Source organism: Schistocerca cancellata, unplaced genomic scaffold (assembly GCF_023864275.1).
Source record: "Schistocerca cancellata isolate TAMUIC-IGC-003103 unplaced genomic scaffold, iqSchCanc2.1 HiC_scaffold_1147, whole genome shotgun sequence".
Taxonomy (NCBI): Eukaryota; Metazoa; Arthropoda; class Insecta; order Orthoptera; family Acrididae; genus Schistocerca; species Schistocerca cancellata.
In genome coordinates this window covers 3,157,645-3,229,733 of record NW_026047146.1, presented here as the reverse complement: position 1 = coordinate 3,229,733, position 72,089 = coordinate 3,157,645, and positions in this window count along the sequence as shown.

The window sequence follows — 72,089 nt, the reverse complement described above, 5'->3', positions numbered from 1 at the left end:
GAGCGAGAGATGCAATAAAGAAGGAATAGTGCATCGTAAAAGAGATACTCGTATCCCAAAAGAAAATCCTGTCATGTCCATAGGAACGTTCCTCGATTTAGTAGGAGAATTCCTATAACCAATAGTATTTCAAAGCGATGCAATTTCTGTGTTAATTCGTCAATGTGAGGGAGCGAGAGATGCAGTAAAGAAGAAATAGTGCATCGGAAAGGAGATACTCGTATCCCAAAAGAAAATCCTGTCGTGTCGATAGGAACGTTCCTCGATTTAGAAGGAGAATTCCTATAACACATAGTATTTCAAAGCGATGCAATTTCTGTGTTAATTCGTCAATGTGAGGGAGCGAGAGATGCAGTAAAGAAGGAATAGTGCATCGGAAAGGAGATACTCGTATCCCAAAAGAAAATCCTGTCATGTCCATAGAACGTTCCTCGATTTAGTAGGAGCATTCCTATAACCAATAGTATTTCAAAGCGACGCAATTTCTGTGTTAATTCGTCAATGTAAGGGAGCGAGAGATGCAGTAAGGAAGGAGTAGTGCCTCGGAAAGGAGATACTCGTATCCCAAAAGAAAATCCTGTCATGTCCATAGGAACGTTCCTCGATTTAGAAGGAGAATTCCTATAACCCATAGTATTTTAAAGCGACGCAATTTCTGTGCTAATTCGTCAATGTAAGGGAGCGAGAGATGCAGTAAAGAAGGATTAGTGCCTCGGAAAGGAGATACTCGTATAGCAAAAGAAAATCCTGTCGTGTCCATAGGAACGTTCCTCGATTTAGAAGGAGAATTCCCATAACACATAGTATTTCAAAGCGATGCAATTTCTGTGTTAATTCGTCAATGTGACGGAGCGAGAGATGCAATAAAGAAGGAATAGTGCATCGTAAAAGAGATACTCGTATCCCAAAAGAAAATCCTGTCATGTCCATAGAAGCGTTCCTCGATTTAGTAGGAGAATTCCTATAACCAATAGTATTTCAAGGCGACGCAATTTCTGTGTTAATTCGTCAATGTAAGGGAGCGAGAGATGGAGTAAAGAAGGAGTAGTGCCTCGGAAAGAAGATACTCGTATCCCAAAAGAAAATCCTGTCATGTCCATAGGAACGGTCCTCGATTTAGAAGAAGAATTCCTATAACCCATAGTATTTTAAAGCGACGCAATTTCTGTGTTAATTCGTCAATGTAAGGGAGCGAGAGATGCAGTAAAGAAGGAGTAGTGCCTCGGAAAGGAGATACTCGTATCGCAAAAGAAAATCCTGTTGTTTCCATAGGAACGTTCCTCGATTTAGAAGGAGAATTCCTATAACACATAGTATTTCAAAGCGATGCAATTTCAGTGTTAATTCGTCAATGAGAGGGAGCGAGAGATGCAGTAAAGAAGGAATAGTGCATCGGAAAGGAGATACACGTATCCCAAAAGAATATCCTGTCGTGTCCATAGGAACGTTCCTCGATTTAGAAGGAGACTTTCTATAACCCATAGTATATCATAGCGATGCAATTTCTGTGTTAATTCGTCAATGTGAGGGAGCGAGAAATGCAGTAAAGAAGGAATAGTGCATCTGAAAGGAGATACTCGTATCCCAAAAGAAATACCTGTTGTTTCCATAGAAACGTTCCTCGATTTAAAAGGAGAATTCTTATAACCCATAGTATTTCATAGCGACGCAATTTCTGCGTTAATTCGTCAATGTGAGGGAGCGAGAGATGCAGTAAAGAAGGAATAGTGAATCGGAAAGGAGATAGTCGTATCCCAAAAGAAAAACCTGTTGTTTCCATAGAAATGTTCCTCGGTTTAGAAGGAGAATTCCTATAACACATAGTATTTCATAGCGACGCCATTTCTGTGTAAATTCGTCAATGTGAGGGAGTGAGAGATGCAATAAAGAAGGAATAGTGCATCGTAAAAGAGATACTCGTATCCCTAAAGAAAATCCTGACGTGTCCATAGGAACGTTCCTGGATTTAGAAGGAGAATTCCTAAAACACATAGTATTTCAAAGCGATGCAATTTCTGTGTTAATTCGTCAATGTGAGGGAGCGAGAGATGCAGTAAAGAAGGAATAGTGCCTGGAAAGGAGATACTCGTATCGCAAAAGAAAATCCTGTCATGTCCATAGGAACGTTCCTCGATTTAGAAGGAGAATTCCTATAACCCATAGTATTTTAAAGCGACGCAATTTCTGTGTTAATTCGTCAATGTAAGGGAGCGAGAGATGCAGTAAAGAAGGAGTAGTGCCTCGGAAAGGAGATACTCGTATCGCAAAAGAAAATCCTGTCGTGTCCATAGGAACGTTCCTCGATTTAGAAGGAGAATTCCTATAACACATAGTATTTCAAAGCGATGCAATTTCTGTGTTAATTCGTCAATGTGAGGGAGCGAGAGATGCAGTAAAGAAGGAATAGTGCATCGGAAAGGAGATACTCGTATCCCAAAAGAAAATCCTGTCGTGTCCATAGGAACGTTCCTCGATTTAGAAGGAGACTTTCTATAACCCATAGTATTTCATAGCGATGCAATTTCTGTGTTAATTCGTCAATGTGAGGGACCGAGAGATGCAGTAAAGAAGGAATAGTGCATCTGAAAGGAGATACTCGTATCCCAAAAGAAATACCTGTTGTTTCCATAGAAACGTTCCTCGATTTAGAAGGAGAATTCCTATAACGCATAGTATTTCATAGCGACGCAATTTCTGCGTTAATTCGTCAATGTGAGGGAGCGAGAGATGCAGTAAAGATGGAATAGTGCATCGGAAAGGAGATAGTCGTATCCCAAAAGAAAAACCTGTTGTTTCCATAGAAACGTTCCTCGGTTTAGAAGGAGAATTCCTATAACACATAGTATTTCATAGCGACGCCATTTCTGTGTAAATTCGTCAATGTGAGGGAGTGAGAGATGCAATAAAGAAGGAATAGTGCATCGTAAAAGAGATACTCGTATCCCAAAAGAAAATCCTGACGTGTCTATAGGAACGTTCCTCGATTTAGAAGGAGAATACCTAAAACACATAGTATTTCAAAGCGATGCAATATCTGTGTTAATTCGTCAATGTGAGGGAGCGAGAGATGCAGTAAAGAAGGAATAGTGCATCGGAAAGGAGATACTCGTATCCCAAAATAAAATCCTGTCGTTTCCATAGAAACGTTCCTCGATTTAGAAGGAGAATTCCTGTAACCTATAGTATTTCATAGCGACGCAATTTCTGTGATAATTCGTCAATGTGAGGGAGCGAGAGATGCAGTAAAGAAGGAATAGTGCATCGGAAAGGAGATACTCGTATCCCAAAAGAAAATCCTGTCGTGTCCATAGGAACGTTCCTCGATTTAGGAGGAGAATTCCTATAACACATAGTATTTCAAAGCGATGCAATTTCTGTGTTAATTCGTCAATGTGAGGGAGCGAGAGATGCAGTAAAGAAAGAATAGTGCATCGGAAAGGATATACTCGTATCACAAAAGAAAATCCTGTCTTTTCCATAGAAACGTTCCTCGATTTAGAAGGAGACTTTTTATAACCCATAGTATTTCATAGCGACGCAATTTCTGTGTTAATTCGTCATTGTGAGGGAGCGAGACATGCATTAAAGAAGGAATAGTGCAACGGAAAGGAGATACTCGTATCCCAAAAGAAAATCCTGTCGTTTCCATAGAAACGTTCCTCGATTTAGAAGGAGAAATTCTATAACCCATAGTATTTCATAGCGACGCAATTTCTGTGTTAATTCGTCAATGTGAGGGAGTGAGAGATGCAATAAAGGAGGAATAGTGCATCGTAAAGGAGATACTCTTATCCCAAAAGAAAATCCTGTCGTTTCCATAGAAACGTTCCTCGATACAGAAGGAGAATTCCTGTAACCTATAGTATTTCATAGCGAAGAAAATTTCTGTGTTAATTCGTCAATGTGAGGGAGCGAGAGATGCAGTAAAGAAGGAATAGTGCATCGGAAAGGAGATACTCGTATCCCAAAAGAAAATCCTGTCGTGTCCATAGGAACGTTCCTCGATTTAGAAGGAGAACTCCCATAACACATAGTATTTCAAAGCGATGCAATTTCTGTGTTAATTCGTCAATGTGAGGGAGCGAGAGATGCAGTAAAGAAGGAATAGTGCATCGGAAAGGAGGTACTCATATCCCAAAAGAAAATCCTTTCGTTTCCATAGAAGCGTTCCTCGATTTAGATGGAGTATTCCTATAACCCAAGGTATTTCATAGCGACGCAATTTCTGTGTTAATTCATCAATGTGAGGGAGCGAGAGATGCAGTCAAAAAGGAATAGTGCATCGGAAAGAAGATACTGGTATCCCAATACAAAATCCTGTCGTTTCCATAGATACTTTCCTCGGTTTAGAAGGAGAATTCCTATAACCCATAGTGTTTTGAAGCGACGCAATTTCTGTGTTAATACGTCAATGTAAGGGAGCGAGAGATGCAGTAAAGAAGGAGTAGTGCCTCGAAATGGAGATACTCGTATCGCAAAAGAAAATCGTGTCGTTTCCACAGAAACGTTCCTCGATTTAGAAGGAGACTTTCTATAACATATAGTATTTCATAGCGACGCATTTTCTGTGTTAATTCGTCAATGGGAGGGAGCGAGAGATGCATTAAAGACGGAATAGTGCATCGGAAAGGAGATACTCGTATCCCAAAAGAAAAACCTGTTGTTTCCATAGAAACGTTCCTCGATTTAGAAGGAGAATTCCTATAACCCATAGTATTTCATAGCGACGCCATTTCTGTGTTAATTCGTCAATGTGAGGGAGTGAGAGATGCAATAAAGAAGGAATAGTGCATCGTAAAGGAGATACTCGTATCCCAAAAGAAAATCCCGTCGTGTCCATAGGAACGTTCCTCGATTTAGAAGGAGAATTCCTATAACACATAGTATTTCAAAGCGATGCAATTTCTGTGTTAATTCGTCAATGTGAGGGAGCGAGAGATGTAGTAAAGAAGGAATAGTGCATCGGAAAGGAGATACTCGTATCCCAAAAGAAAATCCTGTCGTTTCCATAGAAACGTTCCTCGATTTAGAAGGAGAATTCCTGTAACTTATAGTATTTCATAGCGACGCAATTTCAGTGTTAATTCGTCAATGTGAGGGAGCGAGAGATGCAGTAAAGAAGGAATAGTGCATCGGAAAGGAGATACTCGTATCCCAAAAGAAATATCTGTTGTTTGCATAGAAACGTTCCTCGATTTAGAAGGAGAATTCCTATAACCCATAGTATTTCATAGCGACGCCATTTCTGTGTAAATTCGTCAATGTAAGGGAGTGAGAGATGCAATAAAGAAGGAATAGTGCGTCGTAAAAGAGATACTCGTATCCCAAAAGAAAATCCTGACGTGTCCATAGGAACGTTCCTCGATTTAGAAGGAGAATTCCTAAAACACATAGTATTTCAAAGCGATGCAATTTCTGTGTTAATTCGTCAATGTGAGGGAGCGAGAGATGCAGTGAAGAAGGAGTAGTGCATCGGAAAGGAGATACTCGTATCCCAAAATAAAATCCTGTCGTTTCCATAGAAACGTTCCTCGATTTAGAAGGAGAATTCCTGTAACCTATAGTATTTCATAGCGACGCAATTTCTGTGATAATTCGTCAATGTGAGGGAGCGAGAGATGCAGTAAAGAAGGAATGGTGCATCGGAAAGGAGATACTCGTATCCCAAAAGAAAATCCTGTCGTGTCCATAGGAACGTTCCTCGATTTAGGAGGTGAATTCCTATAACACATAGTATTTCAAAGCGATGCAATTTCTGTGTTAATTCGTCAATGTGAGGGAGCGAGAGATGCAGTAAAGAAGGAATAGTGCATCGGAAAGGAGATACTCGTATCCCAAAAGAAAATCCTGTCTTTTCCATAGAAACGTTCCTCGATTTAGAAGGAGACTTTTTATAACCCATAGTATTTCATAGTGACGCAATTTCTGTGTTATTTCGTCAATGTGAGGGAGCGAGACATGCAGTAAAGAAGGAATAGTGCATCGGAAAGGAGATACTCGTATCCATAGATAATCCTGTCGTGTCCATAGGAACGTTCCTCGATTTAGAAGGAGAACGCCCATAACACATAGTATTTCAAAGCGATGCAATTTCTGTGTTAATTCGTCAATGTGAGGGAGCGAGAGATGCAGTAAAGAAGGAATAGTGCATCGGAAAGGAGGTACTCATATCCCAAAAGAAAATCCTGTCGTTTCCATAGAAGCGTTCCTCGATTTAGATGGAGTATTCCTATAACCCAAGGTATTTCATAGCGACGCAATTTCTGTGTTAATTCATCAATGTGAGGGAGCGAGAGATGCAGTCAAAAAGGAATAGTGCATCGGAAAGAAGATACTGGTATCCCAAAACAAAATCCTGTCGTTGCCATAGAAACTTTCCTCGGTTTAGAAGGAGAATTCCTATAACCCATAGTATTTTAAAGCGACGCAATTTCTGTGTTAATACGTCAATGTAAGGGAGCGAGAGATGCATTAAAGAAGGAGTAGTGCCTCGAAATGGAGATACTCGTATCGCAAAAGAAAATCGTGTCGTTTCCATAGAAACGTTCCTCGATTTAGAAGGAGACTTTCTATAACCCATAGTATTTCATAGCGACGCAATTTCTGTGTTAATTCGTCAATGTGAGGGAGCGAGAGATGCATTAAAGAAGGAATAGTGCATCGGAATGGAGATACTCGTATCCCAAAAGAAAAACCTGTTGTTTCCATAGAAACGTTCCTCGATTTAGAAGGAGAATTCCTATAACCCATAGTGTTTCATAGCGACGCCATTTCTGTGTTAATTCGTCAATGTGAGGGAGTGAGAGATGCAATAAAAAAGGAATAGTGCATCGTAAAGGAGATACTCGTATCCCAAAAGAAAATCCTGTCGTGTCCATAGGAACGTTCCTCGATTTAGAGGGAGAATTCCTATAACACATAGTATTTCAAAGCGATGCAATTTCTGTGTTAATTCGTCAATGTGAGGGAGCGAGAGATGCAGTAAAGAAGGAATAGTGCATCGGAAAGGAGATACTCGTATCCCAAAGAAAATCCTGTCGTTTCCATAGAAACGTTCCTCGATTTAGAAGGAGAATTCCTGTAACCTATAGTATTTCATAGCGACGCAATTTCTGTGTAAATTCGTCAATGTGAGGGAGCGAGAGATGCAGTAAAGAAGGAATAGTGCATGGGAAAGGAGATACACGTATCCCAAAAGAAAAACCTGTTGTTTCCATAGAAACGTTCCTCGATTTAGAAGGATAATTACTAAAACCCATAGTATTTCATAGCGACGCCATTTGTGTGTAAATTCGTCAATGTGAGGTAGCGAGAGATGCTATAAAGAAGGAATAGTGCAACGTAAAGGAGATACTCGTATCCCAAAAGAAAATCCTGTCATGTCCATTGGAACGTTCCTCGATTTAAAAGGAGAATTCCTATAACCCATAGTATTTTAAAGCGAAGCAATTTCTGTGTTAATTCGTCAATGTAAGGGAGCGAGAGATGCAGTAAAGAAGGAGTAGTGCCTCGGAAAGGAGATACTCGTATCGCAAAAGATAATCCTGTCGTTTCCACAGTAACGTTCCTCGATTTAGAAGGAGACATTCTACTACCCGTAGTATTTCATAGCGACGCAATTTCTGTGTTAATTCGTTAATGTGAGGGAGCGAGAGATGCAGTAAAGAAGGAATAGTGCATCGGAAAGGAGATACTCGTATCCCAAAAGAAAATCCTGTCGTTTCCATTGAAACGTTGCTCGATTTAGAAGGAGCATTCCTGTAACCTATAGTATTTCAAAGTGACGCAATTTCTGTGTTAATTTGTCAATGTGAGGGATCGAGAAATGCAGTAAAGAAGGAATAGTGCATCGGAAAGGAGATACTCGTATCGCAAAAGAAAATCCTGTCGTTTCCATTGAAACGTTCCTCGATTTAAAAGGAGAATTTTTTATAACCCATAGTATTTCATAGCGACGCAATTTCTGTGTTAATTCGTCAATGTGAGGGAGTGAGAGATGCAACAAAGGAGGAATAGTGCATCGTAAAGGAGATACTCGTATCCCAAAATAAAATCCTCTCGTGTCCACAGGAACGTTCCTCGATTTAGAAGGAGAATTCCTATAACACATAGTATTTCAAAGCGATGCAATTTCTGTGTTAATTCATCAATGTGATGGAGCGAGGGATGCAGTAAAGAAGGAATAGTGCATCGGAAAGGAGATACTCGTATCCCAAAAGAAAATCATGTCGTTTCCATAGAAACGTTCCTCGATTTAGAAGGAGAATTCCGAAAACCCATAGTATTTCATAGCCACGCAATTTCTGTGTTAATTCGTCAATGTGAGGGAGCGAGTGATGCAGGAAAGAAGGAATAGAGCATCGGAAAGGAGATACTCGTATCCCAAAAGAAAATCCTGTTGTTTCCATAGAAACGTTCCTCGATTTAGAAGGAGAATTCCTATAACCCATAGTATTTCATAGTGACGCCACTTCTGTGTAAATTCGTCAATGTGGGGGAGTGAGAGATGCAATAAAGAAGGAATAGTTTATCATAAAGGAGATACTCGTATCCCTAAAGAAAATCCTGTCATGTCCATAGGAACGTTCCTCGACTTAGAAGGAGAATTCCTATAACCCATAGTACCTTAAAGCGACGCAATTTCTGTGTTAATTCGTCAATGGGAGGGAGTGAGAGATGCAGTAAAGAAGGAATAGTGCATCGGAAAGTAGATACTCGTATCCCAAAAGAAATACCTGTTGTTTCCATAGAAACGTTCCTCGATTTAGAAGGAGAATTCCTATAACCCATAGTATTTCATAGCGACGCAATTTCTGTTTTAATTCGTCAGTGTGAGAGAGCGAGAGATGCAGTAAAGAAGGAATAGTGCATCGGAAAGGAGATACTCGTATCCCAAAAGAAAAGCATGTCGTTTCCATAGAAACGTTCCTCGATTTAGAAGGAGAATTCCGAAAACCCATAGTACTTCATAGCCACGCAATTTCTGTGTTAATTCGTCAATGTGAGGGAGCGAGAGATGCAGGAAAGAAGGAATAGAGCATCGGAAAGGAGATACTCGTATCGCTAAAGAAAATCCTGTCGTTTCCATAGAAACGTTCCTCGATTTAGAAGGAGAATTCCTGTAACCTACAGTATTTCATAGCGACGCAATTTCTTTGTTAATTCGTCAATGTGAGGGAGTGAGAGATGCAATAAAGAAAGAATAGTGCATCGTAAAGGAGATACTCGTATCCCAAAAGAAAATCCTGTCGTGTCCATAGGAACGTTCCTCGATTTAGAAGGAGAATTCCTATAACACATAGTATTTAAAAACGATGCAATTTCTGTGTTAATTCGTCAATGGGAGGGAGTGAGAGATGCAGTAAAGAAGGAATAGTGCATCGGAAAGTAGATACTCGTATCCCAAAAGAAATACCTGTTGTTTACATAGAACGTTATTCGATTTCGAAAAGGAATTCCTATAACCCATAGTATTTCATAGCGACGCAATTTCTGTTTTAATTCGTCAATGTGAGAGAGCGAGAGATGCAGTAAAGAAGGAATAGTGCATCGGAAAGGAGATACTCGTATCCCAAAAGAAAAACCTGTTGTTTCCATAGAAATGTTCCCCGATTTAGAACGAGAAGTCCTATAACCCATTGTATTTCATAGCAACGCCATTTCTGTGTAAATTCGTCAATGTGAGGGAGTGAGAAATGCAATAAAAAAGGAATAGTGCATCGTAAAGGAGATACTCGTATCCCAAAAGAAAATCCTGTCATATCCATAGGAACGTTCCTCGATTTAGAAGGAGAATTCCTATAATCCATAGTATTTTAAAGCGACGCAATTTCTGTGTTAATTCGTCAATGTAAGGGAGCGAGAGATGCAGTAAAGAAGGAGTAGTGCCTCGGAAAGGAGATACTCGTATCGCAAAAGAAAATCCTGTCGTGTCCATAGGAACGTTCCTCGATTTAGTCGGAGAATTCCTATAACCAATAGTATTTCAAAGCGATGCAATTTCTGTGTTAATTCGTCAATGTGAGGGAGCGAGAGATGCAGTAAAGAAGGAATAGTGCATCGGAAAGGAGATACTCGTATCCCAAAAGAAAATCCTGTCGTGTCGATAGGAACGTTCCTCGATTTAGAAGGAGAATTCCTATAACACATAGTATTTCAAAGCGATGCAATTTCTGTGTTAATTCGTCAATGTGACGGAGCGAGAGATGCAGTAAAGGAGGAGTAGTGCCTCGGAAAGGAGGTACTCGTATCCCAAAAGAAAATCCTGTCATGTCCATAGGAACGATCATCGATTTAGAAGGAGAATTCCTATAACCCATAGCATTTCATAGCGACGCCATTTCTGTGTAAATTCGTCAATGTGAGGGAGTGAGAGATGCAACAATAAAGGAATAGTGTATCGTAAAGGAGATACTCGTATTCCAAAAGAAAATCCTGTCATGTCCATAGGAATGTTCCTCGATTTACAGGGAGAATTCCTATAACCCATAGTATTTTAAAGCGACGCAATTTCTGTGTTAATTCGTCAATGTGAGGGAGCGAGAGATGCAGTAAAAAAGGAGTAGTGCATCGGAAAGGAGATACTCGTATCCCAAAAGAAAATCCTGTCATGTCCATAGGAACGATCGTCGATTTAGAAGGAGAATTCCTATAACCCATAGCATTTCATAGCGACGCCATTTCTGTGTAAATTCGTCAATGTGAGGGAGCGAGAGATGCAATAAAGAAGGAATAGTGCATCGTAAAAGAGATACTCGTATCCCAAAAGAAAATCCTGTCATGTCAATAGGAACGTTCCTCGATTTAGTAGGAGAATTCCTATAACCAATAGTATTTCAAAGCGATGCAATTTCTGTGTTAATTCGTCAATGTGAGGGAGCGAGAGATGCAGTAAAGAAGAAATAGTGCATCGGAAAGGAGATACTCGTATCCCAAAAGAAAATCCTGTCGTGTCGATAGGAACGTTCCTCGATTTAGAAGGAGAATTCCTATAACACATAGTATTTCAAAGCGATGGATTTTCTGTGTTAATTCGTCAATGTGAGGGAGCGAGAGATGCAGTAAAGAAGGAATAGTGCATCGGAAAGGAGATACTCGTATCCCAAAAGAAAATCCTGTCATGTCCATAGGAACGTTCCTCAATTTAGTAGGAGCATTCCTATAACCAATAGTATTTCAAAGCGACGCAATTTCTGTGTTAATTCGTCAATGTAAGGGAGCGAGAGATGCAGTAAGGAAGGAGTAGTGCCTCGGAAAGGAGATACTCGTATCCCAAAAGAAAATCCTGTCATGTCCATAGGAACGTTCCTCGATTTAGAAGGAGAATTCCTATAACCCATAGTATTTTAAAGCGACGCAATTTCTGTGCTAATTCGTCAATGTAAGGGAGCGAGAGATGCAGTAAAGAAGGAGTAGTGCCTCGGAAAGGAGACACTCGTATAGCAAAAGAAAATCCTGTCGTGTCCATAGGAACGTTCCTCGATTTAGAAGGAGAATTCCCATAACACATAGTATTTCAAAGCGATGCAATTTCTGTGTTAATTCGTCAATGTGACGGAGCGAGAGATGCAATAAAGAAGGAATAGTGCATCGTAAAAGAGATACTCGTATCCCAAAAGAAAATCCTGTCATGTCCATAGAAACGTTCCTCGATTTAGTAGGAGAATTCCTATAACCAATAGTATTTCAAAGCGACGCAATTTCTGTGTTAATTCGTCAATGTAAGGGAGCGAGAGATGGAGTAAAGAAGGAGTAGTGCCTCGGAAAGGAGATACTCGTATCCCAAAAGAAAATCCTGTCATGTCCATAGGAACGTTCCTCGATTTAGAAGAAGAATTCCTATAACCCATAGTATTTTAAAGCGACGCAATTTCTGTGTTAATTCGTCAATGTAAGGGAGCGAGAGATGCAGTAAAGAAGGAGTAGTGCCTCGGAAAGGAGATACTCGTATCGCAAAAGAAAATCCTGTTGTGTCCATAGGAACGTTCCTCGATTTAGAAGGAGAATTCCTATAACACATAGTATTTCAAAGCGATGCAATTTCTGTGTTAATTCGTCAGTGAGAGGGAGCGAGAGATGCAGTAAAGAAGGAATAGTGCATCGGAAAGGAGATACTCGTATCCCAAAAGAAAATCCTGTCGTGTCCATAGGAACGTTCCTCGGTTTAGAAGGAGACTTTCTATAACCCATAGTCTATCATAGCGATGCAATTTCTGTGTTAATTCGTCAATGTGAGGGAGCGAGAAATGCAGTAAAGAAGGAATAGTGCATCTGAAAGGAGATACTCGTATCCCAAAAGAAATACCTGTTGTTTCCATAGAAACGTTCCTCGATTTAGAAGGAGAATTCTTATAACCCATAGTATTTCATAGCGACGCAATTTCTGCGTTAATTCGTCAATGTGAGGGAGCGAGAGATGCAGTAAAGAAGGAATAGTGAATCGGAAAGGAGATAGTCGTATCCCAAAAGAAAAACCTGTTGTTTCCATAGAAATGTTCCTCGGTTTAGAAGGAGAATTCCTATAACACATAGTATTTCATAGCGACGCCATTTCTGTGTAAATTCGTCAATGTGAGGGAGTGAGAGTTGCAATAAAGAAGGAATAGTGCATCGTAAAAGAGATACTCGTATCCCTAAAGAAAATCCTGACGTGTCCATAGGAACGTTCCTGGATTTAGAAGGAGAATTCCTAAAACACATAGTATTTCAAAGCGATGAAATTTCTGTGTTTATTCGTCAATGTGAGGGAGCGAGAGATGCAGTAAAGAAGGAATAGTGCCTCGGAAAGGAGATACTCGTATCGCAAAAGAAAATCCTGTCATGTCCATAGGAACGTTCCTCGATTTAGAAGGAGAATTATTATAACCCATAGTATTTTAAAGCGACGCAATTTCTGTGTTAATTCGTCAATGTAAGGGAGCGAGAGATGCAGTAAAGAAGGAGTAGTGCCTCGGAAAGGAGATACTCGTATCGCAAAAGAAAATCCTGTCGTGTCCATAGGAACGTTCCTCGATTTAGAAGGAGAATTCCTATAACACATAGTATTTCAAAGCGATGCAATTTCTGTGTTAATTCGTCAATGTGAGGGAGCGAGAGATGCAGTAAAGAAGGAATAGTGCATCGGAAAGGAGATACTCGTATCCCAAAAGAAAATCCTGTCGTGTCCATAGGAACGTTCCTCGATTTAGAAGGAGACTTTCTATAACCCATAGTATTTCATAGCGATGCAATTTCTGTGTTAATTCGTCAAAGTGAGGGACCGAGAGATGCAGTAAAGAAGGAATAGTGCATCTGAAAGGAGATACTCGTATCCCAAAAGAAATACCTGTTGTTTCCATAGAAACGTTCCTCGATTTAGAAGGAGAATTCCTATAACGCATAGTATTTCATAGCGACGCAATTTCTGCGTTAATTCGTCAATGTGAGGGAGCGAGAGATGCAGTAAAGAAGGAATAGTGCATCGGAAAGGAGATAGTCGTATCCCAAAAGAAAAACCTGTTGTTTCCACAGAAACGTTCCTCGGTTTAGAAGGAGAATTCCTATAACACATAGTATTTCATAGCGACGCCATTTCTGTGTAAATTCGTCAATGTGAGGGAGTGAGAGATGCAATAAAGAAGGAATAGTGCATCGTAAAAGAGATACTCGTATCCCAAAAGAAAATCCTGACGTGTCCATAGGAACGTTCCTCGATTTAGAAGGAGAATCCCTAAAACACATAGTATTTCAAAGCGATGCAATATCTGTGTTAATTCGTCAATGTGAGGGAGCGAGAGATGCAGTAAAGAAGGAATAGTGCATCGGAAAGGAGATACTCGTATCCCAAAATAAAATCCTGTCGTTTCCATAGAAACGTTCCTCGATTTAGAAGGAGAAATCCTGTAACCTATAGTATTTCATAGCGACGCAATTTCTGTGTTAATTCGTCATTGTGAGGGAGCGAGACATGCATTAAAGAAGGAATAGTGCAACGGAAAGGAGATACTCGTATCCCAAAAGAAAATCCTGTCGTTTCCATAGAAACGTTCCTCGATTTAGAAGGAGAATTTCTATAACCCATAGTATTTCATAGCGACGCAATTTCTGTGTTAATTCGTCAATGTGAGGGAGTGAGAGATGCAATAAAGGAGGAATAGTGCATCGTAAAGGAGATACTCTTATCCCAAAAGAAAATCCTGTCGTTTCCATAGAAACGTTCCTCGATATAGAAGGAGAATTCCTGTAACCTATAGTATTTCATAGCGAAGAAAATTTCTGTGTTAATTCGTCAATGTGAGGGAGCGAGAGATGCAGTAAAGAAGGAATAGTGCATCGGAAAGGAGATACTCGTATCCCAAAAGAAAATCCTGTCGTGTCCATAGGAACGTTCCTCGATTTAGAAGGAGAACTCCCATAACACATAGTATTTCAAAGCGATGCAATTTCTGTGTTAATTCGTCAATGTGAGGGAGCGAGAGATGCAGTAAAGAAGGAATAGTGCATCGGAAAGGAGGTACTCATATCCCAAAAGAAAATCCTGTCGTTTCCATAGAAGCGTTCCTCGATTTAGATGGAGTATTCCTATAACCCAAGGTATTTCATAGCGACGCAATTTCTGTGTTAATTCATCAATGTGAGGGAGCGAGAGATGCAGTCAAAAAGGAATAGTGCATCGGAAAGAAGATACTGGTATCCCAAAACAAAATCCTGTCGTTTCCATAGATACTTTCCTCGGTTTAGAAGGAGAATTCCTATAACCCATAGTGTTTTGAAGCGACGCAATTTCTGTGTTAATACGTCAATGTAAGGGAGCGAGAGATGCAGTAAAGAAGGAGTAGTGCCTCGAAATGGAGATACTCGTATCGCAAAAGAAAATCGTGTCGTTTCCACAGAAACGTTCCTCGATTTAGAAGGAGACTTTCTATAACATATAGTATTTCATAGCGACGCATTTTCTGTGTTAATTCGTCAATGGGAGGGAGCGAGAGATGCATTTAAGACGGAATAGTGCATCGGAAAGGAGATACTCGTATCCCAAAAGAAAAACCTGTTGTTTCCATAGAAACGTTCCTCGATTTAGAAGGAGAATTCATATAACCCATAGTATTTCATAGCGACGCCATTTCTGTGTTAATTCGTCAATGTGAGGGAGTGAGAGATGCAATAAAGAAGGAATAGTGCATCGTAAAGGAGATACTCGTATCCCAAAAGAAAATCCCGTCGTGTCCATAGGAACGTTCCTCGATTTAGAAGGAGAATTCCTATAACACATAGTATTTCAAAGCGATGCAATTTCTGTGTTAATTCGTCAATGTGAGGGAGCGAGAGATGTAGTAAAGAAGGAATAGTGCATCGGAAAGGAGATACTCGTATCCCAAAAGAAAATCGTGTCGTTTCCATAGAAACGTTCCTCGATTTAGAAGGAGAAATCCTGTAACCTATAGTATTTCATAGCGACGCAATTTCTGTGTTAATTCGTCAATGTGAGGGAGCGAGAGATGCAGTAAAGAAGGAATAGTGCATCGGAAAGGAGATACTCGTATCCCAAAAGAAATATCTGTTGTTTCCATAGAAACGTTCCTCGATTTAGAAGGAGATATCCTATAACCCATAGTATTTCATAGCGACGCCATTTCTGTGTAAATTCGTCAATGTGAGGGAGTGAGAGTTGCAATAAAGAAGGAATAGTGCATCGTAAAAGAGATACTCGTATCCCAAAAGAAAATCCTGTCATGTCCATAGGAACGTTCCTCGATTTAGTAGGAGAATTCCTATAACCAATAGTATTTCAAAGCGATGCAATTTCTGTGTTAATTCGTCAATGTGAGGGAGCGAGAGATGCAGTAAAGAAGAAATAGTGCATCGGAAAGGAGATACTCGTATCCCAAAAGAAAATCCTGTCGTGTAGATAGGAACGTTCCTCGATGTAGAAGGAGTATTCCTATAACACATAGTATTTCAAAGCGATGCAATATCTGTGTTAATTCGTCAATGTGAGGGAGCGAGAGATGCAGTAAAGAAGGAGTAGTGCATCGGAAAGGAGATACTCGTAACCCAAAAGAAAATCCTGTCTTTTCCATAGAAACGTTCCTCGATTTAGAAGGAGACTTTTTATAACCCATAGTATTTCATAGCGACGCAATTTCTGTGTTAATTCGTCAATGTGAGGGAGCGAGACATGCATTAAAGAAGGAATAGTGCAACGGAAAGGAGATACTCGTATCCCAAAAGAAAATCCTGTCGTTTCCATAGAAACGTTCCTCGATTAAGAAGGAGAATTTCTATAACCCATACTATTTCATAGCGACGCAATTTCTGTGTTAATTCGTCAATGTGAGGGAGTGAGAGATGCAATAAAGGAGGAATAGTGCATCGTAAAGGAGATACTCGTATCCCAAAAGAAAATCCTGTCGTTTCCATAGAAACGTTCCTCGATTTAGAAGGAGAATTCCTGTAACCTATAGTATTTCATAGCGAAGAAAATTTCTGTGTTAATTCGTCAATGTGAGGGAGCGAGAGATGCAGTAAAGAAGGAATAGTGCATCGGAAAGGAGATACTCGTATCCATAGATAATCCTGTCGTGTCCATAGGAACGTTCCTAGATTTAGAAGGAGAACTCCCATAACACATAGTATCTCAAAGCGATGCAATTTCTGTGTTAATTCGTCAATGTGAGGGAGCGAGAGATGCAGTAAAGAAGGAATAGTGCATCGGAAAGAAGGTACTCATAATCCAAAAGAAAATCCTGTCGTTTCCATAGAAGCGTTCCTCGATTTAGATGGAGTATTCCTATAACACAAGGTATTTCATAGCGACGCAATTTCTGTGTTAATTCATCAATGTGAGGGAGCGAGATATGCAGTCAAAAAGGAATAGTGCATCGGAAAGAAGATACTGGTATCCCAAAACAAAATCCTGTCGTTTCCATAGAAACTTTCCTCGGTTTAGAAGGAGAATTCCTATAACCCATAGTATTTTGAAGCGACGCAATTTCTGTGTTAATACGTCAATGTAAGGGAGCGAGAGATGCAGTAAAGAAGGAGTAGTGCCTCGAAATGGAGATACTCGTATCGCAAAAGAAAATCGTGTCGTTTTCACAGAAACGTTCCTCGATTTAGAAGGAGACTTTCTATAACATATAGTATTTCATAGCGACGCATTTTCTGTGTTAATTCGTCAATGTGAGGGAGCGAGAGATGCATTAAAGACTGAATAGTGCATCGGAAAGGAGATACTCGTATCCCAAAAGAAAAACCTGTTGTTTCCATAGAAACGTTCCTCGATTTAGAAGGAGAATTCCTATAACCCATAGTATTTCATAGCGACGCCATTTCTGTGTTAATTCGTCAATGTGAGGGAGTGAGAGATGCAATAAAGAAGGAATAGTGCATCGTAAAGGAGATACTCGTATCCCAAAAGAAAATCCCGTCGTGTCCATAGGAACGTTCCTCGATTTAGAAGGAGAATTCCTATAACACATAGTATTTCAAAGCGATGCAATTTCTGTGTTAATTCGTCAATGTGAGGGAGCGAGAGATGTAGTAAAGAAGGAATAGTGCATCGGAAAGGAGATACTCGTATCCCAAAAGAAAATCCTGTCGTTTCCATAGAAACGTTCCTCGATTTAGAAGGAGAATTCCTGTAACCTATAGTATTTCATAGCGACGCAATTTCTGTGATAATTCGTCAATGTGAGGGAGCGAGAGATGCAGTAAAGAAGGAATAGTGCATCGGAAAGGAGATACTCGTATCCCAAAAGAAAATCCTGTCGTGTCCATAGGAACGTTCCTCGATTTAGGAGGAGAATTCCTATAACACATTGTATTTCATAGCGACGCCATTTCTGTGTAAATTCGTCAATGTAAGGGAGTGAGAGATGCAATAAAGAAGGAATAGTGCATCGTAAAAGAGCTACTCGTATCCCAAAAGAAAATCCTGACGTGTCCATAGGAACGTTCCTCGATTTAGAAGGAGAATTCCTAAAACACATAGTATTTCAAAGCGATGCAATTTCTGTGTTAATTCGTCAATGTGAGGGAGCGAGAGATGCAGTAAAGAAGGAATAGTGCATCGGAAAGGAGATACTCGTATCCCAAAAGAAAATCCTGTCTTTTCCATAGAAACGTTCCTCGATTTAGAAGGAGCCTTTTTATAACCCATAGTATTTCATAGCGACGCAATTTCTGTGTTAATTCGTCAATGTGAGGGAGCGAGACATGCATTAAAGAAGGAATAGTGCAACGGAAAGGAGATACTCGTATCCCAAAAGAAAATCCTGTCGTTTCCATAGAAACGTTCCTCGATTTAGAAGGAGAATTTCTATAACCCATAGTATTTCATAGCGACGCAATTTCTGTGTTAATTCGTCAATGTGAGGGAGTGAGAGATGCAATAAAGGAGGAATAGTACATCGTAAAGGAGATACTCGTATCCCAAAAGAAAATCCTGTCGTTTCCATAGAAACGTTCCTCGATTTAGAAGGAGAATTCCTGTAACCTATAGTATTTCATAGCGAAGAAAATTTCTGTGTTAATTCGTCAATGTGAGGGAGCGAGAGATGCAGTAAGGAAGGAATAGTGCATCGGAAAGGAGATACTCGTATCCCAAAAGAAAATCCTGTCGTGTCCATAGGAACGTTCCTCGATTTAGAAGGAGAACTCCCATAACACATAGTATTTCAAAGCGATGAAATTTCTGTGTTAATTCGTCAATGTGAGGGAGCGAGAGATGCAGTAAAGAAGGAATAGTGCATCGGAAAGGAGGTACTCATATCCCAAAAGAAAATCCTGTCGTTTCCATAGAAGCGTTCCTCGATTTAGATGGAGTATTCCTATAACCCAAGGTATTTCATAGCGACGCAATTTCTGTGTTAATTCATCAATGTGAGGGAGCGAGAGATGCAGTCAAAAAGGAATAGTGCATCAGAAAGAAGATACTGGTATCCCAAAAGAAAATTCTGTCGTTTCCATAGAAACTTTCCTCGGTTTAGAAGGAGGATTCCTATAACCCATAGTATTTTGAAGCGACGCAATTTCTGTGTTAATACGTCAATGTAAGGGAGCGAGACATGCAGTAAAGAAGGAGTAGTGGCTCGAAATGGAGATACTCGTATCGCAAAAGAAAATCGTGTCGTTTCCACAGAAACGTTCCTCGATTTAGAAGGAGACTTTCTATAACATATAGTATTTCATAGCGACGCATTTTCTGTGTTAATTCGTCAATGTGAGGGAGCGAGAGATGCATTAAAGACGGAATAGTGCATCGGAAAGGAGATACTCGTATCCCAAAAGAAAAACCTGTTGTTTCCATAGAAACGTTCCTCGATTTAGAAGGAGAATTCATATAACCCATAGTATTTCATAGCGACGCCATTTCTGTGTTAATTCGTCAATGTGAGGGAGCGAGAGATGCAGTAAAGAAGGAATAGTGCATCGGAAAGGAGATACTCGTATCCCAAAAGAAAAACCTGTTGTTTCCATAGAAACGTTCCTCGATTTAGAAGGAGAATTCATATAACCCATAGTATTTCATAGCGACGCCATTTCTGTGTTAATTCGTCAATGTGAGGGAGCGAGAGATGCAGTAAAGAAGGAATAGTGCATCGTAAAGGAGATACTCGTATCCCAAAAGAAAATCCTGTCGTGTCCATAGGAACGTTCCTCGATTTAGAAGGATAATTCCTATAACACATAGTATTTCAAAGCGATGCAATTCCTGTGTTAATTCGTCAATGTGAGGAAGCGAGAGATGTAGTAAAGAAGGAATAGTGCATCGGAAAGTAGATACTGGTATCCCAAAAGAAAATCCTGTCGTTTCCATAGAAACGTTCCTCGATTTAGAAGGAGAATTCCTGTAACCTATAGTATTTCATAGCGACGCAATTTCTGTGTTAATTCGTCAATGTGAGGGAGCGAGAGATGCAGTAAAGAAGGAATAGTGCATCGGAAAGGAGATACTCGTATCCCAAAGAAATATCTGTTGTTTCCATAGAAACTTTCCTCGATTTAGAAGGAGAATTCTTATAACCCATAGTATTTCATAGCGACGCCATTTCTGTGTAAATTCGTCAATGTAAGGGAGTGAGAGATGCAATAAAGAAGGAATAGTGCATCGTAAAAGAGATACTCGTATCCCAAAAGAAATTCCTGTCATGTCCATAGGAACGTTCCTCGATTTAGTAGGAGATTTCCTATAACCAATAGTATTTCAAAGCGATGCAATTTCTGTGTTAATTCGTCAATGTGAGGGAGCGAGAGATGCAGTAAAGAAGGAATAGTGCATCGGAAAATAGATACTCGTATCCCAAAAGAAAATCCTGTCGTGTCGATAGGAACGTTCCTCGATTTAGAAGGAGAATTCCTATAACACATAGTATTTCTAAGCGATGCAATTTCTGTGTTAGTTCGTCAATGTGTGGGAGCGAGAGATGCAGTAAAGAAGGAGTAGTGCATCGGAAAGGAGATACTCGTACCCCAAAAGAAAATCCTGTCATGTCCATAGGAACGATCCTCGATTTAGAAGGAGAATTCCTATAACCCATAGCATTTCATAGCGACGCCATTTCTGTGTAAATTCGTCAATGTGAGGGAGTGAGAGATGCAATAAAAAAGGAATAGTGTATCGTAATGGAGATACTCGTATTTCAAAAGAAAATCCTGTCATGTCCATAGGAACGTTCCTCAATTTACAAGGAGAATTCCTATAACCCATAGTATTTTAAAGCGACGCAATTTCTGTGTTAATTCGTCAATGTGAGGGAGCGAGAGATGCAGTAAAGAAGGAGTAGTGCATCGGAAAGGAGATACTCGTATCCCAAAAGAAAATCCTGTCATGTCCATAGGAACGATCCTCGATTTAGAAGGAGCATTCCTATAACCCATAGCATTTCATAGCGACGCCATTTCTGTGTAAATTCGACAATGTGAGGGAGTGAGAGATGCAATAAAAATGGAATAGTGTATCGTAAAGGAGATACTCGTATTCCAAAAGAAAATCCTGTCATGTCCATAGGAACGTTCCTCGATTTAGTAGGAGAATTCCTATAACCAATAGTATTACAAAGCGACGCAATTTCTGTGTTAATTCGTCAATGTAAGGGAGCGAGAGATGGAGTAAAGAAGGAGTAGTGCCTCGGAAAGGAGATACTCGTATCCCAAAAGAAAATCCTGTCATGTCCATAGGAACGTTCCTCGATTTAGAAGGAGAATTCCTATAACCCATAGTATTTTAAAGCGACGCAATTTCTGTGTTAATTCGTCAATGTAAGGGAGCGAGAGATGCAGTAAAGAAGGAATAGTGCATCGGAAAGTAGATACTCGTATCCCAAAAGAAATACCTGTTTTTTCCATAGAAACGTTCCTCGATTTAGAAGGAGAATTCCTATAACCCATAGTATTTCATAGCGACGCAATTTCTGTTTTAATTCGTCAATGTGAGAGAGCGAGAGATGCAGTAAAGAAGGAATAGTGCATCGGAAAGGAGGTACTCGTATCCCAAAAGAAAAACCTGTTGTTTCCATAGAAATGTTCCTCGATTTAGAAGGTGAATTCCTATAACCCATTGTATTTCATAGCAACGCCATTTCTGTGTAAATTCGTCAATGTGAGGGAGTGAGAGATGCAATAAAGAAGGAATAGTGCATCGTAAAGGAGATACTCGTATCCCAAAAGAAAATCCTGTCATATCCATAGGAACGTTCCTCGATTTAGAAGGAGAATTCCTATAACCCATAGTATTTTAAAGCGACGCAATTTCTGTGTTAATTCGTCAATGTAAGGGAGCGAGAGATGCAGTAAAGAAGGAGTAGTGCCTCGGAAAGGAGATACTCGTATCGCAAAAGAAAATCCTGTCGTGTCCATAGGAGCGTTCCTCGATATAGAAGGAGAATTCCTATAACCCATAGTATTTCATAGCGACGCCATTTCTGTGTAAATTCGTCAATGTGAGGGAGTGAGAGATGCAATAAAGAAGGAATAGTGCATCGTAAAAGAGATACTCGTATCCCAAAAGAAAATCCAGTCATGTCCATAGGAACGTTCCTCGATTTAGTAGGAGAATTCCTATAACCAATAGTATTTCAAAGCGATGCAATTTCTGTGTTAATTCGTCAATGTGAGGGAGCGGGAGATGCAGTAAAGAAGGAATAGTGCATCGGAAAGGAGATACTCGTATCCCAAAAGAAAATCCTGTCGTGTCGATGGGAACGTTCCTCGGTTTAGAAGGAGAATTCCTATAACACATAGTATTTCAAAGCGATGCAATTTCTGTGTTAATTCGTCAATGTGACGGAGCGAGAGATGCAGTAAAGAAGGAGTAGTGCCTCGGAAAGGAGATACTCGTATCCCAAAAGAAAATCCTGTCATGTCCATAGGAACGATCCTCGATTTAGAAGGTGAATTCCTATAACCCATAGCATTTCATAGCGACGCCTTTTTTGTGTAAATTCGTCAATGTGAGGGAGTAAAAGATGCAACAAAAAAGGAATAGTGTATCGTAAAGGAGATACTCGTAATCCAAAAGAAAATCCTGTCATGTCCATAGGAACGTTCCTCGATTTACAAGGAGAATTCCTATAACCCATAGTATTTTAAAGCGACGCAATTTCTGTGTTAATTCGTCAATGTGAGGGAGCGAGATATGCAGTAAAGAAGGAGTAGTGCATCGGAAAGGAGATACTCGTATCCCAAAAGAAAATCCTGTCATGTCCATAGGAACGATCGTCGATTTAGAAGGAGAATTCCTATAACCCATAGCATTTCATAGCGACGCCATTTCTGTGTAAATTCGTCAATGTGAGGGAGCGAGAGATGCAATAAAGAAGGAATAGTGCATCGTAAAAGAGATACTCGTATCCCAAGAGAAAATCCTGGCATGTCCATAGGAACGTTCCTCGATTTAGTAGGAGAATTCCTATAACCAATAGTATTTCAAAGCGATGCAATTTCTGTGTTAATTCGTCAATGTGAGGGAGCGAGAGATGCAGTAAAGAAGAAATAGTGCATCGGAAAGGAGATACTCGTATCCCAAAAGAAAATCCTGTCGTGTCGATAGGAACGTTCCTCGATTTAGAAGGAGAATTCCTATAACACATAGTATTTCAAAGCGATGCAATTTCTGTGTTAATTCGTCAATGGGAGGGAGCGAGAGATGCCGTAAAGAAGGAATAGTGCATCGGAAAGGAGATACTCGTATCCCAAAAGAAAATCCTGTAATGTCTATAGGAACGTTCCTCGATTTAGTAGGAGCATTCCTATAACCAATAGTATTTCAAAGCGACGCAATTTCTGTGTTAATTCGTCAATGTAAGGGAGCGAGAGATGCAGTAAAGAAGGAGTAGTGCCTCGGAAAGGAGATACTCGTATCCCAAAAGAAAATCCTGTCATGTCCATAGGAACGTTCCTCGATTTAGAAGGAGAATTCCTATAACCCATAGTATTTTAAAGCGACGCAATTTCTGTGTTAATTCGTCAATGTAAGGGAGCGAGAGATGCAGTAAAGAAGGAGTAGTGCCTCGGAAAGGAGATACTCGTATCGCAAAAGAAAATCCTGTCGTGTCCATAGGAACGTTCCTCGATTTAGAAGGAGAATTCCTATAACACATAGTATTTCAAAGCGATGCAATTTCTGTGTTAATTCGTCAATGTGAGGGAGCGAGAGATGCAGTAAAGAAGGAATAGTGCATCGGAAAGGAGATACTCGTATCCCAAAAGAAAATCGTGTCGTGTCCATAGGAACGTTCCTCGATTTAGAAGGAGACTTTCTATAACCCATAGTATTACATAGCGATGCAATTTCTGTGTTAATTCGTCAATGTGAGGGAGCGAGAGATGCAGTAAAGAAGGAATAGTGCATCTGAAAGGAGATACTCGTATCCCAAAAGAAATACCTGTTGTTTCCATAGAAACGTTCCTCGATTTAGAAGGAGAAATCCTATAACCCATAGTATTTCATAGCGACGCAATTTCTGCGTTAATTCGTCAATGTGAGGGAGCGAGAGATGCAGCAAAGAAGGAATAGTGCATCGGAAAGGAGATAGTCGTATCCCAAAAGAAAAACCTGTTGTTTCCATAGAAACGTTCCTTGGTTTAGAAGGAGAATTCCTATAACACATAGTATTTCATAGCGACGCCATTTCTGTGTAAATTCGTCAATGTGAGGGAGTGAGAGATGCAATAACGAAGGAATAGTGCATCGTAAAAGAGATACTCGTATCCCAAAAGAAAATCCTGACGTGTCCATAGGAACGTTCCTCGATTTAGAAGGAGAATTCCTAAAACACATAGTATTTCAAAGCGATGCAAATTCTGTGTTAATTCGTCAATGTGAGGGAGCGAGAGATGCAGTAAAGAAGGAATAGTGCATCGGAAAGGAGATACTCGTATCCCAAAATAAAATCCTGTCGTTTCCATAGAAACATTCCTCGATTTAGAAGGAGAATTCCTGTAACCTATAGTATTTCATAGCGACGCAATTTCTGTGTTAATTCGTCAATGTGAGGGAGCGAGAGATGCAGTAAAGAAGGAATAGTGCATCGGAAAGGAGATACTCGTACCCGAAAAGAAAATCCTGTCGTGTCCATAGGAACGTTCCTCGATTTAGAAGGAGAATTCCTATAACACATAGTATTTCAAAGCGATGCAATTTCTGTGTTAATTCGTCAATGTGAGGGAGCGAGAGATGCAGTAAAGAAGAAATAGTGCATCGGAAAGGAGATACTCGTATCCCGAAAGAAAATCCTGTCTTTTCCATAGAAACGTTCCTCGATTTAGAAGGAGACTTTTTATAAGCCATAGTATTTCATAGCGACGCAATTTCTGTGTTAATTCGTCAATGTGAGGGAGCGAGAGATGCATTAAAGAAGGAATAGTGCAACGGAAAGGAGATACTCGTATCCCAAAAGAAAATCCTGTCGTTTCCATAGAAACGTTCCTCGATTTAGAAGGAGAATTTCTATAACCCATAGTATTTCATAGCGACGCAATTTCTGTGTTAATTCGTCAATGTGAGGGAGTGAGAGATGCAATAAAGGAGGAATAGTGCATCGTAATGGAGATACTCGTATCCCAAAAGAAAATCCTGTCGTTTCCATAGAAAAGTTCCTCGATTTAGAAGGAGAATTCCTGTAACCTATAGTATTTCATAGCGAAGAAAATTTCTGTGTTAATTCGTCAATGTGAGGGAGCGAGAGATGCAGTAAAGAAGGAATAGTGCTCGGGAATGGAGGTACTCATATCCCAAAAGAAAATCCTGTCGTTTCCATAGAAGCGTTCCTCGATTTAGAAGGAGTATTCCTATAACCCAAGGTATTTCATAGCGACGCAATTTCTGTGTTAATTCATCAATGTGAGGGAGCGAGAGATGCAGTCAAAAGTGAATAGTGCATCGGAAAGAAGATACTGGTATCCCAAAAGAAAATCCTGTTGTTTCCATAGAAACGTTCCTCGATTTAGAAGGAGAATTCCTATAACCCATAGTATTTCATATCGACGCCATTTCTGTGTTAATTCGTCAATGTGAGGGAGTGAGAGATGCAATAAAGAAGGAATAGTGCATCGTAAAGGAGATACTCGTATCCCAAAAGAAAATCCTGTCGTGTCCATAGAAACGTTCCTCGATTTAGAAGGAGAATTCCTATAACCCATAGTATTTCATATCGACGCCATTTCTGTGTTAATTCGTCAATGTGAGGGAGTGAGAGATGCAATAAAGAAGGAATAGTGCATCGTAAAGGAGATACTCGTATCCCAAAAGAAAATCCTGTCATGTCCATAGGAACGTTCCTCGATTTAGAAGGAGAATTCCTATAACACATAGTATGTTAAAGCGACGTAATTTCTGTGTTAATTCATCAATGTGAGGGAGCGAGAGATGCAGTAAAGAAGGAATAGTGCATCGGAAAGGAGATACTCGTATCCAAAAAGAAAATCCTGTCGTTTCCATAGAAACGTTCCTCGATTTAGAAGGAGAAATCCTGTAACCTATAGTATTTCATAGCGACGCAATTTCTGTGTTAATTCGTCAATGTGAGGGAGCGAGAGCTGCAGTAAAGAAGGAATAGTGCATCGGAAAGGAGATACTCGTATCCCAAAAGAAATATCTGTTGTTTCCATAGAAACGTTCCTCGATTTAGAAGGAGATTTCCTATAACCCATAGTATTTCATAGCGACGCCATTCCTGTGTAAATTCGTCAATGTGAGGGAGTGAGAGATGCAATAAAGAAGGAATAGTGCATCGTAAAAGAGATACTCGTATCCCAAAAGAAAATCCTGTCATGTCCATAGGAACGTTCCTCGATTTAGTAGGAGAATTCCTATAACCAATAGTATTTCAAAGCGATGCAATTTCTGTGTTAATTCGTCAATGTGAGGGAGCGAGAGATCCAGTAAAGAAGAAATAGTGCATCGGAAAGGAGATACTCGTATCCCAAAAGAAAATCCTGTCGTGTCGATAGGAACGTTCCTCGATGTAGAAGGAGTATTCCTATAACACATAGTATTTCAAAGCGATGCAATATCTGTGTTAATTCGTCAATGTGAGGGAGCGAGAGATGCAGTAAAGAAGGAGTAGTGCATCGGAAAGGAGATACTCGTAACCCAAAAGAAAATCCTGTCATGTCCATAGGAACGATCCTCGATTTAGAAGGAGAAATCCTATAACCCATAGCATTTCATAGCGACGCCATTTCTGTGTAAATTCGTCAATGTGAGGGAGTGAGAGATGCAATTAAAAAGGAATAGTGTATCGTAAAGGAGATACTCGTATTCCAAAAGAAAATCCTGTCATGTCCATAGGAACGTTCCTCGATTTACAAGGAGAATTCCTATAACCCATAGTATTTTAAAGCGACGCAATTTCTGTGTTAATTCTTCAATGTGAGGGAGCGAGAGATGCAGTAAAGAAGGAGTAGTGCATCGGAAAGGAGATACTCGTATCCCAAAAGAAAATCCTGTCATGTCCATAGGAACGATCCTCGAATTAGAAAGAGAATTCCTATAACCAATAGCATTTCATAGCGACGCCATTTCTGTGTAAATTCGTCAATGTGAGGGAGTGAGAGATGCAATAAAGAAGGAATAGTGCATCGTAAAAGAGATATTCGTATCCCAAAAGAAAATCCTGTCATGTCCATAGGAACGTTCCTCGATTTAGTAGGAGAATTCCTATAACCAATAGTATTTCAAAGCGATGCAATTTCTGTGTTAATTCGTCAATGTGAGGGAGCGAGAGATGCAGTAAAGAAGAAATAGTGCATCGGAAAGGAGATACTCGTATCCCAAAAGAAAATCCTGTCGTGTCGATAGGAACGTTCCTCGATGTAGAAGGAGTATTCCTATAACACATAGTATTTCAAAGCGATGCAAATTCTGTGTTAATTCGTCAATGTGAGGGAGCGAGAGATGCAGTAAAGAAGGAGTAGTGCATCGGAAAGGAGATACTCGTATCCCAAAAGAAAATCCTGTCATGTCCATAGGAACGATCGTCGATTTAGAAGGAGAATTCCTATAACCCATAGCATTTCATAGCGACGCCATTTCTGTGTAAATTCGTCAATGTGAGGGAGCGAGAGATGCAATAAAGAAGGAATAGTGCATCGTAAAAGAGATACTCGTATCCCAAGAGAAAATCCTGGCATGTCCATAGGAACGTTCCTCGATTTAGTAGGAGAATTCCTATAACCAATAGTATTTCAAAGCGATGCAATTTCTGTGTTAATTCGTCAATGTGAGGGAGCGAGAGATGCAGTAAAGAAGAAATAGTGCATCGGAAAGGAGATACTCGTATCCCAAAAGAAAATCCTGTCGTGTCGATAGGAACGTTCTTCGATTTAGAAGGAGAATTCCTATAACACATAGTATTTCAAAGCGATGCAATTTCTGTGTTAATTCGTCAATGTGAGGGAGCGAGAGATGCCGTAAAGAAGGAATAGTGCATCGGAAAGGAGATACTCGTATCCCAAAAGAAAATCCTGTCATGTCTATAGGAACGTTCCTCGATTTAGTAGGAGCATTCCCATAACCAATAGTATTTCAAAGCGACGCAATTTCTGTGTTAATTCGTCAATCTAAGGGAGCGAGAGATGCAGTAAAGAAGGAGTAGTGCCTCGGAAAGGAGATACTCGTATCCCAAAAGAAAATCCTGTCATGTCCATAGGAACGTTCCTCGATTTAGAAGGAGAATTCCTATAACCCATAGTATTTTAAAGCGACGCAATTTCTGTGTTAATTCGTCAATGTGAGGGAGCGAGAGATGCAGTAAAGAAGGAATAGTGCATCGGAAAGGAGATACTCGTATCCCAAAAGAAAATCCTGTCTTTTCCATAGAAACGTTCCTCCATTTAGATGGAGACTTTTTATAACCCATAGTATTTCATAGCGACGCAATTTCTGTGTTAATTCGTCAATGTGAGGGAGCGAGACATGCATTAAAGAAGGAATAGTGCAACGGAAAGGAGATACTCGTATCCCAAAAGAAAATCCTGTCGTTTCCATAGAAACGTTCCTCGATTTAGAAGGAGAATTTCTATAACCCAAAGTATTTCATAGCGACGCAATTTCTGTGTTAATTCGTCAATGTGAGGGAGTGAGAGATGCAATAAAGGAGGAATAGTACATCGTAAAGGAGATACTCGTATCCCAAAAGAAAATCCTGTCGTTTCCATAGAAACGTTCCTCGATTTAGAAGGAGAATTCCTGTAACCTATAGTATTTCATAGCGAAGAAAATTTCTGTGTTAATTCGTCAATGTGAGGGAGCGAGAGATGCAGTAAGGAAGGAATAGTGCATCGGAGAGGAGATACTCGTATCCCAAAAGAAAATCCTGTCGTGTCCATAGGAACGTTCCTCGATTTAGAAGGAGAACTCCCATAACACATAGTATTTCAAAGCGATGAAATTTCTGTGTTAATTCGTCAATGTGAGGGAGCGAGAGATGCAGTAAAGAAGGAATAGTGCATCGGAAAGGAGGTACTCATATCCCAAAAGAAAATCCTGTCGTTTCCATAGAAGCGTTCCTCGATTTAGATGGAGTATTCCTATAACCCAAGGTATTTCATAGCGACGCAATTTCTGTGTTAATTCATCAATGTGAGGGAGCGAGAGATGCAGTCAAAAAGGAATAGTGCATCAGAAAGAAGATACTGGTATCCCAAAAGAAAATCCTGTCGTTTCCATAGAAACTTTCCTCGGTTTAGAAGGAGAATTCCTATAACCCATAGTATTTTGAAGCGACGCAATTTCTGTGTTAATACGTCAATGTAAGGGAGCGAGAGATGCAGTAAAGAAGGAGTAGTGGCTCGAAATGGAGATACTCGTATCGCAAAAGAAAATCGTGTCGTTTCCACAGAAACGTTCCTCGATTTAGAAGGAGACTTTCTATAACATATAGTATTTCATAGCGACGCATTTTCTGTGTTAATTCGTCAATGTGAGGGAGCGAGAGATGCATTAAAGACGGAATAGTGCATCGGAAAGGAGATACTCGTATCCCAAAAGAAAAACCTGTTGTTTCCATAGAAACGTTCCTCGATTTAGAAGGAGAATTCATATAACCCATAGTATTTCATAGCGACGCCATTTCTGTGTTAATTCGTCAATGTGAGGGAGTGAGAGATGCAATAAAGAAGGAATAGTGCATCGTAAAGGAGATACTCGTATCCCAAAAGAAAATCCTGTCGTGTCCATAGGAACGTTCCTCGATTTAGAAGGATAATTCCTATAACACATAGTATTTCAAAGCGATGCAATTCCTGTGTTAATTCGTCAATGTGAGGGAGCGAGAGATGTAGTAAAGAAGGAATAGTGCATCGGAAAGTAGATACTCGTATCCCAAAAGAAAATCCTGTCGTTTCCATAGAAACGTTCCTCGATTTAGAAGGAGAATTCCTGTAACCTATAGTATTTCATAGCGACGCAATTTCTGTGTCAATTCGTCAATGTGAGGGAGCGAGAGATGCAGTAAAGAAGGAATAGTGCATCGGAAAGGAGATACTCGTATCCCAAAAGAAATATCTGTTGTTTCCATAGAAACTTTCCTCGATTTAGAAGGAGAATTCTTATAACCCATAGTATTTCATAGCGACGCCATTTCTGTGTAAATTCGTCAATGTAAGGGAGTGAGAGATGCAATAAAGAAGGAATAGTGCATCGTAAAAGAGATACTCGTATCCCAAAAGAAATTCCTGTCATGTCCATAGGAACGTTCCTCGATTTAGTAGGAGAATTCCTATAACCAATAGTATTTCAAAGCGATGCAATTTCTGTGTTAATTCGTCAATGTGAGGGAGCGAGAGATGCAGTAAAGAAGGAATAGTGCATCGGAAAATAGATACTCGTATCCCAAAAGAAAATCCTGTCATGTCCATAGGAACGATCCTCGATTTAGAAGGAGAATTCCTATAACCCATAGCATTTCATAACGACGCCATCTCTGTGTAAATTCGACAATGTGTGGGAGTGAGAGATGCAATAAAAAAGGAATAGTGTATCGTAAAGGAGATACTCGTATTCCAAAAGAAAATCCTGTCATGTCCATAGGAACGTTCCTCGATTTAGTAGGAGAATTCCTATAACCAATAGTATTACAAAGCGACGCAATTTCTGTGTTAATTCGTCAATGTAAGGGAGCGAGAGATGGAGTAAAGAAGGAGTAGTGCCTCGGAAAGGAGATACTCGTATCCCACAAGAAAATCCTGTCATGTCCATAGGAACGTTCCTCGATTTAGAAGGAGAATTCCTATAACCCATAGTATTTTAAAGCGACGCAATTTCTGTGTTAATTCGTCAATGTAAGGGAGCGAGAGATGCAGTAAAGAAGGAATAGTGCATCGGAAAGTAGATACTCGTATCCCAAAATAAATACCTGTTTTTTCCATAGAAACGTTCCTCGATTTAGAAGGAGAATTCCTATAACCCATAGTATTTCATAGCGACGCAATTTCTGTTTTAATTCGTCAATGTGAGAGAGCGAGAGATGCAGTAAAGAAGGAATAGTGCATCGGAAAGGAGGTACTCGTATCCCAAAAGAAAAACCTGTTGTTTCCATTGAAATGTTCCTCGATTTAGAAGGTGAATTCCTATAACCCATTGTATTTCATAGCAACGCCATTTCTGTGTAAATTCGTCAATGTGAGGGAGTGAGAGATGCAATAAAGAAGGAATAGTGCATCGTAAAGGAGATACTCGTATCCCAAAAGAAAATCCTGTCATATCCATAGGAACGTTCCTCGATTTAGAAGGAGAATTCCTATAACCCATAGTATTTTAAAGCGACGCAATTTCTGTGTTAATTCGTCAATGTAAGGGAGCGAGAGATGCAGTAAAGAAGGAGTAGTGCCTCGGAAAGGAGATACTCGTATCGCAAAAGAAAATCCTGTCGTGTCCATAGGAGCGTTCCTCGATATAGAAGGAGAATTCCTATAACCCATAGTATTTCATAGCGACGCCATTTCTGTGTTAATTCGTCAATGTGAGGGAGTGAGAGATGCAATAAAGGAGGAATAGTACATCGTAAAGGAGATACTCGTATCCCAAAAGAAAATCCTGTCGTTTCCATAGAAACGTTCCTCGATTTAGAAGGAGAATTCCTGTAACCTATAGTATTTCATAGCGAAGAAAATTTCTGTGTTAATTCGTCAATGTGAGGGAGCGAGAGATGCAGTAAGGAAGGAATAGTGCATCGGAAAGGAGATACTCGTATCCCAAAAGAAAATCCTGTCGTGTCCATAGGAACGTTCCTCGATTTAGAAGGAGAACTCCCATAACACATAGTATTTCAAAGCGATGAAATTTCTGTGTTAATTCGTCAATGTGAGGGAGCGAGAGATGCAGTAAAGAAGGAATAGTGCATCGGAAAGGAGGTACTCATATCCCAAAAGAAAATCCTGTCGTTTCCATAGAAGCGTTCCTCGATTTAGATGGAGTATTCCTATAACCCAAGGTATTACATAGCGACGCAATTTCTGTGTTAATTCATCAATGTGAGGGAGCGAGAGATGCAGTCAAAAAGGAATAGTGCATCAGAAAGAAGATACTGGTATCCCAAAAGAAAATCCTGTCGTTTCCATAGAAACTTTCCTCGGTTTAGAAGGAGAATTCCTATAACCCATAGTATTTTGAAGCGACGCAATTTCTGTGTTAATACGTCAATGTAAGGGACCGAGAGATGCAGTAAAGAAGGAGTAGTGGCTCGAAATGGAGATACTCGTATCGCAAAAGAAAATCGTGTCGTTTCCACAGAAACGTTCCTCGATTTAGAAGGAGACTTTCTATAACATATAGTATTTCATAGCGACGCATTTTCTGTGTTAATTCGTCAATGTGAGGGAGCGAGAGATGCATTAAAGACGGAATAGTGCATCGGAAAGGAGATACTCGTATCCCAAAAGAAAAACCTGTTGTTTCCATAGAAACGTTCCTCGATTTAGAAGGAGAATTCATATAACCCATAGTATTTCATAGCGACGCCATTTCTGTGTTAATTCGTCAATGTGAGGGAGTGAGAGATGCAATAAAGAAGGAATAGTGCATCGTAAAGGAGATACTCGTATCCCAAAAGAAAATCCTGTCGTGTCCATAGGAACGTTCCTCGATTTAAAAGGATAATTCCTATAACACATAGTATTTCAAAGCGATGCAATTCCTGTGTTAATTCGTCAATGTGAGGGAGCGAGAGATGTAGTAAAGAAGGAATAGTGCATCGGAAAGTAGATACTCGTATCCCAAAAGAAAATCCTGTCGTTTCCATAGAAACGTTCCTCGATTTAGAAGGAGAATTCCTGTAACCTATAGTATTTCATAGCGACGCAATTTCTGTGTTAATTCGTCAATGTGAGGGAGCGAGAGATGCAGTAAAGAAGGAATAGTGCTTCGGAAAGGAGATACTCGTATCCCAAAAGAAATATCTGTTGTTTCCATAGAAACTTTCCTCGATTTAGAAGGAGAATTCTTATAACCCATAGTATTTCATAGCGACGCCATTTCTGTGTAAATTCGTCAATGTAAGGGAGTGAGAGATGCAATAAAGAAGGAATAGTGCATCGTAAAAGAGATACTCGTATCCCAAAAGAAATTCCTGTCATGTCCATAGGAACGTTCCTCGATTTAGTAGGAGAATTCCTATAACCAATAGTATTTCAAAGCGATGCAATTTCTGTGTTAATTCGTCAATGTGAGGGAGCGAGAGATGCAGTAAAGAAGGAATAGTGCATCGGAAAATAGATACTCGTATCCCAAAAGAAAATCCTGTCGTGTCGATAGGAACGTTCCTCGATTTAGAAGGAGAATTCCTATAACACATAGTATTTCAAAGCGATGCAATTTCTGTGTTAGTTCGTCAATGTGAGGGAGCGAGAGATGCAGTAAAGAAGGAGTAGTGCATCGGAAAGGAGATACTCGTACCCCAAAAGAAAATCCTGTCATGTCCATAGGAACGATCCTCGATTTAGAAGGAGAATTCCTATAACCCATAGCATTTCATAGCGACGCCATTTCTGTGTAAATTCGTCAATGTGAGGGAGTGAGAGATGCAATAAAAAAGGAATAGTGTATCGTAATGGAGATACTCGTATTTCAAAAGAAAATCCTGTCATGTCCATAGGAACGTTCCTCAATTTACAAGGAGAATTCCTATAACCCATAGTATTTTAAAGCGACGCAATTTCTGTGTTAATTCGTCAATGTGAGGGAGCGAGAGATGCAGTAAAGAAGGAGTAGTGCATCGGAAAGGAGATACTCGTATCCCAAAAGAAAATCCTGTCATGTCCATAGGAACGATCCTCGATTTAGAAGGAGAATGCCTATAACCCATAGCATTTCATAGCGACGCCATTTCTGTGTAAATTCGACAATGTGTGGGAGTGAGAGATGCAATAAAAAAGGAATAGTGTATCGTAAAGGAGATACTCGTATTCCAAAAGAAAATCCTGTCATGTCCATAGGAACGTTCCTCGATTTAGTAGGAGAATTCCTATAACCAATAGTATTACAAAGCGACGCAATTTCTGTGTTAATTCGTCAATGTAAGGGAGCGAGAGATGGAGTAAAGAAGGAGTAGTGCCTCGGAAAGGAGATACTCGTATCCCAAAAGAAAATCCTGTCATGTCCATAGGAACGTTCCTCGATTTAGAAGGAGAATTCCTATAACCCATAGTATTTTAAAGCGACGCAATTTCTGTGTTAATTCGTCAATGTAAGGGAGCGAGAGATGCAGTAAAGAAGGAATAGTGCATCGGAAAGTAGATACTCGTATCCCAAAAGAAATACCTGTTTTTTCCATAGAAACGTTCCTCGATTTAGAAGGAGAATTCCTATAACCCATAGTATTTCATAGCGACGCAATTTCTGTTTTAATTCGTCAATGTGAGAGAGCGAGAGATGCAGTAAAGAAGGAATAGTGCATCGGAAAGGAGGTACTCGTATCCCAAAAGAAAAACCTGTTGTTTCCATAGAAATGTTCCTCGATTTAGAAAGTGAATTCCTATAACCCATTGTATTTCATAGCAACGCCATTTCTGTGTAAATTCGTCAATGTGAGGGAGTGAGAGATGCAATAAAGAAGGAATAGTGCATCGTAAAGGAGATACTCGTATCCCAAAAGAAAATCCTGTCATATCCATAGGAACGTTCCTCGATTTAGAAGGAGAATTCCTATAACCCATAGTATTTTAAAGCGACGCAATTTCTGTGTTAATTCGTCAATGTAAGGGAGCGAGAGATGCAGTAAAGAAGGAGTAGTGCCTCGGAAAGGAGATACTCGTATCGCAAAAGAAAATCCTGTCCTGTCCATAGGAGCGTTCCTCGATATAGAAGGAGAATTCCTATAACCCATAGTATTTCGTAGCGACGCCATTTCTGTGTAAATTCGTCAATGTGAGGGAGTGAGAGATGCAATAAAGAAGGAATAGTGCATCGTAAAAGAGATACTCGTATCCCAAAAGAAAATCCAGTCATGTCCATAGGAACGTTCCTCGATTTAGTAGGAGAATTCCTATAACCAATAGTATTTCAAAGCGATGCAATTTCTGTGTTAATTCGTCAATGTGAGGGAGCGGGAGATGCAGTAAAGAAGGAATAGTGCATCGGAAAGGAGATACTCGTATCCCAAAAGAAAATCCTGTCGTGTCGATGGGAACGTTCCTCGGTTTAGAAGGAGAATTCCTATAACACATAGTATTTCAAAGCGATGCAATTTCTGTGTTAATTCGTCAATGTGACGGAGCGAGAGATGCAGTAAAGAAGGAGTAGTGCCTCGGAAAGGAGATACTCGTATCCCAAAAGAAAATCCTGTCATGTCCATAGGAACGATCCTCGATTTAGAAGGAGAATTCCTATAACCCATAGCATTTCATAGCGACGCCTTTTCTGTGTAAATTCGTCAATGTGAGGGAGTAAAAGATGCAACAAAAAAGGAATAGTGTATCGTAAAGGAGATACTCGTAATCCAAAAGAAAATCCTGTCATGTCCATAGGAACGTTCCTCGATTTACAAGGAGAATTCCTATAACCCATAGTATTTTAAAGCGACGCAATTTCTGTGTTAATTCGTCAATGTGAGGGAGCGAGATATGCAGTAAAGAAGGAGTAGTGCATCGGAAAGGAGATACTCGTATCCCAAAAGAAAATCCTGTCATGTCCATAGGAACGATCGTCGATTTAGAAGGAGAATTCCTATAACCCATAGCATTTCATAGCGACGCCATTTCTGTGTAAATTCGTCAATGTGAGGGAGCGAGAGATGCAATAAAGAAGAAATAGTGCATCGTAAAAGAGATACTCGTATCCCAAGAGAAAATCCTGGCATGTCCATAGGAACGTTCCTCGATTTAGTAGGAGAATTCCTATAACCAATAGTATTTCAAAGCGATGCAATTTCTGTGTTAATTCGTCAATGTGAGGGAGCGAGAGATGCAGTAAAGAAGAAATAGTGCATCGGAAAGGAGATACTCGTATCCCAAAAGAAAATCCTGTCGTGTCGATAGGAACGTTCCTCGATTTAGAAGGAGAATTCCTATAACACATAGTATTTCAAAGCGATGCAATTTCTGTGTTAATTCGTCAATGCGAGGGAGCGAGAGATGCAATAAAGAAGGAATAGTGCATCGGAAAGGAGATACTCGTATCCCAAAAGAAAATCCTGTCATGTCTATAGGAACGTTCCTCGATTTAGTAGGAGCATTCCTATAACCAATAGTATTTCAAAGCGACGCAATTTCTGTGTTAATTCGTCAATGTAAGGGAGCGAGAGATGCAGTAAAGAAGGAGTAGTGCCTCGGAAAGGAGATACTCGTATCCCAAAAGAAAATCCTGTCATGTCCATAGGAACGTTCCTCGATTTAGAAGGAGAATTCCTATAACCCATAGTATTTTAAAGCGACGCAATTTCTGTGTTAATTCGTCAATGTAAGGGAGCGAGAGATGCAGTAAAGAAGGAGTAGTGCCTCGGAAAGGAGATACTCGTATCGCAAAAGAAAATCCTGTCGTGTCCATAGGAACGTTCCTCGATTTAGAAGGAGAATTCCTATAACACATAGTATTTCAAAGCGATGCAATTTCTGTGTTAATTCGTCAATGTGAGGGAGCGAGAGATGCAGTAAAGAAGGAATAGTGCATCGGAAAGGAGATACTCGTATCCCAAAAGAAAATCGTGTCGTGTCCATAGGAACGTTCCTCGATTTAGAAGGAGACTTTCTATAACCCATAGTATTACATAGCGATGCAATTTCTGTGTTAATTCGTCAATGTGAGGGAGCGAGAGATGCAGTAAAGAAGGAATAGTGCATCTGAAAGGAGATACTCGTAACCCAAAAGAAATACCTGTTGTTTCCATAGAAACGTTCCTCGATTTAGAAGGAGAAATCCTATAACCCATAGTATTTCATAGCGACGCAATTTCTGCGTTAATTCGTCAATGTGAGGGAGCGAGAGATGCAGCAAAGAAGGAATAGTGCATCGGAAAGGAGATAGTCGTATCCCAAAAGAAAAACCTGTTGTTTCCATAGAAACGTTCCTTGGTTTAGAAGGAGAATTCCTATAACACATAGTATTTCATAGCGACGCCATTTCTGTGTAAATTCGTCAATGTGAGGGAGTGAGAGATGCAATAAAGAAGGAATAGTGCATCGTAAAAGAGGTACTCGTATCCCAAAAGAAAATCCTGACGTGTCCATAGGAACGTTCCTCGATTTAGAAGGAGAGTTCCTAAAACACATAGTATTTCAAAGCGATGCAAATTCTGTGTTAATTCGTCAATGTGAGGGAGCGAGAGATGCAGTAAAGAAGGAATAGTGCATCGTAAAAGAGGTACTCGTATCCCAAAAGAAAATCCTGACGTGTCCATAGAAACATTCCTCGATTTAGAAGGAGAATTCCTGTAACATATAGTATTTCATAGCGACGCAATTTCTGTGTTAATTCGTCAATGTGAGGGAGCGAGAGATGCAGTAATGAAGGAATAGTGCATCGGAAAGGAGATACTCGTATCCGAAAAGAGAATCCTGTCGTGTCCATAGAAACGTACCTCGATATACAAGGAGAATTCCTATAACACATAGTATTTCAAAGCGATGCAATTTCTGTGTTAATTCGTCAATGTGAGGGAGCGAGAGATGCAGTAAAGAAGAAATAGTGCATCGGAAAGGAGATACTCGTATCCCAAAAGAAAATCCTGTCTTTTCCATAGAAACGTTCCTCGATTTAGATGGAGACTTTTTATAAGCCATAGTATTTCATAGCGACGCAATTTCTGTGTTAATTCGTCAATGTGAGGGAGCGAGAGATGCATTAAAGAAGGAATAGTGCAACGGAAAGGAGATACTCGTATCCCAAAAGAAAATCCTGTCGTTTCCATAGAAACGTTCCTCGATTTAGAAGGAGAATTTCTATAACCCATAGTATTTCATAGCGACGCAATTTCTATGTTAATTCGTCAATGTGAGGGAGTGAGAGATGCAATAAAGGAGGAATAGTGCATCGTAATGGAGATACTCGTATCCCAAAAGAAAATCCTGTCGTTTCCATAGAAAAGTTCCTCGATTTAGAAGGAGAATTCCTGTAACCTATAGTATTTCATAGCGAAGCAAATTTCTGTGTTAATTCGTCAATGTGAGGGAGCGAGAGATGCAGTAAAGAAGGAATAGTGCTCGGGAATGGAGGTACTCATATCCCAAAAGAAAATCCTGTCGTTTCCATAGAAGCGTTCCTCGATTTAGAAGGAGTATTCCTATAACCCAAGGTATTTCATAGCGACGCAATTTCTGTGTTAATTCATCAATGTGAGGGAGCGAGAGATGCAGTCAAAAGTGAATAGTGCATCGGAAAGAAGATACTGGTATCCCAAAAGAAAATCCTGTTGTTTCCATAGAAACGTTCCTCGATTTAGAAGGAGAATTCCTATAACCCATAGTATTTCATAACGACGCCATTTCTGTGTTAATTCGTCAATGTGAGGGAGTGAGAGATGCAATAAAGAAGGAATAGTGCATCGTAAAGGAGATACTCGTATCCCAAAAGAAAATCCTGTCGTGTCCATAGGAACGTTCCTCGATTTACAAGGAGAATTCCTATAACACATAGTATTTCAGAGCGATGCAATTTCTGTGTTAATTCGTCAATGTGAGGGAGCGAGAGATGTAGTAAAGAAGGAATAGTGCATCGGAAAGGAGATACTCGTATCCAAAAAGAAAATCCTGTCGTTTCCATAGAAACGTTCCTCGATTTAGAAGGAGAAATCCTGTAACCTATAGTATTTCATAGCGACGCAATTTCTGTGTTAATTCGTCAATGTGAGGGAGCGAGAGATGCAGTAAAGAAGGAATAGTGCATCGGAAAGGAGATACTCGTATCCCAAAAGAAATATCTGTTGTTTCCATAGAAACGTTCCTCGATTTAGAAGGAGATATCCTATAACCCATAGTATTTCATAGCGACGCCATTTCTGTGTAAATTCGTCAATGTGAGGGAGTGAGAGATGCAATAAAGAAGGAATAGTGCATCGTAAAAGAGATACTCGTATCCCAAAAGAAAATCCTGTCATGTCCATAGGAACGTTCCTCGATTTAGTAGGAGAATTCCTATAACCAATAGTATTTCAAAGCGATGCAATTTCTGTGTTAATTCGTCAATGTGAGGGAGCGAGAGATGCAGTAAAGAAGAAATAGTGCATCGGAAAGGAGATACTCGTATCCCAAAAGAAAATCCTGTCGTGTAGATAGGAACGTTCCTCGATGTAGAAGGAGTATTCCTATAACACATAGTATTTCAAAGCGATGCAATATCTGTGTTAATTCGTCAATGTGAGGGAGCGAGAGATGCAGTAAAGAAGGAGTAGTGCATCGGAAAGGAGATACTCGTAACCCAAAAGAAAATCCTGTCATGTCCATAGGAACGATCCTCGATTTAGAAGGAGAAATCCTATAACCCATAGCATTTCATAGCGACGCCATTTCTGTGTAAATTCGTCAATGTGAGGGAGTGAGAGATGCAATTAAAAAGGAATAGTGTATCGTAAAGGAGATACTCGTATTCCAAAAGAAAATCCTGTCATGTCCATAGGAACGTTCCTCGATTTACAAGGAGAATTCCTATAACCCATAGTATTTTAAAGCGACGCAATTTCTGTGTTAATTCTTCAATGTGAGGGAGCGAGAGATGCAGTAAAGAAGGAGTAGTGCATCGGAAAGGAGATACTCGTATCCCAAAAGAAAACCCTGTCATGTCCATAGGAACGATCCTCGATTTAGAAAGAGAATTCCTATAACCCATAGCATTTCATAGCGACGCCATTTCTGTGTAAATTCGTCAATGTGAGGGAGTGAGAGATGCAATAAAGAAGGAATAGTGCATCGTAAAAGAGATATTCGTATCCCAAAAGAAAATCCTGTCATGTCCATAGGAACGTTCCTCGATTTAGTAGGAGAATTCCTATAACCAATAGTATTTCAAAGCGATGCAATTTCTGTGTTAATTCGTCAATGTGAGGGAGCGAGAGTTGCAGTAAAGAAGAAATAGTGCATCGGAAAGGAGATACTCGTATCCCAAAAGAAAATCCTGTCGTGTCGATAGGAACGTTCCTCGATGTAGAAGGAGTATTCCTATAACACATAGTATTTCAAAGCGATGCAATTTCTGTGTTAATTCGTCAATGTGAGGGAGCGAGAGATGCAGTAAAGAAGGAGTAGTGCATCGGAAAGGAGATACTCGTATCCCAAAAGAAAATCCTGTCATGTCCATAGGAACGATCGTCGATTTAGAAGGAGAATTCCTATAACCCATAGCATTTCATAGCGACGCCATTTCTGTGTAAATTCGTCAATGTGAGGGAGCGAGAGATGCAATAAAGAAGGAATAGTGCATCGTAAAAGAGATACTCGTATCCCAAGAGAAAATCCTGGCATGTCCATAGGAACGTTCCTCGATTTAGTAGGAGAATTCCTATAACCAATAGTATTTCAAAGCGATGCAATTTCTGTGTTAATTCGTCAATGTGAGGGAGCGAGAGATGCAGTAAAGAAGAAATAGTGCATGGGAAAGGAGATACTCGTATCCCAAAAGAAAATCCTGTCGTGTCGATAGGAACGTACTTCGATTTAGAAGGAGAATTCCTATAACACATAGTATTTCAAAGCGATGCAATTTCTGTGTTAATTCGTCAATGTGAGGGAGCGAGAGATGCCGTAAAGAAGGAATAGTGCATCGGAAAGGAGATACTCGTATCCCAAAAGAATATCCTGTCATGTCTATAGGAACGTTCCTCGATTTAGTAGGAGCATTCCTATAACCAATAGTATTTCAAAGCGACGCAATTTCTGTGTTAATTCGTCAATCTAAGGGAGCGAGAGATGCAGTAAAGAAGGAGTAGTGCCTCGGAAAGGAGATACTCGTTTCCCAAAAGAAAATCCTGTCATGTCCATAGGAACGTTCCTCGATTTAGAAGGAGAATTCCTATAACCCATAGTATTTTAAAGCGACGCAATTTCTGTGTTAATTCGTCAATGTAAGGGAGCGAGAGATGCAGTAAAGAAGGAGTAGTGCCTCGGAAAGGAGATACTCGTATCGCAAAAGAAAATCCTGTCGTGTCCATAGGAACGTTCCTCGATTTAGAAGGAGAATTCCTATAACACATAGTATTTCAAAGCGATGCAATTTCTGTGTTAATTCGTCAATGTGAGGGAGCGAGAGATGCAGTAAAGAAGGTATAGTGCATCGGAAAGGAGATACTCGTATCCCAAAAGAAAATCGTGTCGTGTCCATAGGAACGTTCCTCGATTTAGAAGGAGACTTTCTATAACCCATAGTATTTCATAGCGATGCAATTTCTGTGTTAATTCGTAAATGTGAGGGTGCGCGAGATGCAGTAAAGAAGGAATAGTGCATCAGAAAGGAGATACTCGTATCCCAAAAGAAATACCTGTTGTTTCCATAGAAACGTTCCTCGATTTAGAAGGAGAAATCCTAAAACCCATTGTATTTCATAGCGACGCAATTTCTGCGTTAATTCGTCAGTGTGAGGGAGCGAGAGATGCAGCAAAGAAGGAATAGTGCATCGGAAAGGAGATAGTCGTATCCCAAAAGAAAAACCTGTTGTTTCCATAGAAACGTTCCTTGGTTTAGAAGGAGAATTCCTATAACACATAGTATTTCATAGCGACGCCATTTCTGTGTAAATTCGTCAATGTGAGGGAGTGAGAGATGCAATAAAGAAGGAATAGTGCATCGTAAAAGAGATACTCGTATCCCAAAAGAAAATCCTGACGTGTCCATAGGAACGTTCCTCGATTTAGAAGGAGAATTCCTAAAACAAATTGTATTTCAAAGCGATGCAAATTCTGTGTTAATTCGTCAATGTGAGGGAGCGAGAGATGCAGTAAAGAAGGAATAGTGCATCGGAAAGGAGATACTCGTATTCCAAAATAAAATCCTGTCGTGTCCATAGAAACGTTCCTCGATTTAGAAGGAGCATTCCTGTAACCTATAGTATTTCATAGCGACGCAATTTCTGTGTTAATTCGTCAATGTGAGGGAGCGAGAGATGCAGTAAAGAAGGAATAGTGCATCGGAAAGGAGATACTCGTATCCGAAAAGAAAATCCTGTCGTGTCCATAGGAACGTTCCTCGATTTAGAAGGAGAATTCCTATAACACATAGTATTTCAAAGCTATGCAATTTCTGTGTTAATTCGTCAATGTGAGGGAGCGAGAGATGCAGTAAAGAAGGAATAGTGCATCGGAAAGGAGATACTCGTATCCCAAAAGAAAATCCTGTCTTTTCCATAGAAACGTTCCTCGATTTAGAAGGAGACTTTTTATAAGCCATAGAATTTCATAGCGACGCAATTTCTGTGTTAATTCGTCAATGTGAGGGAGCGAGAGATGCATTAAAGAAGGAATAGTGCAACGGAAAGGAGATACTCGTATCCCAAAAGAAAATCCTGTCTTTTCCATAGAAACGTTCCTCGATTTAGAAGGAGAATTTCTATAACCCATAGTATTTCATAGCGACGCAATGTCTGTGTTAATTCGTCAATGTGAGGGAGTGAGAGATGCAATAAAGGAGGAATAGTGCATCGTAATGGAGATACTCGTATCCCAAAAGAAAATCCTGTCGTTTCCATAGAAACGTTCCTCGATTTAGAAGGAGAATTCCTGTAACCTATAGTATTTCATAGCGAAGAAAATTTCTGTGTTAATTCGTCAATGTGAGGGAGCGAGAGATGCAGTAAAGAAGGAATAGTGCTCGGGAATGGAGGTACTCATATCCCAAAAGAAAATCCTGTCGTTTCCATAGAAGCGTTCCTCGATTTAGAAGGAGTATTCCTATAACCCAAGGTATTTCATAGCGACGCTATTTTTGTGTTAATTCATCAATGTGAGGGAGCGAGAGATGCAGTCAAAAGTGAATAGTGCATCGGAAAGAAGATACTGGTATCCCAAAAGAAAATCCTGTTGTTTCCATAGAAACGTTCCTCGATTTAGAAGGAGAATTCCTATAACCCATAGTATTTCATATCGACGCCATTTCTGTGTTAATTCGTCAATGTGAGGGAGTGAGAGATGCAATAAAGAAGGAATAGTCATCGTAAAGGAGATACTCGTATCCCAAAAGAAAATCCTGTCGTGTCCATAGGAACGTTCCTCGATTTACAAGGAGAATTCCTATAACACATAGTATTTCAGAGCGATGCAATTTCTGTGTTAATTCGTCAATGTGAGGGAGCGAGAGGTGTAGTAAAGAAGGAATAGTGCATCGGAAAGGAGATACTCGTATCCAAAAAGAAAATCCTGTCGTTTCCATAGAAACGTTCCTCGATTTAGAAGGAGAAATCCTGTAACCTATAGTAATTCATAGCGACGCAATTTCTGTGTTAATTCGTCAATGTGAGGGAGCGAGAGATGCAGTAAAGAAGGAATAGTGCATCGGAAAGGAGATACTCGTATCCCAAAAGAAATATCTGTTGTTTCCGTAGAAACGTTCCTCGATTTAGAAGGAGATTTCCTATAACCCATAGTATTTCATAGCGACGCCATTTCTGTGTAAATTCGTCAATGTGAGGGAGTGAGAGATGCAATAAAGAAGGAATAGTGCATCGTAAAAGAGATACTCGTATCCCAAAAGAAAATCCTGTCATGTCCATAGGAACGTTGCTCGATTTAGTAGGAGAATTCCTATAACCAATAGTATTTCAAAGCGATGCAATTTCTGTGTTAATTCGTCAATGTGAGGGAGCGAGAGATGCAGTAAAGAAGAAATAGTGCATCGGAAAGGAGATACTCGTATCCCAAAAGAAAATCCTGTCGTGTCGATAGGAACGTTCCTCGATGTAGAAGGAGTATTCCTATAACACATAGTATTTCAAAGCGATGCAATATCTGTGTTAATTCGTCAATGTGAGGGAGCGAGAGATGCAGTAAAGAAGGAGTAGTGCATCGGAAAGGAGATACTCGTAACCCAAAAGAAAATCCTGTCATGTCCATAGGAACGATCCTCGATTTAGAAGGAGAAATCCTATAACCCATAGCATTTCATAGCGACGCCATTTCTGTGTAAATTCGTCAATGTGAGGGAGTGAGAGATGCAATTAAAAAGGAATAGTGTATCGTAAAGGAGATACTCGTATTCCAAAAGAAAATCCTGTCATGTCCATAGGAACGATCCTCGATTTAGAAAGAGAATTCCTATAACCCATAGCATTTCATAGCGACGCCATTTCTGTGTAAATTCGTCAATGTGAGGGAGTGAGAGATGCAAAAAAAAGGAATAGTGTATCGTAAAGGAGATACTCGTATTCCAAAAGAAAATCCTGTCATGTCCATAGGAACGTTCCTCGATTTAGTAGGAGAATTTCTATAACCATTAGTATTTCAAAGCGACGCAATTTCTGTGTTAATTCGTCAATGTAAGGGAGCGAGAGATGGAGTAAAGAAGGAGTAGTGCCTCGGAAAGGAGATACTCGTATCCCAAAAGAAAATCCTGTCATGTCCATAGGAACGTTCCTCGATTTAGTAGGAGAATTCCTATAACCCATAGTATTTTAAAGCGACGCAATTTCTGTGTTAATTCGTCAATGTAAGGGAGCGAGAGATGCAGTAAAGAAGGAGTAGTGCCTCGGAAAGGAGATACTCGTATCGCAAAAGAAAATCCTGTCGTGTCCATAGAAACGTTCCTCGATTTAGAAGGAGAATTTCTATAACCCATAGTATTTCATAGCGACGCAATTTCTGTGTTAATTCGTCAATGTGAGGGAGTGAGAGATGCAGTAAAGAAGGAATAGTGCATCGGAAAGGAGATACTCGTATCCCAAAAGAAAATCCTGTCTTTTCCATAGAAACGTTCCTCGATTTAGAAGGAGACTTTTTATAAGCCATAGTATTTCATAGCGACGCAATTTCTGTGTTAATTCGTCAATGTGAGGGAGCGAGAGATGCATTAAAGAAGGAATAGTGCAACGGAAAGGAGATACTCGTATCCCAAAAGAAAATCCTGTCGTTTCCATAGAAACGTTCCTCGATTTAGAAGGAGAATTTCTATAACCCATAGTATTTCATAGCGACGCAATTTCTGTGTTAATTCGTCAATGTGAGGGAGTGAGAGATGCAATAAAGGAGGAATAGTGCATCGTAAAGGAGATACTCGTATCCCAGAAGAAAGTCCTGTCGTTTCCATAGAAACGTTCCTCGATTTAGAAGGAGAATTCCTGTAACCTATAGTATTTCAAAGCGATGCAATTTCTGTGTTAATTCGTCAATGTGAGGGAGCGAGAGATGCAGTAAAGAAGGAATAGTGCTCGGGAAAGGAGATACTCATATCCCAAAAGAAAATCCTGTCGTTTCCATAGAAGCGTTCCTCGATTTAGAAGGAGTATTCCTATAACCCAAGGTATTTCATAGCGACGCAATTTCTGTGTTAATTCATCAATGTGAGGGAGCGAGAGATGCAGTCAAAAGTGAATAGTGCATCGGAAAGAAGATACTGGTATCCCAAAAGAAAATCCTGTTGTTTCCATAGAAACGTTCCTCGATTTAGAAGGAGAATTCCTATAACCCATAGTATTTCATAGCGACGCCATTTCTGTGTTAATTCGTCAATGTGAGCGAGTGAGAGATGCAATAAAGAAGGAATAGTGCATCGTAAAGGAGATACTCGTATCCCAAAAGAAAATCCTGTCGTGTCCATAGGAACGTTCCTCGATTTACAAGGAGAATTCCTATAACACATAGTATTTCAAAGCGATGCAATTTCTGTGTTAATTCGTCAATGTGAGGGAGCGAGAGATGTAGTAAAGAAGGAATAGTGCATCGGAAAGGAGATACTCGTATCCAAAAAGAAAATCCTGTCGTTTCCATAGAAACGTTCCTCGATTTAGAAGGAGAAATCCTGTAACCTATAGTATTTCATAGCGACGCAATTTCTGTGTTAATTCGTCAATGTGAGGGAGCGAGAGATGCAGTAAAGAAGGAATAGTGCATCGGAAAGGAGATACTCGTATCCCAAAAGAAATATCTGTTGTTTCCATAGAAACGTTCCTCGATTTAGAAGGAGAATTCCTATAACCCATAGTATTTCATAGCGACGCCATTTCTGTGTAAATTCGTCAATGTGAGGGAGTGAGAGATGCAATAAAGAAGGAATAGTGCATCGTAAAAGAGATACTCGTATCCCAAAAGAAAATCCTGTCATGTCCATAGGAACGTTCCTCGATTTAGTAGGAGAATTCTTATAACCAATAGTATTTCAAAGCGATGCAATTTCTGTGTTAATTCGTCAATGTGAGGGAGCGAGAGATGCAGTAAAGAAGAGATAGTGCATCGGAAAGGAGATACTCGTATCCCAAAAGAAAATCCTGTCGTGTCGATAGGAACGTTCCACGATGTAGAAGGAGTATTCCTATAACACATAGTATTTCAAAGCGATGCAATATCTGTGTTAATTCGTCAATGTGAGGGAGCGAGAGATGCAGTAAAGAAGGAGTAGTGCATCGGAAAGGAGATACTCGTAACCCAAAAGAAAATCCTGTCATCAGGGTGTCTACGTGGACAAGAAAAAAAAATTCCCGGATTTTTCCCGGATTTCCCGGTTAAAAACACAATTTCTCCCGAATGAAATTACGTATAAAGCGGGTGAAAATACATCCGTGTTAAGCAACAGTATACTTTCCGTGGGAGCTGTAAAACCTATCAGTCCTTTGAATCGTAAAGGTCTTATACCGGCGGAGGACGTCCCAGCACTTTAGGAAACGAAATCCAGGAAAAACAATGCTTTTGGAAAGTCGTTTGACAATATGCACAGAGTTTATTTTCGTATTGCGAAAGTATATACACAAATTCCACAAATTACAGCACGGTAGCTTCCGAAACTCTAAAATAGAGATTGCGTTGAGCGATGCACTTTTGTCAGCCAGTCATAGCTCATGTCACGTGATCTCGCTAGCAAATGACGGCAGTTGTTCAGAGCACGAGGCCTACGAGAAAGACAGGCCGCGGCGCGTACGTTGCGAAGGTAGGCCGAGCTCGCTCAACTCAGCAAAGTGCGTTTCTACAGCGGTTAACTCGGAAGTAGATGTGTATGTACGAACGAGAATTGCATCGTCTATTGACATCCACTGTTATTAGTCCTACAATGATAGGAAGTCCGTAGGCCTACTAACAGGCTCTAATTTGGCAATTAAAATCGTGCCAAAATGATTATCAGTTGCGTAGAAAAGTCGAGGTTTTCTGGCATGAAAAGACTTGTGACATTACCCAGTAACACATTATGCACATTTTTTTGAGGGTCAATTACACTTTTTGCCATCGATCGCATAATTTTTTATCTATGTAAAAAGAACATTAAATATGAAAACTAACTTGAAGCTCGGTCTTTTTTTAGCGTGTGTTACACGTTAAGTCATATCAAATACAAATGTGCCGGTAAAATTTTAAATAGTGGCATACATGACTTATCTTCTCGGCCCGACATTTTTCAAATGGCTGATTCTCAAGGTGTTACGTTTTGAATGAGAGTTATAACGCCCTGTGATTTAAGAAATTCACTGCACATTCTCACACGTAACATAAATCATCTTGCGTGGAAATTTCCTTTGAAAGTAACGCATCTCAAGCCACTATTCGTAATATTTTCTGGTGATCTGTTAGAAATGTAAACAATGGTGACGTCACACACATCGAATGCACGTTAGTTGTTACGGACGTACTGCATAATCTTCGACCTAAAGCCTTTGACATTTAACGGTGTCAGCAAGCTGGTCTGTGCATTGTGTAAATTACCCATTTTCTATGCAACTAAACTTTTACTTTGGTGTTATTCTCTGATTTGTGTTTCATTGCTGCAATATTATTCAGCAGTAGTGGACTAAAGTTCTTTGTCAGCGTATCAATCTTACACGTCACACCTACAAAACTTTAACTGAAATCTAAAACAACGAAAAATCCCGGAATTCTAAATAATTCCCGGGTTTTTCCCGGATTTGTCCCGGATGAAAAAATTCCCGGGTTTTTCCCGGAATTCCCGGATGTCCCGGGCCGTATACACCCTGTGTCATGTCCATAGGAACGATCCTCGATTTAGAAGGAGAAATCCTATAACCCATAGCATTTCATAGCGACGCCATTTCTGTGTAAATTCGTCAATGTGAGGGAGTGAGATATGCAATTAAAAAGGAATAGTGTATCGTAAAGGAGATACTCGTATTCCAAAAGAAAATCCTGTCATGTCCATAGGAACGTTCCTCGATTTACAAGGAGAATTCCTATAACCCATAGTATTTTAAAGCGACGCAATTTCTGTGTTAATTCTTCAATGTGAGGGAGCGAGAGATGCAGTAAAGAAGGAGTAGTGCATCGGAAAGGAGATACTCGTATCCCAAAAGAAAATCCTGTCATGTCCATAGGAACGATCCTCGATTTAGAAAGAGAATTCCTATAACCCATAGCATTTCATAGCGACGCCATTTCTGTGTAAATTCGTCAATGTGAGGGAGTGAGAGATGCAAAAAAAAGGAATAGTGTATCGTAAAGGAGATACTCGTATTCCAAAAGAAAATCCTGTCATGTCCATAGGAACGTTCCTCGATTTAGTAGGAGAATTCCTATAACCATTAGTATTTCAAAGCGACGCAATTTCTGTGTTAATTCGTCAATGTAAGGGAGCGAGAGATGGAGTAAAGAAGGAGTAGTGCCACGGAAAGGAGATACTCGTATCCCAAAAGAAAATCCTGTCATGTCCATAGGAACGTTCCTCGATTTAGTAGGAGAATTCCTATAACCCATAGTATTTTAAAGCGACGCAATTTCTGTGTTAATTCGTCAATGTAAGGGAGCGAGAGATGCAGTAAAGAAGGAGTAGTGCCTCGGAAAGGAGATACTCGTATCGCAAAAGAAAATCCTGTCGTGTCCATGGGAACGTTCCTCGATTTAGAAGGAGAATTCCTATAACACATAGTATTTCAAAGCGATGCAATTTCTGTGTTAATTCGTCAATGTGACGGAGCTAGAGATGCAGTAAAGAAGGAATAGTGCATCGGAAAGGAGATACTCGTATCCCAAAAGAAAATCCTGTCGTGTCCATAGGAACGTTCCTCGATTTAGAAGGAGACTTTCTATAACCCATAGTATTTCATAGCGATGCAATTTCTGTGTTAATTCGTCAATGTGAGGGAGCGAGAGATGCAGTAAAGAAGGAATAGTGCATCTGAAAGGAGATACTCGTATCCCAAAAGAAATACCTGTTGTTTCCATAGAAACGTTCCTCGATTTAGAAGGAGAATTCCTATAACCCATAGTATTTCATAGCGACGCAATTTCTGCGTTAATTCGTCAATGTGAGGGAGCGAGAGATGCAGTAAAGAAGGAATAGTGCATCGGAAAGGAGATAGTCGTATCCCAAAAGAAAAACCTGTTGTTTCCATAGAAACGTTCCTCGGTTTAGAAGGAGAATTCCTATAACACAAAGTATTTCATAGCGACGCCATTTCTGTGTAAATTCGTCAATGTGAGGGAGTGAGAGATGCAATAAAGAAGGAATAAAGCATCGTAAATGAGATACTCGTATCCCAAAAGAAAATCCTGTCGTGTCCATAGGAACGTTCCTCGATTTAGAAAGAGAATTCCTAAAACACATAGTATTTCAAAGCGATGCAATTTCTGTGTTAATTCGTCAATGTGAGGGAGCGAGAGATGCAGTAAAGAAGGAATAGTGCATCGGAAAGGAGATACTCGTATCCCAAAATAAAATCCTGTCGTTTCCATAGAAACGTTCCTCGATTTAGAAGGAGAATTCCTGTAACCTATAGTATTTCATAGTGACGCAATTTCTGTGATAATTCGTCAATGTGAGGGAGCGAGAGATGCAGTAAAGAAGGAATAGTGCATCGGAAAGGAGATACTCGTATCCCAAAAGAAAATCCTGTCGTGTCCATAGGAACGTTCCTCGATTTAGAAGGAGAATTCCTATAACACATAGTATTTCAAAGCGATGCAATTTCTGTGTTAATTCGTCAATGTGAGGGAGCGAGAAATGCAGTAAAGAAGGAATAGTGCATCGGAAAGGAGATACTCGTATCCCAAAAGAAAATCCTGTCTTTTCCATAGAAACGTTCCTCGATTTAGAAGGAGACTTTTTATAACCCATAGTATTTCATAGCGACGCAATTTGTGTGTTAATTCGTCAATGTGAGGGAGCGAGAGATGCATTAAAGAAGGAATAGTGCAACGGAAAGGAGATACTCGTATCCCAAAAGAAAATCCTGTCGTTTCCATAGAAACGTTCCTCGATTTAGAAGGAGAATTTCTATAACCCATAGTATTTCATAGCGACGCAATTTCTGTGTTAATTCGTCAATGTGAGGGAGTGAGAGATGCAATAAAGGAGGGATAGTGCATCGTAAAGGAGATACTCGTACCCCAAAAGAAAATCCTGTCGTTTCCATAGAAACGTTCCTCGATTTAGAAGGAGAATTCCTGTAACCTATAGTATTTCATAGCGAAGAAAATTTCTGTGTTAATTCGTCAATGTGAGGGAGCGAGAGATGCAGTAAAGAAGGAATAGTGCATCGGAATGGAGATACTCGTATCCCAAAAGAAAATCCTGTCGTGTCCATAGGAACGTTCCTCGATTTAGAAGGAGAACTCCTATAACACATAGTATTTCAAAGCGATGCAATTTCTGTGTTAATTCGTCAATGTGAGGGAGCGAGAGATGCAGTAAAGAAGGAATAGTGCATCGGAAAGGAGGTACTCATATCCCAAAAGAAAATCCTGTCGTTTCCATAGAAGCGTTCCTCGATTTAGAAGGAGTATTCCTATAACCCAAGGTATTTCATAGCGACGCAATTTCTGTGTTAATTCATCAATGTGAGGGAGCGAGAGATGCAGTCAAAAAGGAATAGTGCATCGGAAAGAAGATACTGGTATCCCAAAAGAAAATCCTGTCGTTTCCATAGAAACTTTCCTCGGTTTAGAAGGAGAATTCCTATAACCCATAGTATCTTAAAGCGACGCAATTTCTGTGTTAATACGTCAATGTAAGGGAGCGAGAGATGCAGTAAAGAAGGAGTAGTGCCTCGAAATGGAGATACTCGTATCGCAAAAGAAAATCGTGTCGTTTCCACAGAAACGTTCCTCGATTTAGAAGGAGACTTTCTATAACATATAGTATATCATAGCGACGCATTATCTGTGTTAATTTGTCAATGTGAGGGAGCGAGAGATGCATTAAAGACGGAATAGTGCATCGGAAAGGAGATACTCGTATCGCAAAAGAAATATCTGTTGTTTCCATAGAAACGTTCCTCGATTTAGAAGGAGAATTCCTATAACCCATAGTATTTCATAGCGAAGAAAATTTCTGTGTTAATTCGTCAATGTGAGGGAGGGAGAGATGCAATAAAGAAGGAATAGTGCATCGTAAAAGAGATACTCGTATCCGAAAAGAAAATCCTGTCATGTCCATAGGAACGTTCCTCGATTTAGTAGGAGAATTCCTATAACCAATAGTATTTCAAAGCGATGCAATTTCTGTGTTAATTCGTCAATGTGAGGGAGCGAGAGATGCAGTAAAGAAGGAATAGTGCATCGGAAAGGAGATACTCGTATCCCAAAAGAAAATCCTGTCATGTCGATAGGAACGTTCCTCGATTTAGAAGGAGAATTCCTATAACACATAGTATATCAAAGCGATGCAATTTCTGTGTTAATTCGTCAATGTGAGGGAGCGAGAGATGCAGTAAAGAAGGAGTAGTGCATCGGAAAGGAGATACTCGTATCCCAAAAGAAAATCCTGTCATGTCCATAGGAACGATCCTCGATTTAGAAGGAGAATTCCTATAACCCATAGCATTTAATAGCGACGCCATTTCTGTGTAAATTCGTCAATGTGAGGGAGTGAGAGATGCAATAAAAAAGGAATAGTGTATCGTAAAGGAGATACTCCTATTCCAAAAGAAAATCCTGTCATGTCCATAGGAACGTTCCTCGATTTAGAAGGAGAATTCCTATAACCCATAGTATTTTGAAGCGACGCAATTTCTGTGTTAATTCGTCAATGCAAGGGAGCGAGAGATGCAGTAAAGAAGGAGTAGTGCCTCGGAAAGGAGATACTCGTATCGCAAAAGAAAATCCTGTCGTGTCCATAGGAACGTTCCTCAATTTAGAAGGAGAATTCCTATAACACATAGTATTTCAAAGCGATGGAATTTCTGTGTTAATTCCTCAATGTGAGGGAGCGAGAGATGCAGTACAGAAGGAATAGTGCATCCGAAAGGAGATACTCGTATCCCAAAAGAAATACCTGTTGTTTCCATAGAAACGTTCTCCGATTTAGAAGGAGAATTCCTATAACCCATAGTATTTCATAGCGACGCAATTTCTGTGTTAATTCGTCAATGTGAGGGAGCGAGAGATGCAGTAAAGAAGGAATAGTGCATCGGAAAAGGAGATAGTCGTATCCCAAAATAAAATCCTGTCGTGTCCATAGAAACGTTCCTCGATTTAGAAGGAGAATTCCTGTAACCAATAGTATTTCATAGCGACGCAATTTCTGTGATAATTCGTCAATGTGAGGGAGCGAGAGATGCAGTAAAGAAGGAATAGTGCATCGGAAAGGAGATACTCGTATCCCAAAAGAAAATCCTGTCGTGTCCATAGGAACGTTCCTCGATTTAGAAGGAGAATTCCTATAACACACAGTATTTCAAAGCGATGCAATTTTTGTGTTAATTCGTCAATGTGAGGGAGCGAGAGATGCAGTAAAGAAGGAATAGTGCATCGGAAAGGAGATACTCGTATCCCAAAAGAAAATCCTGTCTTTTCCATAGAAACGTTCCTCGATTTAGAAGGAGACTTTTTATAACCCATAGTATTTCATAGCGATGAAATTTCTGTGTTAATTCGTCAATGTGAGGGAGCGAGAGATGCAGTAAAGAAGGAATAGTGCATCGGAAAGGAGATACTCGTATCCCAAAAGAAAATCCTGTCGTGTCCAAAGGGACGTTCCTCGATTTAGAAGGAGAACTCCGATAACACATAGTATTTCAAAGCGATACAATATCTGTGTTAATTCGTCAAGGTGAGGGAGCGAGAGATGCAGTAAAGAAAGAATAGTGCATCGGAAAGGAAGTACACATATCCCAAAAGAAAATCCTGTCGTATCCATAGAAACGTTCCTCGATTTAGAAGGAGTATTCCTATAACCCAAGGTATTTCATAGCGACGCAATTTCTGTGTTAATTCATCAATGTGAGGGAGCGAGAGATGCAGTCAAAAAGGAATAGTGCATCGGAAAGGAGATACTGGTATTCCAAAAGAAAATCCTGTCGTTTCCATAGAAACTTTCCACGGTTTAGAAGGAGAATTCCTATAACCCATAGTATTTTAAAGCGACGCAATTTCTGTGTTAATACGTCAATGTAAGGGAGCGAGAGATGCAGTAAAGAAGGAGTAGTGCCTCGAAATGGAGATACTCGTATCGCAAAAGGAAATCGTGTCGTTTCCATAGCAACGTTCTTCGATTTAGAAGGAGACTTTCTATAACATACAGTATTTCATAGCGACGCATTTTCTGTGTTAATTCGTCAATGTGAGGGAGGGAGAGATGCAGTAAAGAAGGAATAGTGCATCGGAAAGGAGATACTCGTATCCCAAAAGAAAAACCTGTTGTTTCCATAGAAACGTTCCTCGATTTAGAAGGAGAATTCCTGTAACCTATAGTATTTCATAGCGACGCAATTTCAGTGTTAATTCGTCAATGTGAGGGAGCGAGAGATGCAGTAAAGAAGGAATAGTGCATCGGAAAGGAGATACTCGTATCCCAAAAGAAAATCCTGTCGTGTCCAAAGGGACGTTCCTCGATTTAGAAGGAGAACTCCTATAACATATAGTATTTCAAAGCGATGCAATTTCTGTGTTAATTCGTCAAGGTGCGGAAGCGAGAGATGCAGTAAAGAAGGAATAGTGCATCGGAAAGGAGATACTCGTATCCCAAAAGAAATATCTGCTGTTTCCATAGAAACGTTCCTCGATTTAGAAGGAGAATTCCTATAACCCATAGTATTTCATAGCGACGCCATTTCTGTGTAAATTCGTCAATGTGAGGGAGTGAGAGATGCAATACAGAAGGAATAGTGCATCGTAAAAGAGATACTCGTATCCCAAAAGAAAATCCTGTCATGTCCATAGGAACGTTCCTCGATTTAGTAGGAGAATTCCTATAACCAATAGTATTTCAAAGCGATGCAATTTCTGTGTTAATTCGTCAATGTGAGGGAGCGAGAGATGCAGTAAAGAAGGAATAGTGCATCGGAAAGGAGATACTCGTATCCCAAAAGAAAATCCTGTCGTGTCGATAGGAACGTTCCTGGATTTAGAAGGAGAATTCCTATAACACATAGTATTTCAAAGCGATGCAATTTCTGTGTTAATTCGTCAATGTGAGGGAGCGAGAGATGCAGTAAAGAAGGAGTAGTGCATCGGAAAGGAGATACTCGTACCCCAAAAGAATATCCTGTCGTGTCCATAGGAACGCTCCTCGATTTAGAAGGAGAATTCCTATAACCCATAGAATTTCATAGCGACGCCATTTCTGTGTAAATTCGTCAATGTGAGGGAGTGAGAGATGCAAAAAAAAAAAAAAAGGAATAGTGTATCGTAAAGGAGATACTCGTATTCCAAAAGAAAATCCTGTCATGTCCATAGGAACGTTCCTCGATTTACAAGGAGAATTCCCATAACCCATAGTATTTTAAAGCGACGCAATTTCTGTGTTAATTCGTCAATGTGAGCAAACGAAAGATGCAGTAAAGAAGGAGTAGTGCATCCTAAAGGAGATACTCGTATCCCAAAAGAAAATCCTGTCATGTCCATAGGAACGATCCTCGATTTAGAAGGAGAATTCCTATAACCCATAGCATTTCATAGCGACGCCATTTCTGGGTAAATTCGTCAATGTGAGGGAGTGAGAGATGCAATAAAAAAGGAATAGTGTATCGTAAAGGAGATACTCGTATTCCAAAAGAAAATCCTGTCATGTCCATAGGAACGTTCCTCGATTTACAAGGAGAATTCCCATAACCCATAGTATTTTAAAGCGACGCAATTTCTGTGTTAATTCGTCAATGTGAGGGAACGAGAGATGCAGTAAAGAAGGAGTAGTGCATCTTAAAGGAGATACTCGTATCGCAAAAGAAAATCCTTTAGTGTCCATAGGAACGTTCCTCGATTTAGAAGGAGAATTCCTATAACCCATAGTATCTCATAGCGACGCAATTTCTGTGTTAATTTGTCAATGTGAGGGAGCGAGAGATGCAGTAAAGAAGGAATAGTGCATCGGAAAAGGAGATAGTCGTATCCCAAAAGAAAAACCTGTTGTTCCATAGAAACGTTCCTCAGTTTAGAAGGAGAATTCCTATAACACATAGTATTTCATAGCGACGCCATTTCTGTGTAAATTCGTCAATGTGAGGGAGTGAGAGATGCAATAAAGAAGGAATAGTGCATCGTAAAAGAGATACTCGTATCCCAAAAGAAAATCCTGTCGTGTCCATAGGAACGTTCCTCGATTTAGTAGGAGAATTCCTAAAACACATAGTATTTCAAAGCGATGCAATTTCTGTGTTAATTCGTCAATGTGAGGGAGCGAGAAATGCAGTAAAGAAGGAATAGTGCATCGGAAAGGAGATACTCGTATCCCAAAATAAAATCCTGTCGTTTCCATAGAAACGTTCCTCGATTTAGAAGGAGAATTCCTGTAACCTATAGTATTTCATAGCGACGCAATATCTGTGTTAATTCGTCAATGTGAGGGTGCGAGAGATGCAGTAAAGAAGGAATAGTGCATCGGAAATGAGATACTCGTATCCCAAAAGAAAATCCTGTCGTGTCCATAGGAACGTTCCTCGATTTAGAAGGAGAATTCCTATAACACATAGTATTTGAATACGATGCAATTTCTGTGTTAATTCTTCAATGTGAGGGAGCGAGAGATTCAGTAAAGAAGGAATAGTGCATCGGAAAGGAGATACTCGTATCCCAAAAGAAAATCCTGTCTTTTCCATAGAAACGTTCCTCGAATTAGAAGGAGACTTTTTATAACCCATAGTATTTCATAGCGACGCAATTTCTGTGTTAATTCATCAATGTGAGGGAGCGAGAGATGCAGTAATGAAGGAATAGTGCAACGGAAAGGAGATACTCGTATCCGAAAAGAAAACCCAGTCGTTTCCATAGAAACGTTCCTCGATTTAGAAGGAGAATTTCTATAACCCATAGAATTTCATAGCGACGCAATTTCTGTGTTAATTCGTCAATGTGAGGGAGTGAGAGATGCAATAAAGGAGAAATAGTGCATCGTAAAGGAGATACTCGTATCCCAAAAGAAAATCCTGTCGTGTCCATAGAAACGTTCCTCGATTTAGAAGGAGAATTCCTGTAACCTATAGTGTTTCATAGCGATGAAATTTCTGTGTTAATTCGTCAATGTGAGGGAGCGAGAGATGCAATAAAGAAGGAATAGTGCATCGTAAAGGAGATACTCGTATCCCAAAAGAAAATCCTGTCGTGTCCATAGGAACGTTCCTCGATTTAGAAGGAGAATTCCTATAACACATAGTATTTGAAAGCGATGAAGTTTCTGTGTTAATTCGTCAATGTGAGAGAGCGAGAGATGTAGTAAAGAAGGAATAGTGCATCGGAAAGGAGATACTCGTATCCCAAAAGAAAATCCTGTCGTTTTCATAGAAACGTTCCTCGATTTAGAAGGAGAATTCCTGTAACCTATAGTATTTCATAGCGACGCAATTTCTGTGTTAATTCGTCAATGTGAGGGAGCGAGAGATGCAGTAATGAAGGAATAGTGCATCGGAAAGGAGATACTCGTATCCAAAAAGAAATACCTGTTGTTTCCATAGAAACGTTCCTCGATTTAGAAGAAGAATTCCTATAACCCATACTACTTCATAGCAACGCCATTTCTGTGTAAATTCGTCAATGTGAGGAAGTGAGAGATGCTATAAAGTAGGAATAGTGCACTGTAAAGGAGATACTTGTATCCCAAAAGAAAATCTTGTCATGTCCATAGGAACGTTCCTCGATTTAAAAGGAGAATTCCTATAACCCATAGTATTTTAAAGCGACGCAATTTCTATGTTAATTCGTCAATGTAAGGGAGCGAGAGATGCAGTAAAGAAGGGGTAGTGCCTCGGAAAGGAGATACCCGTATCGCAAAAGAAAATCCTGTCGTTTCCATTAAACCGTTCCTCGATTTAGAATGAGAATTTTTTATAACCCATGGTATTTCATAGCGACGCAATTTCTGTGTTAATTCGTCAATATGAAGGAGCGAGAGATGCAGTAAAGAAGGAATAGTGCATCGGAAAGGAGATACTCGTATCCCTAAGAAAAACCTGTTGTTTCCATAGAAACGTACCTCGATCTAGAAGGAGAATTCCAATAACCCATAGTATTTCATAGCGACGCCATTTCTGTGTTAATTCGTCAATGTGAGGGAGTGAGATATGCAATTGAGGAGGAATAGTGCATCGTAAAGGAGATACTCGTATCCCAAAAAAAAAATCCTGTCGTGTCCATAGGAACGTTCCTCGATTTAGATGGAGAATTCCTGTAACACATAGTATTTCAATGCGATGCAATTTCTGTGTTAATTCATCAATGTGAGGGAGCGAGAGATGCAGTAAAGAAGGAATAGTGCATCGGAAAGGAGATACTTGTATCCCAAAAGAAAATCATGTCGTTTCCATAGAAACGTTCCTCAATTTAGAAGGAGAATTCCGAAAACCCATAGTACTTCATAGCCACGCAATTTCTGTGTTAATTCATCAATGTGAGGGAGCGAGAGATGCAGTCAAAAAGGAATAGTGCATCGGAAAGGAGATACTGGTATCCCAAAAGAAAATCCTGTCGTTTCCACAGAAACTTTCCTCAGTTTAGAAGGAGAATTCCTATAACCCATAGTATTTCATAGTGACGCCATTTCTGTGTTAATTCGTCAATGTGGGGGAGTGAGAGATGCAATAAAGAAGGAATAGTGCATCGTAAAGGAGATACTCGTATCCCAAAAGAAAATGCTATCAAGTCCATAGGAACGTTCCTCGATTTAGAAGGAGAATTCCTATAACCCATAGTACTTTAAAGAGACGCAATTTTTGTGTTAATTCGTCAATGTAAGGGAGCGAGAGATGCAGTAAAGAAGGAGTAGTGCATCGGAAAGGAGATACTCGTATCCCAAAAGAAAATCCTGTCGTTTCCATTGAAACGGTCCTCGATTTAGAAGGAGCATTCCTCTAACCTATAGTATTTAAAAGTGACGCAATTTCTGTGTTAATTCGTCAATGTGAGGGTGCGAGAGATGCAGTAAAGAAGGAATTGTGCATCGGAAAGGAGATAATCGTATCGCAAAAGAAAATCCTGTCGTTTCCATAGAAACGTTCCTCGATTTAGAAGGAGACTTTCTATAACATATAGTATTTCATAGCGACGCATTTTCTGTGTTAATTCGTCAATGTGAGGGAGGGAGAGATGCATTAAAGAAGGAATAGTGCATCGGAAGAGATACTCGTATCCCAAAAGAAAAACCTGTTGTCTCCGTAGAAACGTTCCTCGATTTAGAAGGAGAATTCCTATAACCCATAGTATCTCATAGCGACGCCATTTCTGTGTAAATTCGTCAATGTGAGGGAGTGAGAGATGCAATAAAGAAGGAAAAGTGCATCGTAAAGGAGATACTCGTATCCCAAAAGAAAATCCTGTCGTGTCCATAGGAACGTTCCTCGATTTAGAAGGAGAATTCCTATAAAACATAGTATTTCAAAGCGATGCAATTTCTGTGTTAAATCGTCAATGTGAGGGAGCGTGAGATGTTGTAAAGAAGGAATAGTGCATCGGAAAGGAGATACCCGTATCCCAAAAGAAAATCCTGTCGTTTCCATAGAAACGTTCCTCGATTTAGAAGGAGAACTCCTGTAACCTATAGTATTTCATAGCGACGCAATTTCTGTGTTAATTCGTCAATGTGAGGGAGCGAGAGATGCAGTAAAGAAGGAATAGTGCATCGGAAAGGAGATACTCGTATCCCAAAAGAAATATCTGCTGTTTCCATAGAAACGTTCCTCGATTTAGAAGGAGAATTCCTATAACCCATAGTATTTCATAGCGACGCCATTTCTGTGTAAATTCGTCAATGTGAGGGAGTGAGAGATGCAATAAAGAAGGAATAGTGCATCGTAAAAGAGATACTCGTATCCCAAAAGAAAATCCTGTCATGTCCATAGGAACGTTCCTCGATTTAGTAGGAGAATTCCTATAACCAATAGTATTTCAAAGCGATGCAATTTCTGTGTTAATTCGTCAATGTGAGGGAGCGAGAGATGCAGTAAAGAAGGAATAGTGCATCGGAAAGGAGATACTCGTATCCCAAAAGAAAATCCTGTCGTGTCGATAGGAACGTTCCTCGATTTAGAAGGAGAATTCCTATAACCCATAGTATTTTAAAGCGACGCAATTTCTGTGTTAATTCGTCAATGTGAGGGAACGAGAGATGCAGTAAAGAAGGAGTAGTGCATCGGAAAGGAGATACTCGTATGCCAAAAGAAAATCCTGTCATGTCCATAGGAACGATCCTCGATTTAGAAGGAGAATTCCTATAACCCATAGCATTTCATAGCGACGCCATTTCTGGGTAAATTCGTCAATGTGAGGGAGTGAGAGATGCAATAAAAAAGGAATAGTGTATCGTAAAGGTGATACTCGTATTCCAAAAGAAAATCCTGTCATGTCCATAGGAACGTTCCTCGATTTAGAAAGAGAATTCCTATAACCCATAGTATTTTGAAGCGACGCAATTTCTGTGTTAATTCGTCAATGTAAGGGAGCGAGAGATGCAGTAAAGAAGGAGTAGTGCCTCGGAAAGGAGATACTCGTATCGCAAAAGAAATTCCTTTAGTGTCCATAGGAACGTTCCTCGATTTAGAAGGAGAATTCCTATAACACATAGTATTTCAAAGCGATGCAATTTCTGTGTTAATTCGTCAATGTGAGGGAGCGAGAGATGCAGTAAAGAAGGAATAGTGCATCGGAAAGGAGATACTCGTATCCCAAAAGAAAATCCTGTCGTGTCCATAGGAACGTTCCTCGATTTAGAAGGAGACTTTCTATAACCCATAGTATTTCATAGCGACGCAATTTGTGTGTTAATTCGTCAATGTGAGGGAGCGGGAGATGCAGTAAAGAAGGAATAGTGCATCTGAAAGGAGATACTCGTATCCCAAAAGAAATACCTGTTGTTTCCATAGAAACGTTCCTCGATTTAGAAGGAGAATTCCTATAACCCATAGTATCTCATAGCGACGCAATTTCTGTGTTAATTTGTCAATGTGAGGGAGCGAGAGATGCAGTAAAGAAGGAATAGTGCATCGGAAAAGGAGATAGTCGTATCCCAAAAGAAAAACCTGTTGTTTCCATAGAAACGTTCCTCAGTTTAGAAGGAGAATTCCTATAACACATAGTATTTCATAGCGACGCCATTTCTGTGTAAATTCGTCAATGTGAGGGAGTGAGAGATGCAATAAAGAAGGAATAGTGCATCGTAAAAGAGATACTCGTATCCCAAAAGAAAATCCTGTCGTGTCCATAGGAACGTTCCTCGATTTAGAAGGAGAATTCCTAAAACACATAGTATTTCAAAGCGATGCAATTTCTGTGTTAATTCGTCAATGTGAGGGAGCGAGAAATGCAGTAAAGAAGGAATAGTGCATCGGAAAGGAGATACTCGTATCCCAAAATAAAATCCTGTCGTTTCCATAGAAACGTTCCTCGATTTAGAAGGAGAATTCCTGTAACCTATAGTATTTCATAGCGACGCAATATCTGTGTTAATTCGTCAATGTGAGGGAGCGAGAGATGCAGTAAAGAAGGAATAGTGCATCGGAAATGAGATACTCGTATCCCAAAAGAAAATCCTGTCGTGTCCATAGGAACGTTCCTCGATTTAGAAGGAGAATTCCTATAACACATAGTATTTCAAAGCGATGCAATTTCTGTGTTAATTCGTCGATGTGAGGGAGCGAGAGATTCAGTAAAGAAGGAATAGTGCATCGGAAAGGAGATACTCGTATCCCAAAAGAAAATCCTGTCTTTTCCATAGAAACGTTCCTCGATTTAGAAGGAGACTTTTTATAACCCATAGTATTTCATAGCGACGCAATTTCTGTGTTAATTCGTCAATGTGAGGGAGCGAGAGATGCAGTAATGAAGGAATAGTGCAACGGAAAGGAGATACTCGTATCCGAAAAGAAAACCCAGTCGTTTCCATAGAAACGTTCCTCGATTTAGAAGGAGAATTTCTATAACCCATAGTATTTCATAGCGACGCAATTTCTGTGTTAATTCGTCAATGTGAGGGAGTGAGAGATGCAATAAACTAGAAATAGTGCATCGTAAAGGAGATACTCGTATCCCAAAAGAAAATCCTGTCGTGTCCATAGAAACGTTCCTCGATTTAGAAGGAGAATTCCTGTAACCTATAGTATTTCATAGCGATGAAATTTCTGTGTTAATTCGTCAATGTGAGGGAGCGAGAGATGCAATAAAGAAGGAATAGTGCATCGTAAAGGAGATACTCGTATCCCAAAAGAAAATCCTGTCGTGTCCATAGGAACGTTCCTCGATTTAGAAGGAGAATTCCTATAACACATAGTATTATAAAGCGATGCAGTTTCTGTGTTAATTCGTCAATGTGAGAGAGCGAGAGATGTAGTAAAGAAGGAATAGTGCATCGGAAAGGAGATACTCGTATCCCAAAAGAAAATCCTGTCGTTTCCATAGAAACGTTCCTCGATTTAGAAGGAGAATTCCTGTAACCTATAGTATTTCACAGTGACGCAATTTCTGTGTTAATTCGTCAATGTGAGGGAGCGAGAGATGCAGTAAAGAAGGAATAGTGCATCGGAAAGGAGATACTCGTATCCAAAAAGGAATACCTGTTGTTTCCATAGAAACGTTCCTCGATTTAGAAGAAGAATTCCTATAACCCATACTACTTCATAGCAACGCCATTTCGGTGTAAATTCGTCAATGTGAGGGAGTGAGAGATGCTATAAAGTAGGAATAGTGTATTGTAAAGGAGATACTCGTATCCCAAAAGAAAATCCTGTCATGTCCATAGGAACGTTCCTCGATGTAAAAGGAGAATTCCTATAACCCATAGTATTTTAAAGCGACGCAATTTCTATGTTAATTCGTCAATGTAAGGGAGCGAGAGATGCAGTAAAGAAGGGGTAGTGCCTCGGAAAGGAGATACCCGTATCGCAAAAGAAAATCCTGTAGTTTCCATTAAAACGTTCCTCGATTTAGAAGGAGAATTTTTTATAACCCATAGTATTTCATAGCGACGCAATTTCTGTGGTAATTCGTCAATATGAAGGAGCGAGAGATGCAGTAAAGAAGGAATAGTGCATCGGAAAGGAGATACTCGTATCCCAAAGAAAAACCTGTTGTTTCCATAGAAACGTACATCGATCTAGAAGGAGAATTCCAATAACCCATAGTATTTCATAGCGACGCCATTTCTGTGTTAATTCGTCAATGTGAGGGAGTGAGATATGCAATTGAGGAGGAATAGTGCATCGTAAAGGAGATACTCGTATCCCAAAAAAAAAATCCTGTCGTGTCCATAGGAACGTTCCTCGATTTAGAAGGAGAATTCCTATAACCCATAGCATTTCATAGCGACGCCATTTCTGGGTAAATTCGTCAATGTGAGGGAGTGAGAGATGCAATAAAGAAGGAATAGTGCATCGTAAAAGAGATACTCGTATCCCAAAAGAAAATCCTGTCATGTCCATAGGAACGTTCCTCGATTTAGTAGGAGAATTCCTATAACCAATAGTATTTCAAAGCGATGCAATTTCTGTGTTAATTCGTCAATGTGAGGGAGCGAGAGATGCAGTAAAGAAGGAATAGTGCATCGGAAAGGAGATACTCGTATCCCAAAAGAAAATCCTGTCGTGTCGATAGGAACGTTCCTCGATTTAGAAGGAGAATTCTTATAACCCATAGTATTTTAAAGCGACGCAATTTCTGTGTTAATTCGTCAATGTGAGGGAACGAGAGATGCAGTAAAGAAGGAGTAGTGCATCGGAAAGGAGATACTCGTATGCCAAAAGAAAATCCTGTCATGTCCATAGGAACGATCCTCGATTTAGAAGGAGAATTCCTATAACCCATAGCATTTCATAGCGACGCCATTTCTGGGTAAATTCGTCAATGTGAGGGAGTGAGAGATGCAATAAAAAAGGAATAGTGTATCGTAAAGGTGATACTCGTATTCCAAAAGAAAATCCTGTCATGTCCATAGGAACGTTCCTCGATTTAGAAAGAGAATTCCTATAACCCATAGTATTTTGAAGCGACGCAATTTCTGTGTTAATTCGTCAATGTAAGGGAGCGAGAGATGCAGTAAAGAAGGAGTAGTGCCTCGGAAAGGAGATACTCGTATCGCAAAAGAAAATCCTTTAGTGTCCATAGGAACGTTCCTCGATTTAGAAGGAGAATTCCTATAACACATAGTATTTCAAAGCGATGCAATTTCTGTGTTAATTCGTCAATGTGAGGGAGCGAGAGATGCAGTAAAGAAGGAATAGTGCATCGGAAAGGAGATACTCGTATCCCAAAAGAAAATCCTGTCGTGTCCATAGGAACGTTCCTCGATTTAGAAGGAGACTTTCTATAACCCATAGTATTTCATAGCGACGCAATTTGTGTGTTAATTCGTCAATGTGAGGGAGCGGGAGATGCAGTAAAGAAGGAATAGTGCATCTGAAAGGAGATACTCGTATCCCAAAAGAAATACCTGTTGTTTCCATAGAAACGTTCCTCGATTTAGAAGGAGAATTCCTATAACCCATAGTATCTCATAGCGACGCAATTTCTGTGTTAATTTGTCAATGTGAGGGAGCGAGAGATGCAGTAAAGAAGGAATAGTGCATCGGAAAAGGAGATAGTCGTATCCCAAAAGAAAAACCTGTTGTTTCCATAGAAACGTTCCTCAGTTTAGAAGGAGAATTCCTATAACACATAGTATTTCATAGCGACGCCATTTCTGTGTAAATTCGTCAATGTGAGGGAGTGAGAGATGCAATAAAGAAGGAATAGTGCATCGTAAAAGAGATACTCGTATCCCAAAAGAAAATCCTGTCGTGTCCATAGGAACGTTCCTCGATTTAGTAGGAGAATTCCTATAACCAATAGTATTTCAAAGCGATGCAATTTCTGTGTTAATTCGTCAATGTGAGGGAGCGAGAGATGCAGTAAAGAAGGAATAGTGCATCGGAAAGGAGATACTCGTATCCCAAAAGAAAATCCTGTCGTGTCGATAGGAACGTTCCTCGATTTAGAAGGAGAATTCCTATAACCCATAGTATTTTAAAGCGACGCAATTTCTGTGTTAATTCGTCAATGTGAGGGAACGAGAGATGCAGTAAAGAAGGAGTAGTGCATCGGAAAGGAGATACTCGTATCCCAAAAGAAAATCCTGTCGTGTCCATAGGAACGTTCCTCGATTTAGAAGGAGAATTCCTATAAAACATAGTATTTCAAAGCGATGCAATTTCTGTGTTAAATCGTCAATGTGAGGGAGCGTGAGATGTTGTAAAGAAGGAATAGTGCATCGGAAAGGAGATACCCGTATCCCAAAAGAAAATCCTGTCGTTTCCATAGAAACGTTCCTCGATTTAGAAGGAGAACTCCTGTAACCTATAGTATTTCATAGCGACGCAATTTCTGTGTTAATTCGTCAATGTGAGGGAGCGAGAGATGCAGTAAAGAAGGAATAGTGCATCGGAAAGGAGATACTCGTATCCCAAAAGAAATATCTGCTGTTTCCATAGAAACGTTCCTCGATTTAGATGGAGAATTCCTATAACCCATAGTATTTCATAGCGACGCCATTTCTGTGTAAATTCGTCAATGTGAGGGAGTGAGAGATGCAATAAAGAAGGAATAGTGCATCGTAAAAGAGATACTCGTATCCCAAAAGAAAATCCTGTCATGTCCATAGGAACGTTCCTCGATTTAGTAGGAGAATTCCTATAACCAATAGTATTTCAAAGCGATGCAATTTCTGTGTTAATTCGTCAATGTGAGGGAGCGAGAGATGCAGTAAAGAAGGAATAGTGCATCGGAAAGGAGATACTCGTATCCCAAAAGAAAATCCTGTCGTGTCGATAGGAACGTTCCTCGATTTAGAAGGAGAATTCCTATAACCCATAGTATTTTAAAGCGACGCAATTTCTGTGTTAATTCGTCAATGTGAGGGAACGAGAGATGCAGTAAAGAAGGAGTAGTGCATCGGAAAGGAGATACTCGTATGCCAAAAGAAAATCCTGTCATGTCCATAGGAACGATCCTCGATTTAGAAGGAGAATTCCTATAACCCATAGCATTTCATAGCGACGCCATTTCTGGGTAAATTCGTCAATGTGAGGGAGTGAGAGATGCAATAAAAAAGGAATAGTGTATCGTAAAGGTGATACTCGTATTCCAAAAGAAAATCCTGTCATGTCCATAGGAACGTTCCTCGATTTAGAAAGAGAATTCCTATAACCCATAGTATTTTGAAGCGACGCAATTTCTGTGTTAATTCGTCAATGTAAGGGAGCGAGAGATGCAGTAAAGAAGGAGTAGTGCCTCGGAAAGGAGATACTCGTATCGCAAAAGAAAATCCTCTAGTGTCCATAGGAACGTTCCTCGATTTAGAAGGAGAATTCCTATAACACATAGTATTTCAAAGCGATGCAATTTCTGTGTTAATTCGTCAATGTGAGGGAGCGAGAGATGCAGTAAAGAAGGAATAGTGCATCGGAAAGGAGATACTCGTATCCCAAAAGAAAATCCTGTCGTGTCCATAGGAACGTTCCTCGATTTAGAAGGAGACTTTCTATAACCCATAGTATTTCATAGCGACGCAATTTGTGTGTTAATTCGTCAATGTGAGGGAGCGGGAGATGCAGTAAAGAAGGAATAGTGCATCTGAAATGAGATACTCGTATCCCAAAAGAAATACCTGTTGTTTCCATAGAAACGTTCCTCGATTTAGAAGGAGAATTCCTAAAACCCATAGTATCTCATAGCGACGCAATATCTGTGTTAATTCGTCAATGTGAGGGAGCCAGAGATGCAGTAAAGAAGGAATAGTGCATCGGAAATGAGATACTCGTATCCCAAAAGAAAATCCTGTCGTGTCCATAGGAACGTTCCTCGATTTAGAAGGAGAATTCCTATAACACATAGTATTTCAAAGCGATGCAATTTCTGTGTTAATTCGTCGATGTGAGGGAGCGAGAGATTCAGTAAAGAAGGAATAGTGCATCGGAAAGGAGATACTCGTATCCCAAAAGAAAATCCTGTCTTTTCCATAGAAACGTTCCTCGATTTAGAAGGAGACTTTTTATAACCCATAGTATTTCATAGCGACGCAATTTCTGTGTTAATTCGTCAATGTGAGGGAGCGAGAGATGCAGTAATGAAGGAATAGTGCAACGGAAAGGAGATACTCGTATCCGAAAAGAAAACCCAGTCGTTTCCATAGAAACGTTCCTCGATTTAGAAGGAGAATTTCTATAACCCATAGTATTTCATAGCGACGCAATTTCTGTGTTAATTCGTCAATGTGAGGGAGTGAGAGATGCAATAAAGGAGAAATAGTGCATCGTAAAGGAGATACTCGTATCCCAAAAGAAAATCCTGTCGTGTCCATAGAAACGTTCCTCGATTTAGAAGGAGAATTCCTGTAACCTATAGTATTTCATAGCGATGAAATTTCTGTGTTAATTCGTCAATGTGAGGGAGCGAGAGATGCAATAAAGAAGGAATAGTGCATCGTAAAGGAGATACTCGTATCCCAAAAGAAAATCCTGTCGTGTCCATAATAACGTTCCTCGATTTAGAAGGAGAATTCCTATAACACATAGTATTATAAAGCGATGCAGTTTCTGTGTTAATTCGTCAATGTGAGAGAGCGAGAGATGTAGTAAAGAAGGAATAGTGCATCGGAAAGGAGATACTCGTATCCCAAAAGAAAATCCTGTCGTTTCCATAGAAACGTTCCTCGATTTAGAAGGAGAATTCCTATAACCCATAGTATTTTAAAGCGACGCAATTTCTGTGTTAATACGTCAATGTAAGGGAGCGAGAGATGCATTAAAGAAGGAGTAGTGCCTCGAAATGGAGATACTCGTATCGCAAAAGAAAATCGTGTGTTTCCATATAAACGTTCCTCGATTTAGAAGGAGACTTTCTATAACATATAGTATTTCATAGCGACGCATTTTCTGTGTTAATTCGTCAATGTGAGGGAGCGAGAGATGCATTAAAGAAGGAATAGTGCATCGGAAAGGAGATACTCGTATCCCAAAAGAAAAACCTGTTGTTTCCATAGAAACGTTCCTCGATTTAGAAGGAGAATTCCTATAACCCATAGTATCTCATAGCGACACCATTTCTGTGTAAATTCGTCAATGTGAGGGAGTGAGAGATGCAATAAAGAAGGAATAGTGCATCGTATAGGAGATACTCGTATCCCAAAAAAAATCCTGTCGTGTCCATAGGAACGTTCCTCGATTTAGAAGGAGAATTCCTATAACACATAGTATTTCAAAGCGATGCAATTTCTGTGTTAATTCGTCAATGTGAGGGAGCGAGAGATGTTGTAAAGAAGGAATAGTGCATCGGAAAGGAGATACTCGTATCCCAAAAGAAAATCCTGTCGTTTCCATAGAAACGTTATTCGATTTAGAAGGAGAACTCCTGTAACCTATAGTATTTCATAGCGACGCAATTTCTGTGTTAATTCGTCAATGTGAGGGAGCGAGAGATGCAGTAAAGAAGGAATAGTGCATCGGAAAGGAGATACTCGTATCCCAAAAGAAATATCTGTTGTTTCCATAGAAACGTTCCTCGATTTAGAAGGAGAATTCCTATAACCCATAGTATTTCATAGCGACGCCATTTCTGTGTAAATTCGTCAATGTGAGGGAGTGAGAAATGCAATAAAGAAGGAATAGTGCATCGTAAAAGAGATACTCGTATCCCAAAAGAAAATCCTGTCATGTCCATTGGAACGTTCCTCGATTTAGTAGGAGAATTCCTATAACCAATAGTATTTCAAAGCGATGCAATTTCTGTGTTAATTCGTCAATGTGAGGGAGCGAGAGATGCAGTAAAGAAGGAATAGTGCATCGGAAAGGAGATACTCGTATCCCAAAAGAAAATCCTGTCGTGTCGATAGGAACGTTCCTCGATTTAGAAGGAGAATTCCTATAACACATAGTATTTCAAAGCGATGCAATTTCTGTGTTAATTCGTCAATGTGAGGGAGCGAGAGATGCAGTGAAGAAGGAGTAGTGCATCGGAAAGGAGATACTCGTACCCCAAAAGAAAATCCTGTCGTGTCCATAGGAACGATCCTCGATTTAGAAGGAGAATTCCTATAACCCATAGAATTTCATAGCGACGCCATTTCTGTGTAAATTCGTCAATGTGAGGGAGTGAGAGATGCAATAAAAAAGGAATAGTGTATCGTAAAGGAGATACTCGTATTCCAAAAGAAAATCCTGTCATGTCCATAGGAATGTTCCGCGATGTACAAGGAGAATTCCCATAACCCATAGTATTTTAACGCGACGCAATTTCTGTGTTAATTCGTCAATGTGAGGGAGCAAGAGATGCAGTAAAGAAGGAGTAGTGCATCGGAAAGGAGATACTCGTATCCCAAAAGAAAATCCTGTCATGTCCATAGGAACGATCCTCGATTTAGAAGGAGAATTCCTATAACCCATAGCATTTCATAGCGACGCCATTTCTGTGTAAATTTGTCAATGTGAGGGAGTGAGAGATGCAATAAAGAAGGAATAGTGCATCGTAAAAGAGATACTCGTATCCCAAAAGAAAATCCTGTCGTGTCCATAGGAACGTTCCTCGATTTAGAAGGAGAATTCCTAAAACACATAGTATTTCAAAGCGATGCAATTTCTGTGTTAATTCGTCAATGTGAGGGAGCGAGAGATGCAGTAAAGAAGGAATTGTGCATCGGAAAGGAGATACTCGTATCCCAAAATAAAATCCTGTCGTTTCCATAGAAACGTTCCTCGATTTAGAAGGAGAATTCCTGTAACCTAATATCTGTGATAATTCGTCAATGTGAGGGAGCGAGAGATGCAGTAAAGAAGGAATAGTGCATCGGAAAGGAGATACTCGTATCCCAAAAGAAAATCCTGTCGTGTCCATAGGAACGTTCCTCGATTTAGAAGGAGAATTCCTATAACACATAGTATTTCAAAGCGATGCAATTTCTGTGTTAATCCGTCAATGTGAGGGAGCGAGAGATTCAGTAAAGAAGGAATAGTGCATCGGAAAGGAGATACTCGTATCCCAAAAGAAAATCCTGTCTATTCCATAGAAACGTTCCTCGATTTAGAAGGAGACTTTTTTTAACCCATAGTATTTCATAGCGACGCAATTTCTGTGTTAATTCGTCAGTGTGAGGGAGTGAGAGATGCAATAAAGGAGGAAAAGTGCATCGTAAAGGAGATACTCGTATCCCAAAAGAAAATCCTGTCGTTTCCATAGAAACGTTCCTCGATTTAGAAGGAGAATTCCTGTAACCTATAGTATTTCATAGCGATGAAATTTCTGTGTTAATTCGTCAATGTGAGGGAGCGAGAGATGCAATAAAGAAGGAATAGTGCATCGTAAAGGAGATACTCGTATCCCAAAAGAAAATCCTGTCGTGTCCATAATAACGTTCCTCGATTTAGAAGGAGAATTCCTATAACACATAGTATTATAAAGCGATGCAGTTTCTGTGTTAATTCGTCAATGTGAGAGAGCGAGAGATGTAGTAAAGAAGGAATAGTGCATCGGAAAGGAGATACTCGTATCCCAAAAGAAAATCCTGTCGTTTCCATAGAAACGTTCCTCGATTTAGAAGGAGAATTCCTGTAACCTATAGTATTTCACAGTGACGCAATTTCTGTGTTAATTCGTCAATGTGAGGGAGCGAGAGATGCAGTAAAGAAGGAATAGTGCATCGGAAAGGAGATACTCGTATCCAAAAAGGAATACCTGTTGTTTCCATAGAAACGTTCCTCGATTTAGAAGAAGAATTCCTATAACCCATACTACTTCATAGCAACGCCATTTCTGTGTAAATTCGTCAATGTGAGGGAGTGAGAGATGCTATAAAGTAGGAATAGTGTATTGTAAAGGAGATACTCGTATCCCAAAAGAAAATCCTGTCATGTCCATAGGAACGTTCCTCGATTTAGAAGGAGAATTCCTATAACCCATAGTATTTTAAAGCGACGCAATTTCTATGTTAATTCGTCAATGTAAGGGAGCGAGAGATGCAGTAAAGAAGGGGTAGTGCCTCGGAAAGGAGATACCCGTATCGCAAAAGAAAATCCTGTCGTTTCCATTAAAACGTTCCTCGATTTAGAAGGAGAATTTTTTATAACCCATAGTATTTCATAGCGACGCAATTTCTGTGGTAATTCGTCAATATGAAGGAGCGAGAGATGCAGTAAAGAAGGAATAGTGCATCGGAAAGGAGATACTCGTATCCCAAAAGAAAATCCTGTCGTGTCGATAGGAACGTTCCTCGATTTAGAAGGAGAATTCCTATAACACATAGTATTTCAATGCGATGGAATTTCTGTGTTAATTCATCAATGTGAGGGAGCGAGAGATGCAGTAAAGAAGGAATAGTGCATCTGAAAGGAGATACTGGTATCCCAAAAGAAAATCCTGTCGTTTCCACAGAACTTTTCCTCAGTTTAGAAGGAGAATTCCTATAACCCAAAGTATTTCATAGTGACGCCATTTCTGTGTTAATTCGTCAATGTGGGGGAGTGAGAGATGCAATAAAGAAGGAATAGTGCATCGTAAAGGAGATACTCGTATCCCAAAAGAAAATCCTATCAAGTCCATAGGAACGTTCCTCGATTTAGAAGGAGAATTCCTATAACCCATAGTACTTTAAAGAGACGCAATTTTTGTGTTAATTCGTCAATGTAAGGGAGCGAGAGATGCAGTAAAGAAGGAGTAGTGCATCGGAAAGGAGATACTCGTATCCCAAAAGAAAATCCTGTCGTTTCCATAGAAACGTTCCTCGATTTAGAAGGAGAACTCCTAAAACCAATAGTATTTCATAGCGACGCACATTCTGTGTTAATTCATCAATGTGAGGGAGCGAGAGATGCAGTCAAAAAGGAATAGTGCATCGGAAAGGAGATACTGGTATCCCAAAAGAAAATCCTGTCGTTTCCATAGAAACTTTCCTCGGTTTAGAAGGAGAATTCCTATAACCCATAGTATTTTAAAGCGACGCAATTTCTGTGTTAATACGTCAATGTAAGGGAGCGAGAGATGCATTAAAGAAGGAGTAGTGCCTCGAAATGGAGATACTCGTATCGCAAAAGAAAATCGTGTGTTTCCATATAAACGTTCCTCGATTTAGAAGGAGACTTTCTATAACATATAGTATCTCATAGCGACACCATTTCTGTGTAAATTCGTCAATGTGAGGGAGTGAGAGATGCAATAAAGAAGGATTAGTGCATCGTAAAGGAGATACTCGTATCCCAAAAAAAATCCTGTCGTGTCCATAGGAACGTTCCTCGATTTAGAAGGAGAATTCCTATAACACATAGTATTTCAAAGCGATGCAATTTCTGTGTTAATTCGTCAATGTGAGGGAGCGAGAGATGTTGTAAAGAGGGAATAGTGCATCGGAAAGGAGATACTCGTATCCCAAAAGAAAATCCTGTCGTTTCCATAGAAACGTTATTCGATTTAGAAGGAGAACTCCTGTAACCTATAGTATTTCATAGCGACGCAATTTCTGTGTTAATTCGTCAATGTGAGGGAGCGAGAGATGCAGTAAAGAAGGAATAGTGCATCGGAAAGGAGATACTCGTATCCCAAAAGAAATATCTGTTGTTTCCATAGAAACGTTCCTCGATTTAGAAGGAGAATTCCTATAACCCATAGTATTTCATAGCGACGCCATTTCTGTGTAAATTCGTCAATGTGAGGGAGTGAGAAATGCAATAAAGAAGGAATAGTGC